The sequence below is a fragment of the Rattus rattus genome, chromosome 2 (genome assembly GCF_011064425.1).
Source record: "Rattus rattus isolate New Zealand chromosome 2, Rrattus_CSIRO_v1, whole genome shotgun sequence".
In the NCBI taxonomy this organism is placed as follows: domain Eukaryota; kingdom Metazoa; phylum Chordata; class Mammalia; order Rodentia; family Muridae; genus Rattus; species Rattus rattus.
Genome location: NC_046155.1, coordinates 49,315,762 through 49,387,850, shown reverse-complemented (window position 1 = coordinate 49,387,850; position 72,089 = coordinate 49,315,762).

Sequence of the window (72,089 nt, the reverse complement as noted above, 5' to 3'; positions counted from 1 at the left end):
CAGGAATCCCAACATATGAGTCTGTTGGACACATTCTCATTCAGACCACAGTAAAGACTGACATCAGCCGTTTACAAAAATCTTACAGTATAATTATATATTTGGATACATATATATATGGTTATGAACTGTATAGTGTCTGTAAACTATAGACTTTAACTTTGCATTAGGTAGTTGGACAGATGCCCAAATGACAGGTTTAATTATTTTTTCTATATACCATCTGGAATTCAATTGTGATTTTATTTTCATCGTGGTTACCTAACCTACCAACTGATGTTGCTAAGAAATTAGGCTTCTAAGGCCTGTGGAAGGCTATGGATTTTATGTTTTGTCCCTTCAGTGTGGACTGGGCTGTCTGAACTAGAGGATAGTATTTTCTCACTTCCCCCAACACAGAATTTATTGCTTGGACCTGCATCACATCTCCACTTCTGCAATATTCAAAGCCCCCTCTGCCTTGACAGATTTCTTAGGCTGATTTACCCTTTCCAGGGATGAGTTGCTCAGAGAGGGCCGTACTGCCAATCAAGGACATGATATGAAATGGAAATGATCTCAGCCAGCACATGCGAACACTAAATCTCTAGATGTTTCTCCGAATCTTTCCTGCAAATAGGTTGCCTCCAGATTTATTTCTCACGGGCTCTGTTGTAAGCCCCCTCTTGGGAGGTCTGCGTGCCTGTTGGGTTCAGCTTCTGGACCAAAGATAATGTTTAAAAAAGAAGTAGAAAAGAAAGAAAACAGTGGGGAGGGAATTGAACCTAAATTTAAATAACATTGCAGGAACGGGTGTAGATTTATTCTGAATGTCCTTTCAAGTTCGGACAAAGACATTCTCAAACTCAAGGATTTTGTCCTTTATGGGTCTTTCTATACTGAGTAAAATATTCTTGGGCACGCTAGCGATAATGAACTGTTTGTGGAGAGACTAATTGAGAAAAGACTCAGGAAGTCTTCTCAGCCTCTTGTCAGTGTTCCCTGTCTCACGGAGGTCAAGATGCTGCCCGGACTTCTCATCCCATAATGATTTTTGGTAGTCCTGTCCTTTAGGAACTAGGAGTCTGTACAGCCCTACTTGTGGCCTTCTGTTTCCCTGAGAGAGATAGGAATTGTCCTGGTGTGATAAAGAGGGGTGTACATGGTGCAAAAGCGCCTTGCAAACAAAGGTTTATCCTTTTCTAACCAAGATGGGATAAAAGCAACATTAAGTTTATTATGGTAGGTGGACCTTAAGCTAAGGAGTCTCTATTTTAATGAAATAGTCTACGACGCATACCCCAGCAAGCAAAATCAACATCTTCTGGGAAATAAATACCTCCAGCAACAATGCTAATAATTTTATTATTAATATGTCCTTAAGTACAAGATTAATGAGGCACAAGTGGGTCTGGGACCCATTTACACCATCCCATGAAGTATGAATGTCTCTTAGATTCTTTTATTATTTCATAGATAAGAAACAGAGAAAAAGGCCTAATTATTTTCCTAATATTACATAATGATAGTTGACCGTGGCATTACTTAATTACTTTTTGATTTCAAACCAATACTTAAAATGGCTACATGATAAATTACAACTTTAAATTTTATTTCCACAATAGAGATAGAAAGTTAAAACAAAGAACAAAAAACATTTCTTTCTGTTTGATGTCAAAGTTAAGAAAAAGGTGATATAAGTCATATTTATTTAAAATGACTAGAACAATTTAGAGTCATTTTACCTTTCTTAAAAGGTAAAGTTTGTTCTTTTTCTTACAAGAATTGAGACTTAACTACACAATATATGACTAAGCAGGTCATAGTTATGAATTTAGGATAACATACAAACATACATATGTACAAAACAATTAAAGAAAAAGAATCCATGAATATGTGGGACAACAAGGTCAGGGACACCATGCGAAATGGATTAGAGGGGAAAAGAGAAGAGAATATAGTGTAATATTTTAATTCTAAAATTTAATTTGAAGTAACATTTTTATATTAATCATAAATGTTGTCAAGTCTGATGTTGTTACCATGTGCTCAGGATGCTAAGTCAGGGGCATGATAAGTTTGAGTCCAGCCTAGGTAACTAAATGACCTTATGTGAAAATAAAAAGTAAAAGGAAGAGAGTATGTGTCTCAGCAGTGATTGATCATTTTCCTAGTGAGTGTGAATCAGTTAAACAATCACCACACAGACACAATTGGCAATTTTGTAGACCATTGTGCTTTCTTTAGAATCTGCACATTTTTCTTCCTTTCTTTTCTCTTCCCTCTCCTTCCCATCTCAGCTTTTCCTTTCCTACCCCGCCCCTCCAGTTCCCCTCCCTTGCCTTCTCTTCCCTTCCTTCGAGTTCCTCCCTCTCCCTTTTCTTCCTTTCTCCCTTCCCTCGCTCCTTCTTTCCTCCCTCGCTCCTTCTTTCCTCCCTCTCTTCCTCCAGACACTCATCCATCCATTACTTCTTCCTTACCAACCTCCTTTCCTTATGTCTTTAATAATCAAGGTTATTATAAACTTATCTTCAACGTGATGATTATTTTGACATTAAAAGACATTTGACCAAGCCATTACTACCCCCTTCAGATGGCAGAGACAGATGGCCTGCGCTTCACAGGATGCTTTTCTGCTCCACTCTTTTTTTTTTTTTTTTTTTTTTTTTTTAGCTGGGGACCGAACCCAGGGCCTTGAGCTTGCTAGGCAAGCGCTCTACCACTGAGCTAAATCCCCAACCCCTCTGCTCCACTCTTAATGCATTAGTGGCAGAGTCTTTACAGTGTCTGGGATAGCACATCCATCATCCTCCTGTTTGTCTCCATTTTTACTATTGAAAACTTTTCCGAGTTTGCTATAGACAAGTTGGCTGTTCAGGCTGTGTACTGAACTGCAGGCCTATGCTGTCCTGGCTGCTCCAGAAGGATTAAAATAAAGCGAGCAGCCAAGCAGGAAGGGCATGCTTCAGTAGAGAAACTGTCCACTGAGAATGTTTCTTCCCCTCCCCATTCCCATCCCCTCTATCCTCCGCCCTCCCGACCCCCCGCCACCCCTTCCTCTCCGTTCCCCACCTCCTCTCCCTCCACCCCTTCCGTTCCCATTCCCCTCCCATCCCCCTCCCACCCCCCTCCACCCTTCCTCTGCTTCCTGATCACAAGGAAGACTGATGTGATATTGAAATATGATGCTGAGAGCTGATTTATTGACAAGGCTTAGCACAAATCTTCACTTGGGTGGGATTACTGATTTGGAGTGCCACAAAGCCGAGTTACCATAAAGTAACTATGTTATCACAAGAGGACACAAAATAAAAGAAAACTTAATTTCCTAAACAAGTCCCTCAAAACCCTTCAGTTGTAAAACATGGTTAGAAGACGTCTTAAAATAATTACATGATCAAGTGTTTAAGGTGGTTACTGGCGGTTAGTGGTTGTTCCCCTAATCATGGGGACACTGACAAGGACATCTCTGTCCTCAGGTGATTTGCACTTCTTTGCTGACTGTCATTCTCAGAAATGAAAATGCTCATCACATCAGAAATAAAAGTGGACTATGAATACTAGGATGTGTGTATAATATTTTCAGCCAGACCTTCTATGAAATAATGGTAGATTAATGCAAGTTCTTAATTGCTGAAGGCAAGACCTGTTGTTGAACATTAAAAAAAAAAACCCCTGATACATACAATTAACATTAGATGGGCTGAGCAGATTGTGTTTATATATTTAGGATACACATATATACACATATATGTTTTTATAATATCTGAGGATACATAATATATGTTTGTAAATATTTAGGGATATATAATTAATATTATGTATGTAATATATGTTATATAATAACACATGTAATATATGTAATATAATAATAATTAAAGAGTAGTGTAGTTGGACTATGAATTTTAAGGAGAGCATGGTGGTAGTCAGGGTACATAGTCAGAGCTGCAAGCAAGAGGAAAAGGAAAATGATATGATTACACTTCTTTAAAATTTTTTAAATACTAGATTCTTTTCTATTCTTCCTCTTTTACAATATATCCCAACCTCATTTTCCCCTTTCTTCATTCTTCCCTCGTTTCCCAGATCCATTTCTCATCTGTTTCCCTTAAAAAAAAAAAAAAAAAAAAAACCAAGCCTTAACAACGTGCAATAAAACTAGCCACAAACCCTCACCTCAAGACTGCATGAGGCAACCCAGTATAGGAAAGGAGTACCAAGAGCATGGTAACAGTCAGAGACACTCCCACTCTCAACTGTAGGAATCCCACAAAAGCATCCAGCTAAAACCATAATGAATTTGCAGACTGAGATTCTGCAGAGACTGCCTATTATTTAAGAACCATTACTGCTAATATGGAGGACCAGGGTTCAATTTTTATGATTCACATGGCCATTCACAATCATCCTTAACTACACTCTCAGAAGACCCAGTGCCCTCCACATCCTCTGTGGGTATCAAGCACACATGCAGAACACCTGAATGAGTACAGGAAAAAGACTCATACACAAAATTAAATTTTTTTAAAAAATTGGATTATTGGCTAATAATTTCAAAGCTGAGCAAATTTCCCGTTCCCTAACTTTGTTCAGGAAATAGCGAAAATTATTTGTGACATAAGATCTTTAATTTTTAATATGTCACAGAGGACAGATAATCACTGTTCTGTTCTCAAAATCATCACATATTAAGTAGATAATTAAAATTCATACAACAATAAAAACATTTTAAAAGTAATAACCATTTAAAATAAAAATTATTACTTTCATATCTTTCTCATTAGTATTAGAAGAAAAATAGAAATTGACTGGGATACTGATTTTTCAAGGCTACAGGCATAAAAAAATGCCCTACGTAACACCTTTCTTTTTTTTCTTTCTTTATATTCTCTAACCTTATCTTACAGTCCAGTCTTTGTCCCCTTCCCAGTCTGCTCTCTGACTGTTCCATATCCCATAACTGCCCCCTCCTCATCTCTAACAGGATGTCACCACTCCCCTACCTCCATCCCACTAGACCTCCCCATTTCCTGGGGCCTCATTTCTCTCTAGGGTTAGGTGCATCTTCTCTCACTGAGGCCAGACCTGGCAGTCCTCTGCTGTAGATGTGTTGGGGGCCTCATATCAGCTGGCGTATGCTGTCTGGTTGGTGGCTCAGTGCCTTAGAGATCCAAGGGATCCTGGTTAGTTGTGAGTATGGGGTTGCCCTCCTCCTCAGCTTCTTCCACTATTCCCTAATTCAACCACAGGGGTCAGTAGCTTCTGTCCATTGGTTGGGTGTAAATATCTGACTACTTCAGCTGATTGGTGGGCCTTTTGGAGGGCAGTCATGCTGGGCTCCTGTCTGCAAGCACACCTGAGTAATAGCGTTAGGCCTTGGAGCCTTCCCTTGCGTTGGACTCCAATTTGGGCCTGTCACTGGACCTCCTTTCCCTCAGGCTTTACTCTATTTTTATCCCTGCAGTTCCTTCAGACAGGAACAATTCTGGGTCAGAGTTTTTGACTGTGAGATGGCAACCTCATCCCTCACTTGAGGCCCTGTCTTTCTACTGGAGGTGGACTCTACAAGGTCCCTCTCCCCACTGTTGGGCATTTTATCTAAGGTCCCTCCCTTTGAGTACCAGAGACCTGGGAGGTAAAACACACTCTTCTTTCAACATCGTATTTTTTCAAAGAATCTTTATTCATTCAAATTAATCATTTTTAAATTTTTGAGATTATAATGTAATTACACTATATTTTCCTTATGTTTCCTCGTTTCTAAAACTTCCGTAAGCCCCCGCTCCCTGCTGTTTCAAGTTTGTGGTCTCTTTTTTCTTTAATTGTTATTGCATGTGTACATGTATGTACACATATATGCCTAAGCATGACCTGCTCAGTCTGTACAATGTCACTTGTTTGTAGGTTTTGAAGGATGACTGTTTGGTACTGGGTAACCCGTTTGTGTGTGTGCTTCTCTCCAGGGACTAGTTCTCTGGCTCCTTGTATTCCCGTGTTGACCAGGTAAAGTTGAGGCTCTTTCCCCTGTCCACTGAGCATGTCTATTGTTTCTCTCCTTTTCAATTCATTTTCGAGCAGCCATGTTGGTGAGAACTATTGGGTGTAGATTCTGACATTACTAGAAGAGACAATCTCATGGCAAACTCCGGTTTTCCACTCTTCCCTATCCTTCTTCCTCATGTTCTCTGAGCCTTAGGTGTAGGAGTGTTTTGTAAATGTATTCACTGAGACTTGGCTGCGTGACTCTGCCTTTCGATTGGTTGTGATTTTCTGTAGTACTTTCAGTCTCCACAAGCCAAAGGACACCTAACAAAAGCCTCCATACCAGACATGAGAGATTCTCTTTGAGATTGTTAGTCAGGGAAATACGAGAGACCCAGAACATTGAAGGCCATTGATAGTGCCATTGTCGTTGGTTGGCCCTTAAAAGTCGAAGGTAAGTCCCTTGTGTTTAACACATCATGCACATCAGCCACAGTACCCATTAGCCCCTGAGCTGGAACTAGTCCAAATGCTTCCTCCATCTGGACACTAATATTATTTTACCAGAAGGAGCCTCCAAAGGAGGAAAAGAATCATCAGTCTAACCCACACTTTAGTCCACCGAAGCACATACAATGAGCAGGGCACACAACCCTAAAGGTGCAGTAGTGGCAGGAATAGCTTGGAGATAACCAGCAAGTCTTACTTGGGCATAGGACCCTCTCAAAGTAACAACACTGGTCACAGAAACCTAATTACCTGCTCAGTTCTAGTGAAATCAAGGATTTCGAAGGAGAACACACAACCAGTAATTTATTAAACCACTGTAATCTCTATCAGCAAATAATTCTAAACATGCTTGCGTATTTATTAATGATAACAATCCCCTCAGAAATTCCCTTCATTCTTTTGCAAATATCATGGCTAAGGGTGCAGTTACAGTTGGAGTCACCTCAGAGAACCTAGGTCCAGATGACTGGTTCTCTGGAAGCTTTAAACTGAGAGGAAGGAAGAAGCACTTCATGTTACTTCTCCTTCAGGCTCGTGTGAGCCGCCTTCCTCATCACCATTATCTACTTTATTTTGGATCTGAATTTTGCTATATTTATATGATATTTTGTTAGTATTTTTAACATCTGATTGGGTAAGCAAATTTAACATGCGATACCCATCTTCCTATAAGGGTTTCCTTATATCAGTGTTTATTTTTAAATATATATATATATATACATCTCTTAAATTAATTTTTCTTTTATAAATTCCATGGTATTCATTTGGCTAGATAAATGTCTGTGTAATATCTATTCAGTTTCCTCTGAGGCCAGCAGAAGACATTAGATCTCTAATGTCTGGAGTTACTGGAGTTAGAGATGGTTGTAAGAAGCCATGTGGGTCCCAGAAACTGGACCTGCGTCCTCTGGGAAAGCAGCTAAGACTTTTTAACCACTGCGTAATCCCTTCAGTTTCTCTCATACCACTTTGCATAGAACAGTTAATGTAACTCGCAGATGCCCCTGAACACACGGAAATATTAAGTTAATGAGAAGACTGAGAGAGCCTTGAAAGCTAGACAACCTGAGTTCTATCAGGGTTTTATTAACTTTCGAAAGCTGTGTTATTAAGGCAGTGCAGAGTTTGCACCAGTAGGCCATTGGCATTCCTCCTGAAAGGCCAACAGTCTTCTTCAAAAGATCAACCACTCAATGAAAATTCACCTGATAGTACTTTTAAGACCAATTTACTCAGATAAAAGCACACACATAGATCAAACAAATACAGGTTCTTTCCTTGTGGCATATGATCAACTGCAATTTGTGACTTGCAAAAGAGATAAAAAAAATGAGTCTTAAGGTTATTGAGACTGAGCACTAGTTATTTAATTATTCATGGTGTTGTAAGTATTAGGCGATCAGTATGTGTACATTTTTAATTATTCTCTAGAAGATTTATTAAATTAGCAAGAAGGGGCTCTCTTAACATGTATCATGTGGTCCGTTTCAGCTTCATTACCTGGACTATTGGATTGTAAGTGAGGAGTACTTAAATATCTATTTATTATCTAATTGCTGAAGAAACCTGATAAATTTAAGTTGCAGGCTCATGGAAAATATAAGATAAATTGAGAAGTAACTGAATGATTGATTCATCTCCTCTAGGGTGAAAAAAAATAGAGAACATAAATGTGTCAAGTCCAGTTACAGAGAATTGATGTTTTATGTAACTCCCTTTGAAGTCAAAATTAAATTTCCTTAAAAGGTTGTATTAAAAAGGAGATGGGATGGAACCATGAACCAACACACCATTACTTTAATAAATCTGGGAGAAAATACATTTTGAAAACTTTTCTAAAAAGTGATATTAAATTGATTTATTCGGTCCTAAGCAGTAATTATGGAATGTGCTTATCTAGGAACCCTCTGCTTCTATTGATCCACATGTTCTCTGATGAAAAGCTCATAATTCATTATGTTCTTGAAGTTTGGGGTTGTTAGAATTATTTATGAGCCATAGCTTCAGGTGCTGGTAACTAAGGTAGTTGAGATGATAATTTTACAATGTAACACAGGGATGGGTTCCCCGAGCCAAGTGTGTAGCAGTTGGATCCCGGAAGTGTGGACACACAGCAGGTAGATTTCTTGTAGGCTTCATAGGCGCTACACTGGACCTTGACTCTACAGAATCTGTAATGGCATTACATCTTTTTTTTTTCTGATCCAGGTTTCCTCTGGAAAATTCATTGATTAAGGAGCAATGGATTTCTTTCTGTCTACACTCTTGACTTTTACAAAGACCTGAACATAGCCTATGGACGTGTGGTTCTATAGATTGTTTCCCCAAGTACTATAAGAATGCATATTTCGAAGCAGTAAAATAAACAGGTCAGAGTAATATCACAGCAATTCCTAGCCAGTTTGCTCTCTTCATTGGTCTTGTGTCCTGACTTAAAGATAAACTGTTTCTTCTTTTTGAGCATTTGACTTTCCATCTTGCATCCTCTTTAAATCCATCCCATTTCCTGTTTACACGGGTGGCACCCACTGCTAGGCAGTCGCCTAGCACTAAGCAATTCAACCTCCTTTGACTTGTTCTGGTTCCTCAACACTTGTATCCAATTAGCCACACTGTCCCATTAACGAGACAACATAACTGCCTCCCATCTGTTTGTTCTCTCAATTCCCAGGGACATAGCTATTTCAGGACTTCATTACATATCTCCGGGACAAAGGCAATCTTCTTCTAAATGGTCTGTCTACCTCTAGCTTCCTCCTCGGCCAATGCTCCCTGCAGCCAAATTAATCTTCCTAAAGCACAGCTCTAATTATGTCATTCTCCGGCCCAAAAACTTGTAATCGCTCCCTTTTGACTCATAAATTAAATTAAAAATCTCCTACTTGGCTATTCTGATGTTGGATAATTTGAGTACAACAACCTGACTTTTCAACTTTGCTAGCCACTAGCCTACGACGTGGTCTTGACAATCGAAACACAGGTTATACATTTAGCTTTCATTAAAAAATATTTTTATTGTTCATTTAATTTAGGATTTGGAACATCTCTTTAAGAAGATTAGTAAAGAAACAATATCCATAAAAATGTCATCTACTCTAAACATGTCATTATCTTATTAAAAGCAGAGATCTTACAAGTTTGGAGATGATAATGATTTCTAAATGAACCGATTTGTCTTTCTAAGACATTAACTCTTCTATACATTTTGCTACCATCGGGATCTTGTAAATGGCTCATCATGGTGTGGAAATCACAGAGTCAAATTACTTAGCAAACACACGCTGTGCTCCTGATCGTGGAAGTCGCCCTTCTACATGTTGGCAGTTTTGAATGGCACCTCAGTTCTTCACTGTGTTGCCGGAGCAGCCATGAATTTGGGGGAACCTCAATGATCTCGTGACCCCTTAGGCATACAATGAAAGGAGAACTGAAATTTCACACGGCCCTTAAGATTACTTTATAGCGACAGAGCCTGCACCATCCAGTGTCATTGATTTAAACGTGCGTTAAAATGCACACACTTCACTAGCCTATGATTCAGAAACAGGAGTTGGAATCACAATAAATTCCCATTCCAGTTGTTTTATCTCAACAGTGTCTCGACTGTTTTCAGCGTCACATAATGTTTCCATCTTTAGATAGGCAAGTGCAGTAGCAGAGAAAACGTGTGTGTGTGTGAGATGAGAGTGTGTGTGTGTGTGTGTGTGTGTGTGTGTGAGTGTGTGTGTGTGTGTGTGTGTGTGTGTGTGTGTGAGGGGGGAGTAGGGATCACAAGTGCAGGATGTTCAGGAGTGTGTGTGTGTGTGTGTGTGAGTGTGTGTGGAGGTGTGTGTGTGTGTGTGTGTGTGAGTGTGTGTGTGTGTGTGTGTGTGTGTGTGAGTGGGTGTATATGTGTGTGTGTGAGTTTGTGTGGGTGTGTGTGTGTGTAACTGTGGGATGCAGTTGTTGTAAGTGACTAACACAGTTGTTTAGAAGACTGTATTTTAGATGTCTGTTGTTGTACGAGGTGAAAATGGCTGTAAGCTTAGAAACCATGGTGTTTTGTTTTGTTTTTTTTTTCTAAAATGAAACAGATGGCAAATACCTTGGGCACAGAACTTGTGTCCCAAACCTTTGGTGTAACTAGAGAGTCTGGACACCTTAGAGTAAAAAAGCCATAGTCAAAATATAAAAAGTGATAAAAGTGACTGCTCCAATAAACTTTTGTTTAAGAACACTAAAATTTAAATTTACCACTTTATTTACAGTTTAAATATTATTTCTATCTGAAAACTCGGCAACTATTCTAAAATGTAAAAGCCATTTTCTAACACAGACACCACATAAAAGTAGTCATAGCATGTTGCTGTCAATTGCAGACATGCCATAAACATAAAATCTATATCGATTCATGTCTTCTGGGAATAAACGGATAACATAAAGTTATGTCAGGTATCTAAGCTGGGGATGTGATCGCTGGTGCAGCATTTCACTAAAATGCGCGAGGCCATGGATTTAATAAGCAGCACCTAAAGTAACAGCAGCAGGTCGTGCTAGACTTAGGAGAGTCAATTTGAAATGAATGTGTTATCATTTACTTAGACGTCAGAGAGGTAGTTGGACCTTTTCTTACCTATAACTCTTTTCTGAGATTGAGATTTCTGAACTCTGTTCAGGAATCTGCAATTTATAAGGCATGGTGGAGGAAATTGATCTTTGTCCTTATTCATCAATATTCAGATATCTGATTTTTTTTTTATGTGAACTTCAGAATCAGATTAAATTGGAGATATGGGGAAACTACCTTGAACAGGAAGGTTAGACTTTGCTTACATGCCTTCGCTTGATTCTGGATTTTATACTCAAAGATATTTACAGTTTGATAGCCCACATCATCTACAATATCTACGACAAATACACTGGATCTAGGTTTTAATTTTTCACACAGGACAAGGAATTTGCCAGGCAACTCTGTGCCATTTTTCAGGAAAAGGAAACTAATGATTTCCTTTAGATCTGAAGCTTGCAGTAGGAGATCATTTTGAGTTATCAGCTTGTCTTCTACATGCCCTTCTCATGACAGTGTTTTCCTTGGGCTCTTTTGTTACATTTTAGGTGAATGAGTCTAATTTAGCCTTGAAATATTAATTGTAGTCTTTGGTGAAATGATGAATTATTGTGCCTGAAGGATATCTGTAAAAACGTGTGCACAAAATACGTGAACTGCATTACTTGCCCGTGTGGTTTAACTATCAACTCATTCAAAACCTTAGTGCCTAAAGAAATTCTGCTCTTTGATTTAGTATTATGTCTTATGTTAACAATATTTTATCATTAAATATTACGTCATTATCTTAGCATTTTATATTATAGAGTGAACAATTAATGAATGTTGTAGATAACACAAGGAACAGAAAATAAGTTCTAGTTTTTGCTTTTTCACGATAGTTTTCATTTTACCACAAATTTTCTCTAAGTATTTTTTGTCTTTCTGTCATCCTCTCTTTTCCCTCAGGGATTGCTGATAATCCTGCTTCATTGTATATCCTTGCGTTGATTGAGAAGGAAAATTTTCAATCTATATCCAAACTGAGGGGCACACCTTGCTGTAAACATTTTGCTAATATTATAAACACCTTACAATTGATTAGCATACCCTCTTGAAAGTGAACATGTGACTATATATTAGGGGATATGTGGTATGAAAAGCAATTTCATGAGAGTTGATTAGAGCTATAGTTTTCTCACTCTTCTTTTTGGAAATACAACTTCAAAATAACTAAACATATATTATAAGCTAATATTTTGGATACTTATATGCAAAACAATATGAAGAGGGATTCATTCTTCAAGAATATATTCTGTGGTTCTAAGAGGATTTACAGAACTGATACTGAACTTAAATTATTTGAATTATAATTTCAGCCTCTTACTGATTTTATAACTCTGGGCTATTACTTAAATTCCTGAAACTTAGATTTCCTGACTATGAATTGATTAAGATATCTCCTTCATACAATGATCTAAAGAATAAGTAAGTTGGTAGATAAAATATATTTATCATAGGTTCCATTATAAGCACAGAGCATGAGTTTCTCCTACTTATAATTATTATCTTTGCTCTTAAAGTCAAGAAAGGGCAGTGACATGTTGGAGCTTCTGACCATCTTCAGCCTGGAACAAGGAGGTGTTTGGAGAAGGCTTTTAAGTAGGTGATGTGCTCGCTCTGTCTAATTTATGGGAACCCAGACGAGTTTGCAAACAAGCTCCTTTCCTGTGAAGATGGGGCTTAGCAGTCTCATTCTGCAGGTCAATGCTCACTTACTATTCTCTTTGCCTGAATTCTCCCAACAGTTGAAAACATATGACTATAATTGTAGAGATATGGTTTTTCCACCAATACTCACAATATTGTGTTCTTTGATTCTCTTGTATAGGCATTTGGCATGAAGGAAAGAAAAAAAAACCACATATTGAAATAAATCTAAAAGAACCATCTTTAAAAACAAACAAACAAACAAACAAACAAAAAACCTCCATAGTCCATTTTCAAGTTTTAGTACTACTCAGAAACGTTAAGGTTACATGAAAATAAATTTCCCGGGGAAGCAAATGCACGTCTCTGACAGCAGGCTTGTATCAGGTCAGATGACCCAAAAGAACAGTCTAGAAATCAAACATGCACAGTGGAACTTTTGATTAAGACACAACTTTGGACATGCTGCAAGGTCCTTGGGCTTCCATGAATAAAAGAGTTTGGCTGCCTAATTAGAATCTTGATTCCCCATTCATATTGGCAAATGTTATTTTGTCTGTGCAACGATGGAAAGATGCTTCCTACTGGGAAAGGTGTGATGAGTCTAAATGAAACCTATAATTCCTGTGATTATAGCCCCTGCAAATGAAAGGATCTGATTTGCCAGGAGTCCTAATAATAGGCAAGACCACAGGGGCAAAATAGCAATCAGAGGTTAGTGAATGTCTTTTACATTTATAGAGAAATCCGTGTTTCTTCTAATTCTGCTCGGAGCCATGCAGTGAAGCTCACGTTTCCAATCACCTGTGATGCCCCCCTGCCCATATTTGCATGGAGAAGGTTTTTATTTATTTATTTTCTTTTATGAAAGATGGTGTGTAGATGAACTTGACAGTTCAAGTCTCAGCTCTGTCTTTGATGAACTTCTGGATCTCATTAACAGCTCTTTACTACCTTCTTTTGTTCTTCTGAGCACCCATGAAAGGGTGCAGTTTATACTCATCGGCTTCCGGGACTTCCTCTTTAATACACAGGCGCCCAAGACAACTAAAGACTAGAACCCAGACTTTATTTCTGCAGTCCATCTGATTTAGTTAAAGGCTAAATTATTCTGAATAACAATTTTCATATATTTTAAAACAGAGCAGTTATCAGAAGACTATACAGGAGGACTCAAAATAATTTAGCTTCTTAAATACGAGGCACTAGAACCTATTTTTTTTTTTTTGAGAATCTGTTTTAAGGGATAGATTTTGAGATTAGAAACACTAAAACATTAGTTAGCTTTACTAATGATTTCAGGTTCATGCTGTCTTAGCAAACGCTGCGCTGGTGTCTTGTGTCTCACGAGTTTTCTTGACAATTAGTAGAAGCATTTTCGGCTTTAAAAAACTATAATACAATGTAAGTGCCAGGTAACATGTTGAATGTAACATGTTCCCCACAGGTTCCTGCTTCTGGACATTTCGACCCTGATAGTGATGTGGTTTGGATAGCTTATGAAACTCTTAAGATGTGGAGCCTCGCGGGTGGGCGTGGTCACAGGGTGGACGTGGTCACAGGGTAGGCATGGAGGCCTCAGAGCCTGATTCAGCTCCCTTTCCTCTTCCCTTTCCTGACTGCAGATACCCAGTGATGAGCTTCCGCTTCCTATCGTGGTGCCTGTTTTCACACATCCCCAGCACCGTGCATTGTATCCCCATTAAACCATGAACCAACATGAACCCTTTCTTACCTAAGTTGCTCCTTGTCAAAACTTGGTCACAGCAGTGAGAAACATAAATTAAAATATTAGCAAATATAGCATCAAACTTTAAGATGTGCCAAGCTCTCTTCTAGTTGGATAGTATTACCTTGTTATTACATGTATGGTTATGTTTTTGAAGCTATCTTTCATATCTTTATTTTATAGTACAATAATAGATTTCAAATACTATTTCCAGAGGGTCATTATTTAGCTGGCAAAAGGTAGGACAGAAGAGAAAACCAGGTACTGAGAATCTCACAACGGATCCCAATCCATACCCCATTGACATGATGCTAATGTAATGTAATGTTAATTAACGATATACTCGTTGTCAGCAGAGACACATCTCTTACATCCAAAGTAAAACAATTAACAAGAGTTAAAAAAAATCATGGCTTGATGCTTTAAAATTGTCACAGTTCTTCACATACAAGAGAATTTGTTTTGAATTTTGGTTTGACTCTCAATCAGTTAGCTGAAGCATCACAACAGGCATAGGTGATGATCTGGTTGGGGTTTTGATGGTGACCTGGGGCTGTATGGTCATAACACAAACATCTGTGGTTCTTAGACAGGCACGCTCATTACTGGATCACTAAACTTCCAACAAGCATTTTAGTTCCTTCCGTACCTTGTAATAGGATTATTATACTAATCCATTTATAAATGCTAAAACTCTGCAGCCCTCCACACTGTGATATAACACCAGTTATATCTACTAAGAATCCTTTAAATTATACTTTCTTATACCTACTGACATTTCAAAATCTGGTTTTCTCTAAGTTGGAAAATGAACAATACTAATTCTTGGGTAACATAAATTATAAAATTTTAGTGATCTATTATTTACTTTTAAAATTAGGTTTTTAGTTCCTATAGAAGTAGAGAAAATAGTTCCTACATTTGAGTCCATAAAAATCAATATTTATTGGAAGATACATGGCTTAGGTTTTCAATTGCTGTGAAGAGACACCATGACCAACTCTTATAAAGGACAACATTTAATTGGGGCCGGCTTACAGGTTCTGAGGTTCAGTCCATTATCATCTTTGCAGGATGCGTGGCAGCATCCAGTCAGGCATGGAACTGGAGAAGCTGAGAGTTCGACATCTTGTTGTGCAGGGCGACAGGAGAAGACTAGCTTCTAGGCAGCGAGGAGAACGGTCTCTTAAAGCCCACGCCCACAGTGACTCACTTCCTCCAACAAGGCCACAATTACTCCAACAAGGTCATACCTCCAAATAGTGTCACTCCCTGGGCCAACCATATTCAAACTACCACAATCCATGCTAGGTTTGATTTGGGTTTATTGTTGTTGTTGTTGTTGTTGTTGTTGCTTTTGATAGCTCAGATGATAGTAAAACAGCTTCAGAGAAGGCAGTGTGAAGTTAAACACTAAAGGTTGTGGGCAGGAGAGCCAGTGTGAAAGGACTGTGGCTTCTGAGCTGAGAGTCTCCTAAATGCTGTACACAGAAGTATGCTAGTACGTTATGTCTGCCTGTGGAAAACATAGATCTGAAGCCTCATGTTTTAAGAAAACCAGGCCAGTGCTTGTTTAACTCAGCATCTCAAAGAAGTGGGTGGAGCTCCTTCACAAAACCACAGTTGTGGCTGTTTCTATGGAACACAGTTGTTGCTAACATCTCTCCAAAGGAAGTCCATAGTTAGGGAATTCAGAAGTGAATTGAAACCCATTGTAATGGTTTTAAATATATCATTTTCTTACTTCTCCCACCCCCTGATTCACCACTAATCCCCCACCTTCCAATACACCACTGGACATCTTTATTTCTCCACTTGGATTTGCCTCTAGACTTTTTCCACATCCTGAATACAAAATTTCACAAAGTAGACACCAGCTGTAAAGGATTAAAGATGGAGAGAAGCTCACTGCTAGTAAAGACTATTGACTAATCTAAACTATGTAACCACTGCGTGTCCTCCCAATTTCCCTGGGGGATGGGATAAAATGTAATTTTTTAAACTAGAAGATATATTTTCTTAGGAACCAAAGGGACTGGGGACACCAGGAGAACATGGCCCACAGAATCCACTAAGTAGGGCTCATAGGGACTCTTAGAGAAGGAAAAAGCAATCACAGAGTTTACATGGGTCTGTGCTTGCTCCTCTGCATGTATGTATGTTACGGTTGTTAGCTTGGTGTTTGTGTGGGGCCCCTAACAGTGGGAGTAGGGTGTCTCTGACTCTTTCTCCTGCTCTTGGAATCCTTTTCCTTCTACTGGATTGCCTTCCTCAGTCTTGATATAAAGGTCTAGTTTTATTGCATCTTGTTATGCTTTGTTCAGTTGATATTTCCGGGAATCCTGCTCTTTTCTAAAGGGATAAGTGAATCTGTGGGAGAGGGAAGATAGAAGAACAGGGATTAGGATGAGTCAGGAGAGAGGACAACGTGGAAGCCCTACCCTGACACGGCTTGAGTTAACAAGAACCAGAGACTAGACATAAAAAATATAACATTAAATTGACTCTTAATGATATTCTTTTATACTCATAGATTGATGACTTACTCAGCTATCACCAGTGAGATTTCTTCCTGTAGCATATGGGAACACATATAGAGACCCGCAGCCAGACATTATAGAAGGAGAATGGGGGATGTCAGAAACATATATATATATATATATATATATATATATACACAGATAGATAGATAGATAGATAGATAGATAGATAGATAGATAGATAGATAGATAGATAGATAGAGATAGAGAGAGACTCTGGAACACACACTAGTAAATGGAAAATATCCCTCAAATCCCTCCCCTCAGAGCTCAGGGAACCATGTGGAAGAAGAAGCAGAAAGCATGTAAGAGACAGAGAATATTGTGGACACCAGGAAAACAACGCCCTTTAAATCAACATACTCAACGCTGATTCGAACTCAGAGACTGAAGCAGCAATCACAGACCCACAGGGCTTTGTACTGTGAGTTTCAGTTGAGTATTTTTTTGGAACTCTTAAATGTGTGAACAACTGGGCCTCTTATTCTTGTGCTTTCTCTTGGGGATCTTTTATTTTTCTGTTTGTTTGCCTCGTCTAACTTCAATGTGATGGATTTTGTCTTCTCACATTATATTGTATTTTGTTATATTTTGTTATCTCTTAGAAGCCTGTTCTTTTGTTTTTTATTGGTTATTTTATTTATTCACATTTCAAATTTAATCCCCCTTCTGGTTCCCCCCCCACAAATTCCCTATCTCCTCCCCCTGCCTCTGTGAGGGTGTTCCCCAACCAACACCCCACTCCTGCTTCAGTGCCCTAACCTTCCCCTACACTGGGGCATCAAGTCTTCACAGGACCAAGGGGCTTCCCTTGCATTGATGCCAGATAAGGCCATCCTCTGCTACATGTGCACCTGGAGCCATGGGTTGCTCTTTGGTTGGTGGTTTAGTTCCTGGGAGTTCTGGGGAGTCTGGTTGGTTAGTATTGTTGTTCTTCCTATGCGGAAAGAGTGGAGCAGAGACTGAAGGAAAGGCCATCCAGAGACTGCCCTACCTAGGGATCCATTGTACCTGCAGACACCAAACCCAGACACTATTGCTGATGTCAAGAGGCCTATTCTTTTCTAATGAGAAAACAGGAAGGAAGAAGATCCTGATTAGAAGGGACATAGTAAGGAACTAAGAACTATTTAGATTATCATGTATGAGGATAAAAATCTATGTTTAATAATTGTTTTACAAGAAATTCCAAGTCAGGCTGGCATGGAATTTTCCATGTAGACAAGGGTAGTCTTGGGTGGTAGGTTTAGGAGGGAAAATAAAACTATGACATGAAAATGAATAATATAATTAAGAAAATAAAAATTTAGATTGCTATTTTAAAATTAAATCTTTTTTTTCACTCAGGCCTATAAAACTCCAAAGCCATTATATGATATTTCTATAATACTATAGCTTTCAAGCCCAAAAGATTAATGTATTGTCTGCAGACAATCCCATGTGGCTAAGATATGGCTTAAATTAACACAATAGAAACTTTTGTCTATGAAAAATTTCAAGAAGAAGCAATTCTCATCTCTAGCGACACACTAGGGGGATCCTAAAAGTTCGTGGCCTTGATTGAAAAGAAAACTCCAAAATGACAAAATTGTGTTTGAGATCCTCCAAGCCATATATGTAACTTCAGATCCTAAAGTGCTTTATTCAAATGCTGAATTTCTGCTGTTGCAAACGTCTTGAGACATGTTTGCTTTCCCTTGATTCTAAATGCCTTTGATTACCATCCTTGCATTTTTCAGATTATTTAATTCTATGACATTAAAATTAATATCGATAATGGTCTTTCCTTCTGCTCTCTATGGTGGAAAGAAATACATGAGCTGGTCTGGAATAATTTGAAATCATTTAGTGTAAGGCGCAGGAACCATCTCTGGTACACCCCAGGAACAGATGGCAACAATAAAATCCGTTTTCTGAATTGATTGCTTGTAATTTCAGATCAGAAATCATTGCTGGTTTGAGGGCAGTATGAAAGATATTGTGTAAGTTTCGGGTACTGAACTTAGAAGTTAGTGCTGCCGACGTTTCCTCGTGGTTCCACCTCACCAGCGTTTATGGATAACCTGGGTAAAACTGACTTGTCCTCCTCTCTTCATAGACACAGTCTGGTTTCAGTCAAGATGCACAAACAAAGGACAACGGAATAACTCTCAAAACTTCGCAAGGCATTAGTAGATCTTCAGTGAAGATTTTTCGTAGGGCCATCTAAAGACAATATACCACCCAAAAGAGGAAAACGTCCTAAAGGTCTTACATACCTGTGGCTGTAAACTTCCCAATATTATGTCTATTATGAAATCGCTGTTTTCAAGACAAAAATTCATAACAGGTTTCCTGGTCTTCAAACTAGCTTTGACTTCCCACACTCCATAGAGATTCCAGCTCTCATAATGCTTTCAACGTTGGGTAAAAATAGCATCAGTTAACTATGGATGATACATGAAAGACTTCCTTCTTCATTATCCTTCTTTTTAAGTTTTGCAATTGTGTACTTCCTCTAAAACTGCTAACTGACTAAGTGATCTTGTGTGTGCTACTATACTCCTCCACACCTTGCTCTGTTCAAATCCAGGCAATTTACCTGCTCCTTTGAGATGTGTTTATGACCATGGACTCTCAACACCACAACACCGGCAATCTGGCTCTGTTAAAGCTATTGTTAAAGAATAAACGTCTTTAATGACCTGTGTGGGAACCATACTTTCAATCATATGGACATTCTAAGCCATAAAATTTGAAGTTCTGCTAAGTGTCCAAAAAATGCTAAATAGAGTTTTAGTTTTCTTTGCGTAACTGAAGGTGTGTGACCTTTTGTTTTGGGATACAAGGACGTTTGCACAAAAAAAAAAGTCATTAGTCCTATTCCCGCAAATAATTAGCCATTTTTCTAGCCAGGTGCCAGATAGTAAGATTTTAAAGATCAATAGTGACTAGAGTTTCAGAGCAGATATTAATATAAAATAGTATTGACGTCATAGTATATATTTCTAGACTCTCATAATGAGCAGAAGTAATGCAACACTTCACATTCATCTTCCTTTTTCCTTCTTAAACAATCTTCTTTGTTAATTCATTTCTTTAAGGCAAATGTGGGCCCATTCTTCTGTTCTTGAGTCAATAGAAAACAATTTTTTAACTTTGTATATGTGTATTTAAAGGGGGGTATCTGGTAGCATTTCCCTACCTTCAAATAACAGAGAACTAACATTGAGATAAGGGTTGGGCAACATTAAAGGCCGGGTCAAAGCTTTGTCTTCTCTCCTTACTGACACAGAACTGATACCTAGAACCTGGTATGTCCTTGGCCAGCCCTCAGCACAGGAGAACTTAGTGTAGTACCTGAGGCCTTTCTTGATATCCTAGATGATAATATTATGCAAAATCTTCAGTTCCCTGTGTTTTCCATTTGTTCCAGTGCACTGTCACAAAGTCTTTTGGCTTCTGGCCCTCTTTTAATTGTCCCTGTCAGTGAGGGGAATGACCGTGCATATGAGATGAAGGATAGCAGATGGCTGAACAGTTTAACATACTGTAAAGAATGATGAGTTTAAGGCACAAGGAAAGTAAAACTGTATTTAAGATGAACGACCAGAAACTATTCAAGATTCATGGAGTCGCTAGACTATAAACTGGGGCAAAGATTTTAAAGACTGGAAAACTCGTGAAAGAGCAACAAGAAATGGCAGACATTTCTATCTCAGTAATACCCCAAATCAAAGCCTGATTTTAGCCGTATGCTCAGCATCTATGTGTATCTCATTTAGGTCTTTGTCTAAAAAAACTGATGTTTGAAATCAGAGCACACATGGAAGGCAATCTATTAGACTACCAAACACCGTTTAGGACATGGGTACATGCATTCGTTATCTTATTTTGTGACTGCTTACATTACACATGCAAAATATATTCCGTTTTATAATTTAGTTCACATGAAATTTGTGGACATGTTGAAAAAACATTAGGAATGCGATAATACAGAATAAATTGCCAGTCCTCTTATCATTTCACATATATACATTCAGGGCTTTCTATGCTAATGTACACAGTACTATCGTGGAAAGTGGAAATGACTATTAAATATTGTGTATCCTCTCTTCTGCATAATACATTTCTGCTTTTCTCTAATTTTATTGATATGTGAACTTGTGTCAATAGCAGTCAATGATTATGAGACTGAAAATATAGTTATTCTAGTCAGGAAAGTGCACTAAATCTACGAAGTGAATCATATGCTCATGAACAATAACAATCAACCAGACCCCCAAAGCTCCCAGGGGCTAAACCATGAGCCAAAGAGTACACATGGAGGGACCCATGGCTCCTGCCGCCTGTGTAGCAGAGAATGGCATTGTCTGGCATCAGTAGAAGCCCTTGGTCCTGTGTGCTTGATTCCCCAGTGTAGGGGAATATCAGGGCAGTGAGGAAGGAGTAGGTGGGTGGTGGGGGTAGCACCCTCATAGAAGCAGGGGAGGGGGCATGGGATATCGGATTTCTGGAGAAGAAACTGGAAAAAGAGATAATTTGAAATGTGAATACATAAGATATCCAATTAAAAAGAAGTGGTCTGTGTTGTTCCATGTGGTGTTTACAACCAGACATTTTGAATTAGATAGATATTGTGGTGGTTTTGTAAGTTCAACAGATAAAGAAAGAAAAACTCATGGTCAGTTTGTCTATTGGACAGAGAGTTTTCTACTGAATAGCACAAAGCATGCATGCTCTATAGCAGAGCTGGGGAAGCTATACAATCCCTCGTAGTCAATTACCTGAAAGAGAAGCAAAAAGTCCTGCATCCTTATCTGCCGAGGAAGCGAGAACGAAAGACACACATGAAGTGGACGTCAATGGAAGTTTAAATATGCAAAAATAGACAATAAAGCAAAAGATGTGTGTAGCTGACCCTTCCAATTTCACATACAAGGATAAGAGAGGCAACGACTACTTTAGAAAGAATCTGGGTATAACCCTAAAAGCCTACCAGTCGATAAGCATTCAGTCTACTCATTTATTACTCAGTGTATAGTGTGGTGATACATATATACATATGTACACAATACATACATGCATATATACATACATACACATAATCATAAAATAAAAGATTTATCCCCTGTGCTTCTAGTACTAGCTCTATCAACATTCACCCGCTTCTGAAGCCTTACATGAATCCAGTCTATCTCAGCAGACATGGCACACAACTGTAGCTTCACACATGCTTTTCCATATGCTTCCTACTGTAGCCAGTCGCTTGGAGTTTAGTCTGCTCCTAATTGTCCATTTAATTTATAGATGTGAGTTAAAGTCCAGTTCCTGAGAGCTCCATGGGTAAAAGCTCTTGCTTTGCAAGCCAGAGAAGCTGGGTTTGACCCATGGAAGCCATGCAAGGGTTGGAGGAGAGAACTTCTTCACAGATCTGTTCTTTGATACCCATGTGATCAAGTGGCAGTTTTACAATATTCAGATTGACACTGTTGAGACTAAAGAGAGAAATAAGAATTTTCTCTTTCTCTCTCTCTTTTTTTCTCTTCACATTTCCTTCATTTCCCTTCAGAAAAGAGCAGGTTTGTAAGGGATATTCACTGAACACCCCATAACAAATTATAATAAAACTTAGGCACAAACCCTCATAACAAGGATTATGTAGAGAAACTTTTGTAGAAATGCAGGGGCTAAGAACATAGCAAGGCTAACCTGACAACTTTATGAGTATCATAATTTATATGTAATTGGAACTAAATTGGCGATGTCTTTGAAATGAATGTATACATTTATGTAAGAACATATGTAATCATGGATTTAGGAATTGAAAGCATAGTGGTTCTCAGAAGGATGCTGCAATATGGAAAGGGGTGAAATGTAAAGAAAAGAATTGAGAGAGCAGGGAAGAATCAGCTTGATAATCAAGGTCTGGAATTAGGAATTAAAGTCATATGTATATGTTTATATATAATAAGATTATATATAAAAATATATAATATATAAATGATAGCAAATATATTTATATGTATAGAATATCACATATACAGTATATATGCATATACCTATGTACACACACGTGCACACACACACACACACACACACAGAGGGGTATCTGCAGATACCCCTTTCTTCCATCATCTGCCCTGATCCCCTTGTCTTGTCTCTCATAAACATAAGCTATAAACACAAGAAACAAGTGTTTTCTCCTTGAGTATTTTCAGTGAAACAGTAGAGGGATAAAAACGCTTACATACTAAAATTATCAGTTTCTCTGAAAGTAAAGTTACTGAATCTTTTGTGTCAGACTAGTGGTGGAAATCATACCTTTAAATTTTTTCATACTATAGTAGTGAAAGTATTGCAGGTTTCCAGTTTAGGAGATAAAAGTAATTAGACTTCGAAGCTCTGAGTTAAGACAAGTAAAATAGAGACTAAAAATATATCCATAAGCCCTTTCCATTTTCCAATAATGTTTTTTTGGTCCCATCTTTTCCTGTTTGGATGGTAATGTTGATATTGTGGTCCTGACTCTGAAATATTTTTTGTTTTTCTTTTAAAGATTACATAAGAAATTTGCCTTGAGTCCTAATTTTGAATTTTTAGAACTAAGAAATTAGACTTTTTTCATTATGGTTACCCTTTGGGACATAGGGGTCAATTCTTTCATATAGGCTTTTGATGTTTGCTCCTCAATTTGGGGACAATAACAGAGTGTAGGCTAACAACAGAAGGTCAGAACATCTAATGGTTGTAAAGCTCCTAACCTTTTCCTCTAACAAACAACAAATCAACAAAGAAACAGCAAACAAACTTTCAAACGAATGACATTAAACCTCAAACACGTTTTAAACATCACCTTTGAACCCATGGAATCTTTGATTTATAAGAAGTTAATTTACATCAGCAACTGAATGTTATTTAGAGGATATTTTTAACAAATATTTATTGAGGAACTGTTAATTCCTCTCTGAGAACTGTAGGACCTGTCTGAGGTCCTGAATAGATACTTAAATAATATAGAAGTAGGTGCTGTCTTTTTTAAAAATAGACTTACTTACTCATTGCATTTCGTGTTAATGTGTGTACCTAAGCATTTCTTTTCTTTTTTATCTTCACTGGATAATTTTGTGTTTACATATGCTCCCTCTCCCACCTCATTGGCATTCCTCTACACTGGGGATATTCCAGGACCATCCCTCCTAAATAATATGTAATACAATTTTGAATATAAACTTTTTGAAATTTATGATTGACAAGATGTGTCCCTGATCTCTCTCTAGGGGGGTCATAACATATTGATTTTTTTCAATTGCCATCTATGCATGGTTGCCCCTAGGTATGTCTATGTTTACTATTTAGATATCAACTCTTCAGACTAGTTTGATTGACTAAATGCAGCAACTAAACTAAATAGATTTTTTTCACAATCTGTAATTCTATTATGTGACTTATGAAATAAAATTAACATTTTATTATTATTATTTTCTAATTTTATTACTCTAATTTTATTGAGATAAGATGCCACCAAATATAATGAACCAATAATGATCTTATATCATAAATATTTTCTTTAAATCTATAGCAATTTTCTAAAAGCCATTCTGTTATATTAATCAATTCTTTCTTATTTTATATCAATACAATAAGACAAAGAGCCCAACAAACAACAAACAACAAAGAAACAGCAAAACTTACTGACATTACCTCATTAAACCTCACCTCTAAACCTGGCTTTGTGGCATTGAAAATATTTTAACACATAAGAGAATTTTCATTAGTTAAAATTATACACGAGCACATAATTTGCAGGATATTCGTCCTTAAAATAATATGGAATACAATTTTGAATATAAACTTTTGAAATTTATATTGACTGTGTCATCAGGGCATATATGATTTTTTTCATAGTTTACTATTTATGAATTTCTGCTAATATAGACACAAGCACTCCCATGTGACTATGAAATATTATTATTATTATTATTACTATTATTACTATTATTGAGATAAGAGCCCTGAACATGAGATCTGGCAGTGTTCTAAAGCTCACGATTCTGTGCTGTCAGCTCTAAGCAGTGGTATAAATGACCTCTAGGACTGGACCATCTTTCAGAGTTACAGATTCCACTTTAGTTTCTCATTTACTTCACAGTTCACAAATGCGCTAAGAGAAATGATAGGAACGACAGAAGAAACCTAACGAGTAGCTTATTTTGTTTTCAGAATATAATAACTGAACATAATCATGTGCCCCTTAATAATGGTGAAATATTCTAAGAAATTAATCTTTAACTGGTTTCATCAGTATGCGAGCGTACTAAGAATGTGCCTACAGAGGTCTCTGTTGCATGTAGCTTTTGCTAACCTGCCTAAGCTCTGAGAACGGGCCGTGCTACTAGCCCCCACCCAGCTTCCCTTGAATCCATGGATTGAAAAAAAAAACAAAAACGGAAATACAGTTATTCAATTCAATTTGTTTTTTCACAAAATTGCTGGGCGCTGCCTGGAGTAGCGTGCTCTTACCATTATTCTTTTCACCTCTTGACCTGCCCTAAACTTTAGCTGCTCAGTTACATCCTGGTCGCAGCTAAACACCCCTGACTACCCACCTATAGGAGTGGCCTGTGTGGCCACTAAGTTTGCGATCTCACGATCTCACGTGGCTGGTCACCTGTGCTCCCTCCAAAGCATGACGAACTTTGCCCTACTTTCCTTGCATCTGTCTGCCTGCCTCCAGGGACCCGGAAGTTCAACCTATCCCTTCTGCCCAACCATTAGCCCAAGGCTTCTTTACTGACAGATCAAGAACAAATTGGGGAATAGGACCTTAGCATCAGACCTACCCCTAAAGGTCTAGAGTCTATAGCCTATTGAATACCATGGTCCCAAGATAAAGCGAATTGCACCACAGATATTAACCGAGTATGTCACTGTATTGAATACTATAAGCGGTTGTAAGATGTGGCATGTGTGTACCTAAACATAACGATAAAGGAAAAATATACAGACATTTTCAGTTCCAACACTACCTTACAGAAACACCCTTATGTACGCAGCACATCAATGCCTAAAAAAATCTTGTATTTGAGGATCACCACTAGAGAAATAAAATTGGGCCACTGGCCCCAAGCATAACACAGTTCATCATTTGCTATAATTAAATGGCATATGCCACCTAGACCCCACGGTAAGATTCAATTATCCCTTACAATGGCAAAGAAACCTGCTGTGAATTTGCTTTCCTAAGATCTGGAGGATGCAAATGGACCTGGGATGAATTGATCGCATGTAAAACCTTCCTTTCGAGGAAACCAACGACCTTAATTGAAGCGTCTCACAATATTTGATTTGCTTTCTCCCTATAACCAAATGTTCCAATTAAACTCATTTGTGTTAACACGTCAGAGACCATTTCCAACACTTTGTTTAAATGACCACAGGCTTCAGCCAGGAATATCAGACTCAGACATCAGAGGACACAGTCTAGACTCTGGGCAGCCTGTGCACCGAGTATAACAGGGCTCTTTATCTTTCCCTTGTGGGAGTTCTCATTAGTGACTATCAGCTTTTTATTTTATTATTATACTTGAAACAAAAATTCTTCCAGGGAGAGCTAATCAGTATCCACAGTGGAAAAACAAGATTCCAAGGAAATAGTCCATTTGAGGATGGACCTAACTTCACACATATTAATGGAACAATGACAATAGTGGCCCTACTTACCTTCAACACCACTAAAATGTTGTATAAACAGATCTGAAATTCAAGGTCATCTCTTTCTTGGGATTCCTTGTCCATGCCTCTATGAAAAATACAAAGAGGAATAATAATTTCTGATGTAGTTATGCTGTTACTTTAAGATCTGACATATTAATATCAATCAAAATTTAAGCAACTAGAATTGTTGTGGGACACAATGAAGTCCTAACACATATTTGAACTTTGAAGAAACCTGCTTATCTCCTAGATCAGTTCTAATTTTGGGAAGTTGTTGATTTATGGCAATAAAGCTTCTTAGTGGGAAGTACTGACTGGGAATCGCAGAAACTGAATCACTGATATTTGAAATTGAAAGAAAGAATGCCACCGAACATGGAAATTTCATCCAAGATCATACAGCTATTTTTAGACATAGATAATAAAGTAAGACTTTACTATTTCCAATCTTCTTTGTTTTAGAGACCCAATATTTGGAGACATAGTAATTTCTCTCTCTTATACCTCAATTTAGGAGGAACTACTTAAGTATAAAACGATTTCACGGTGATTGTACAGTGGTAAGCAGTCAGCATAGTGACAGAAGTTAATTGTTGCTTTTAATGAAGGTTCAAAACAATATCGGTAGTTGTATGTAAATACATTCTCCAAATGAGCACTGAATCTTTAGTCATAGGGCTACTTCAGGTCCTGCCAAGTGTAACCTCACTCTGGATATTCCAACATGGCTACTTACTGAGAAGGCAAATCTGTACTTAGAGACCTAGGTATCTGCACACCTCATTTATGACTCAAGACCATGTAATGGAAAATAAATCATCATTCTTGCCACAGACTATTTACTTCACCATGAGTTTGCTCGTGTGTGTGTGTGTGTGTGTGTGTGTGTGTGGGTGTGTGTGTGTGTGTGTGTGTGTGTGTGTACACAGGGCAGAGAGAAGTAGACATGCATGTTCCTGTGGTCACTGACAGAGGAAGCCTTCAGGAATCACACTCTCCTTCTGTCTTATTCAGTTGAGGCAGACTTTTTGTTGAATGGGCAGCTAGCCTGGTAGTAAAGAAGCCCCCGCCATCCTTCTGCCCCTGCTACCTCCACAATGCTATGATGGCAGGCCTGTGCAACCACTCCTTGCCTTTATCATGGGATTTTCATTTAGGGACCCAGAGTTGCACAGCAAAAAATCTCTTGCCACCAAGCAGTCCCCATAGCCCCATGACTCTACTTTTTTAAGCTGGGTCTTTGAAACTATTCTTTCTTCTTTTCTTCTCCCTAGTAGAAAAGATGTTGAAAATGCACACAGCTTTAGTTCTTTTCGAGGAGGAAAGGCTTAAGGACCTAATCTTTTACTCCAGGACCAAAAGAAAATCACCCAGTAAGGAATAGTCTCTCCTTTGTGATTTAGAAGGTTTCTTTGAACTAGAATGTTTCGTATTTAATAGCAGAATAACTTCTTAGAGGAGTAGAGCTAGTCTCTCACTTGGTGTGAGTCTCGGGACCATTCTCTTGGTTGATAGGACAGTTTCCACTCTGGCTTTTGTCCTAGTAAATAATAACCATGAACTATCCCATTTTCAATAATTTCTGGAACTTTTTAACTATTATCACCCGCAAACGCATGATCACTGCATAGAGAAGAAATAAGCAGAAAATGATGAAGACATAATTTTTAAAAATATCTGTAAGAAAGGAAGAAGGTTAGTTCCTACATGTGTGGAACTAAGTAAACAAGACAACTTGTTATGAAATTGAAGAATAGACCGTAATGATACAAGACCTGGTTTGTTAGAATAAAGGCTTTCCTCACACAGCTTCTGGGTAATTACCACTTGACAGGTTGTAAAACACATAAATACATTTAAATGGCATATATAAACAAACGATCTGCTTCAAAATTTAATTTATACCTCTTTAGACTGGGCTATCCCAAGCACCTTGAGTTACTATTTAGGTGAGCATTTGCAAGGCCTAATGAAACCCACAAGGCAAGGTTGTTTCACCCAGAAGAAACTGCACCTCACCTCTAACAAGGAGCTATCACTTTTTTTAGCATGTTTTCCTTGCGTTGCTTCAGGAAGTAAAAGGCATGGCTCTGTAATCCATGTATCTGATCTGTGTCTTAGGTTTTCTCTCTGTCAGGTGGAGTCAGTAGGAATGGAGTCCTTATAGGACTGCTTTGCATGTGTGAGTTGATTCATACTGAGTGACTGGGAATATGCTTTGGGTAGGTATGCTCAGCCAATGGGAGCTGTTAGTAATGAAACCCATTTAATGCCCTTAATGTTATGATTATCTCCAAGTTCAATTATTCCTCAATACCCAATAATTTGTTACATGTGACTCCTTTGTAAAATATCAATCTGTAAAGATTTCAACTGGCATTTTCACTTATCTAAGTAAATAGGAATCATTCTATTTTTAAAACTTGTACTCCTTTGCTATTCCCCTTCTTCGAGATTCATAGAATAGCTTTCAGTCTGGTGCTGCTTAATTGATAAAGTCACCAATAGAATGATTTTTTAATGTGACAAAGGTTACCTTCTAACAACTGGAAAATGGAATATTGTTAAACATACTAGGAAGACTTACCAGATATAACAACCTCAGTTCACTCTGAACTATTGAATAAGGATATTTTTAAACAGATTTATAATTGTTATATTGGTATTGTTGCACTAACTGAACATATACTTTGATCTTTATCCTTCTAACAGATAGTTTCAAATATAAAGCCAATCTCATCAAACCTATCGCATTCAGGATGTACCAAGGTCTTACATTGTAATTATCCAGCCTAACGCCAAGGGTACCTAATGGTTCTTCAAATGGGAAAAGATCGAGTTTGCACAGAAATGGACCGTGCTTCTGAAAGTCTGTAAACATAGCAGGGAGCTGCGTATTCAGTGGTCCTTTTAGGTTGAATGTTTTATCTGTGATGCAAAACACTTTGCACAGGTCTGGAATGGCCCAGCAGGAATTAGTTTGTAGCTTGGCTTGATGTCTGCAGACAGAAAACTAAGAGCTGATGTATTTTGTAAATGGTATTTTTCAAAAGTTCCAGAAAAGCTGGAGTATTTTGGCCATGTTAACCAGGTACAAAATTTATAGGAAAATGAGGGATCAAAGCTGAAGGAAAAAGAAAATTCTCTGAGGATTTTCTGATCTTCAGACACCAACCTGTTATTTGGACCAACGGCTGTGAAGTAGAAGAGAAAGAAGAGAGTCAGAAAACAAGAAGGATGGGGAATATAGCACAACATAATATCTCACAGCTTTCATTTTTTTTCCACCTAACGTCCAAGTTGCTCTTGTGTATTATAGGGAAAGTCAGCAATTCTCACATCACTTCCAATAGAGGAAACAGGTCAAAGAGAAGGAAGACTGCTTAGCGATGGGCAGAGCCAAGGGCAATGATGCAAATACCCTACCATGAAATTTATGTTTCAGAGGGATTGAGCTCACTATCACCCTGCCTAGCTGGACTAACTAGTCATCTGCAATATCAGTGACCTCTGATCATGGGACACTTATCAAGAGCCACCCAAAAGCTAGAACACTCTTAGTGACTGGAGAGAAAATAACCACAGCAGAATGTCCGTCACACTGAGGGGTGGGAGAAAGATGTGTGAAGGCAGCAAGGAGCACCACTGGCGATCTGAGAGAAGCTATATTAAAGATTCCTCTTTATCCCAGTGTGCCTGGGCAGGGCTGGTGTCATTCTGCTTTTTAAGGTGGTTCTTGTATTACTCCTAGGAAGAGCCTTGTTTGAGGTAAATTAAAGAACACACATGGTATGTACTCACTGATAAGTGGATTTTAGGGAAAAAAGCATAGAATACTATGACACAACTCATGGACCATATGAAACTCAAGAAGAAGGAAGACCAAAATGTGGATGTTTCAGTCCTACGTAGAAGCGGGGACAAAATACTCACAGGAGGTAGAGGGTGGGAGGGACTTGGAAGGAAGGGAAGAGGGGGTGGGGGAAAAGTAGGGCAGGATCAGGTGTGGGAAGAGAAGGGAGAGATGTACAGAGGGTCAGGAAATTGATCCGAAGTATGTGTCAGTGGAGGATGGGAAACTGGGGTTAGCCACCATAAAGTCCCAGATACCAGGAAAACAAGAGGTTCCCAGGACCCAACAGGGATGATATTAGTTGAAATACCCAACAAAGGAAAGAACCTGGAGAGATCATATCCAGAGGTTAGGTACGGTTCCTGGTTGAGGGATGGGCCCACCCATCCATCTCAGAAATTTTACTCCCATCTAAAGGAAATACAGGGACAAAGAGTGGAGCAGGCTGAAGGAAAAGCCATGGAGAAACTGCCTCACCTGGGGATCCATTCTGTATGCAGCAAGCAAACTGAGACACTATTGCTGATGCCTAGAAATGCTGGCTGACAGGATCCTGATATAGCTGTCTCCTGAGAGGTTCTGCCAGGGCCTGACCAATACAGATGTGGATGCACACAGCCAGTCATCAGTCTGATGACTGAGCACTGGTACCCCAGTGGAGGAGTCAGGGGAATAACTGAGGAGTTGAAGGGATTGCAACTGCATAGGAAGAACAATGTTATCAGTCAACCAGACACCCCCAGACTAAACTACCAACCAAAGTGTACACATAGAAGGACCCATGGCTCCAGAAACATATATAGCAGAGGATGGCCTTATCTCGCATCAATGGGAGGAGAGGACCTTGGTCCTTTGAAGGCTTGATGCACCAGCGTAGGGAAATTCTAGGGCGGTGAGACAAGAGTGGGTGGGTGGATGGGGGAACACCCTTATAGAAGCAGGGGGGAGGGGGATGTAATAGTGGGTTTTCAGAGGGCAAACTGGGAATGGGGATAACATTTGAACTGTAAATAAATATAATAACCAATAGAAATAAAAAAAGATTTATATTGCTTAGCTTTATACAATCTACATTAGAAAAGAAAACACTTTCTGACAAAATTGTTTTACAAGAATCAAATACCATATACTGTTTAATGAATTTTTCAAACACTTATAAGACTTAACATATAGTTAGTATTGTCTGTATAGTCATTAAATAATATTTTTAAATTCCAAATTTATTAATGCAATAGGCCACCCTTAAAATTTTCAGTCTTCTCTCTTCTATTAGATTGATTTGAACATCTTAGCACAGTAACTTAGGAATTGCATACAGGTCATCTATCTCTCCATATTCACTAAGAATAAAGACATGAAGCATACCTCATATGTTCTCAGCCATATGAAACTGCTTAGAATCCTTGACAGAGCATGCTATGCCAAGTCGCTGTGCCGGGGCACAGTCCATTCCTAATGGTTCCACTGCCTTGCTTCTAATTTTGATATCTATGTACTGTTCACTGAACAAACAAGCAACCATCAAGAAATTAAAAATTTTCGTCATCAAGAACAAAAACAAAAACTAAACAAAACCCTTCCCTAAGCTTAAAGTTGCATTTAAGCCTCATTCCACTATCGTACAATCCCTAGATAACTGTTCATCGTACCCCATTACAGGCTCGATATATATGATCTGTTATTGTCATTTAGACGTGGTTATGAAGAGTGCAAACAATTCTCTTCTATGCCTTACCTAACTCCCTATGCATATTTAATAAGTATTAGTGGAAATGAATTCATGAATATTTCAATGAGCAGCAGAGAAGTTTCCCAAATGAACAGGGGTAGAAGTCACAAAGGCTTAGGTGGTCAGGAACACAAGAGAAATACAGGGAAATGCCAGATCATGAGGTGACTATAGCTGAAGATGTTAGAGGATGAAGACTTCTCTATAATTGTACTGTAATACATGTCACATATATTATCTTGTGTGAGTTTTAATACTTTCAGACTTATCTCCTCAGGACAAGGATTTGCTCCAGTTTACCTTCAGACGAAGTTTATCTACAAAAACTCTCATGATTGTGTTTAAGTTTCAGCCCCTTGCCCCATTGTTTTTCATTCACTTTGCATATGCAAGCATAGATCCCTATTGCTGTGTTCTGTAGGCATGTCCACATAGTGTCAAAGCAGTGCTATTCATTTGACCTCAACCTAAATGTAAATGCACTGAATTAGCGCTATTGAGGAAGCCAATCAAACCCATGCTTAAAGCAATTATTTACATAAATCTTTCCTTTTGATTTTCACTTTACCACTTCTGTTCCTTTGGTTTGGAAAATGAGACATAGAGAAAAAGGCTTAATGACATGACTGTAGGCAAGACTCCTCTCTTCAGCAGATCTTTTGCTTTTCTAATTCTAATAATTGATATTTCATGGTCCAAAGTAAAAAATTCAAGCCAAGATTACAAGAATTTTACCTCTTCTCTGGGTTTTCTTGGAAGGTCATTTTAAATATGATCATCTTATTTTCTCTCTTTAAAGCTTGCCTAGCAAAAAAAATTTTTTTTTGCGGTATGGGAGATCACATCTTTACTAGGTTATTGCCATTTTTTATTTTCACATTTAAAAGTGATGTTAAGAAAATGTAATATCCAGGAAGATTCTCATGAGTTTTCTCATCAGCAGTGTAACCTATTTTCCGCAGACTGACAGCTTTGTAACAAAGGCATTTGAAATAGGCATCCTTGATACAAAGTATAGATTACTTCCTCACTACTCTGGGCTGTGTCCTCCCAAATCAATAGAAATTCATGGGATCTGAAAATTAAATCTTGCAGTACTTTTTTTTTTTCATTCTGACTTTATTGATAAGTTTATAATCCTTCTGCACCAGTTTAGTAAGTTCAGGTGGAAAAGTATTAACATTGACATTTGGAAATGAATGTGTTAGGCAGGAGAGGAGAGGACTATGTAAAGATTCCACTTTAAATTTCATAGACTGTTCTAAGTACATTAGAGACATTTTTGAAATGTCCCACTCTTGTCCAGGATGTTCTCTTTAAAATTTCCAAATGCAAGGGACCCAGCATTTTCTTAGTTGGAAGGTCAGCAAGAGATGTTTCAGGAAGTCTAAGGTTGTCATTTACATACAGTGGCCAGAGTCCCACATCTAAGAGCCAAATTTTCTGGCTTGATTAAATTAACAGATTGGCCAGGAGTTTAAACAGACTTAGAACTCTCTATTTTCCCCTTGACTGTGACACAGTGTATAGAAGGGATATAAATGTTCCTCCTTATCCTTCCCGTTGAAGTGGGAGTCCAGTTCTTCCTCCTATTCTCATACTCCCAGAAATAAGACTCAGACTAAAAATATATTTACAGATACCTTGGCCATATAACTAGGCTCTTCTCTGACTAGCTCATACATAAGATTACCCATTTTAATCTACGTTGTGCGATGTGGCTGGTTACTGCTCTCAGGTACCGTGTGATCATCTCCTCACATCTTCCCGGGGGAATGGGTGGAGTGGTATTTGCCTGGTTCTATCCCAGAATTCTTTCTGCCTGAGATGTCCATTTTTCTATTTCCTGCCTAAGGAATAGGCCATCAGATTTATTATTAACATGTGCCGCATCCATACAGACACAAGATGTTCTCTCTCTACCTTCCTGTTTGGTAACCCCAAGCTACACCATAGGCAGGTACTGTAATTTGAAACCTCAAGCAGTTTCAAGGGAGTGAGGTAATATATCATTACCATTCTCCCAAATATAACATGAGGAAAACGACATCCAACATTCTTTATAGATTTGATTGAGTAAGTCAACATTAGCCGTCTAAAAATCACATTTTTACACTAAAATTCAATTTCCTATATGATCATTGTGTTCTCTGATTTGGTTCACTTCTATGTGTGCTTTATTTTTACCAATTATCCCACACCATTTTTTATTTACATTACAAATGATATTCCCTTACCTAATTTCCCATCCATAAGCCCCCTATCCCATCCCCTCCTCCGTCTTTTATAAGGGGGTTCCACCTTCCCAACCATGTCCCCATCCCACCTCCCTACCCTGACATTCCCCTACAATGGGGGAGGGGTTCAACTTTGGCAGGACCAAGGGTTTCTCCTCCCATTGGTGCCCAACATAGCCATCCTTTTCTGCAAATCCAACAGAAGCCATGGGTCTGTCCATGTGTACTCTTTGGGTAGTGGTTTATTCCCTGGAAGCTCTGGTTGGTTGTTATTGTTGTTCATATGAGGTTGCAAGCCCCTTCAGCTACTTCAATCCTTTCTCTAACTCCTCAAGTGGGACCCTGTTCTTGCCTCAATGGTTGGCTGCTAGAATTTCCTCTATATTTGACATGCTCTGCCTGAGTCTCTCAGGAGACAGCTATATCCTGTCAGTATACACTTCTTGGCATCAGCAATATGGTCTGGGTTTCATGGATATATATATGTATATGTATATATATGTATGTATATGTATATATATGTATATGTATATATATAACAATATATATGTACATATATATGTATATGTATATATATAACAATAGATAGAGATATAGAGATAGATAGGTGGAGACAGAGAGAGAGAGAGAGAGAGAGAGAGAGAGAGAGAGAGATGGTGGATGTCTATATGGATCCCCAGGTGGGGCAGGCTCTGAATGGTCATTCCTTAAGTTTCTGCTTCAAACTTTGTCTCCATATCTCCTCCTATGACTATTTTGTTCCCCCTTTTAAGAAGGACTGAACGATCCACACCTTGGTCATCCTTCTTCTTGAGCTTCATGTGGTCTGTGGATTTTTACCTTGGGTAATTAAAGTTTTTTGGCTAATATCCACTTATCAGTGAGTATATACAATGTGTGTGTGTGTGTGTGTGTGTGTGTGTGTGTGTGTGTGTGTGTGTGTGTGTGTGTGTGAGACTGGGTTACCTCACTCAGGATGATATTTTCTGCTTCCATCCATTTGCTTATGAATTTCATGAAGTCATTGTTTTTGATAACTGAGTAATACTCCCTTGTGTAGATATACCACATTTTCTGTGTCCATTTCTCTGTTGAAGGGCATCTAGGTTCTTTCCAGTTTCTGGTTTTTATAAATAAGGCTGCTATGAACATAGTGGAGCATGTGTCTTTGTTGTATGTTGGAGCATCATTTGGGTATATGCCCAAGAGTGGTATAGCTGGGTCCTCAGGTAGTACAATGTCCATTTTTCTAAGGAACCTCCAGACTGATTTCCAGAATGGTTGTACCAGTTTGCAACCCCACCAACATTGAAGGAGTGTTCTCTTTCTCCACATCCTCGCCAACATCTGTTGTCACAGGAGTTTTTGATCTTAGACATTCTGACTGGTGTGAGGTGGAATCTCAGGGTTATTTAGATTTGCATTTCCCTGATGACTAAGGATGTTGAACATATTTTAGGTGCTTCTCAGCCATTCGATACTCCTCAGCTGAGAATTCTTTGTTTAGTTCTGTACCCATTTTCAATAGGGATATTTGGCTCTCTGGAGTCTAATTTCTTGAGTTCTTTGTATATATTGGATATTTGCCCTATATTGGATGTAGGATTGGTAAAGATCTTTCCAAATCTGTTGGTTGCTATTTTGTCCTAATGACAGTTTTCTTTGCCTTACAGAAACTATTCAATTTTATGAGGTTCCATTTGTCAATTCTTGATTTTAGAGCATAAGACATTGGTGTTTTGTTCAATGCTCATGTCTTCAAGGCTCTTTCCCGCTTTTTTCTTCTATTAGTTTGAGTGTATCTTGTTTTACATACAGGTCCTTGATCCAATTGAACTTAAGCTCTGTACAGGGAGATAAGAATGGATCAATTTGCATTTTCTACATGCTGACCTCCAGTTGAACCAGCACCATTTGTTGAAAATGCTATCTTTTTCCACTGGATGGTTTTAGCTCCTTTGTCAAAGATCACATAACCATAGGTATGTGGGTTCATTTCTGGGTCTTCAGTTCTATTTCATTGTTCTACCTGCTTATCACTATACCAATAGCATACAATTTTCATCACTATTGCTCTGTAATACAGCTTGAGGTCAACATCTTTCTTTATCTGTATTTTCTGATTTTTTTTTCCCATTAGTTACTGCTCTTCCTTGTCATGGATGGGCTATGTCTACACTGTGGGAGTTCAATAACATTATTGTTTTCTGTTTTGTTTTTCTTTAACCCTCTTCCATAAAATTTTACTAGGAAAACCATGTCCTGACTTTCCTTGTTTCTAGTCTTTCTTCTCTTAAAGGCCTTGATGACATATTCATTATGTGCTAGGTTTTCTCTTGATCCTCTCTACTAAGACCCAAAATTTACTGCTGTTCTCTTTTAAATACTAATTCAAAATTTTTATTGCTGGCATTGATAGTTGTGAGAATTATTTACTGTATGTCAGTGTTTTTGTGATTTTACTAGTGGACCTCAATCACTCATACACACACACACACACACACACACACACACACACACGACACTACTACTAGCAATAACAGACATGCTTGTTTCTAGTATCACAAATTCAAATCATCATATCAGTCATAATCTTTTATATTTTATATTAATGTTCCCAGTCCCAACTTTAACAATAGCATTATTCCATTCATACTTCCAGTCCACTTGTCCTAACATTCTCCCATCATATCCTGGCCTATTCATATATTCTCTCATTTAGTGAGTTTAGATACTATGGTTCACTATATTAATAGGTTGTTTTCACATTCTTTCAATCTCCTTGTATGTCCTTTCATCCATATAATCCCACAGAATTTGAACACTACTTAAACAAGCTTCTTTCTTACACTGTTGCTGGTTCCGCTGAATATTTTAGAGACTGTTTGAAAGGCCTGTAGAAGCTTCATAGTGCTGTTATTCACTGAGAATTTTAACTTAAAACTGAAAAATTTTAGGTGAGCATTCAGATATTCTTGGGAATGCCTATGTACTATTCCACAATTCCTGTAGTAAACTCAGTTCTCATTCTAGGATACATCATTTGGCACAGGTTAACAAAGATTGATTAATAGGCTGAGGCTTTGTGGATAAGCACATAAGATGACTTAATAAAAACAAGGGGAGTGCACAGCATGCGTCTTCACATGGATTGGTATTTAGCCTCAATATAAAGACAAAAAAATCAAGCATATATATTCATACACATTGAACAGTTTAATACTTTGGCAAGAAGGGGCTTGAAATAAAATTTAGTTACTCAACAATTAAAGATTATTATCTTTATTCACAAGTTTATGGTCTAAGATTCATCCTACTTTTCAGTTAAATTTTTATTGTTATTTAATAAAATTTACCATATGTACAAGATTGCACAATGTAGTTTTGAATGGAGAATGGAGACTGGTTTTATCAAAATAAAAAGCAAAAGAATTAATTTTTATTTAACCTTCTCCTGATTTGAGGGTATGATTTATTTTAAAAAAATACCATAAAGAGTGTTCACATAACTTCTGAGCTCTTGTCATGAGCTAATTCATATTGACAAAGCAATTATTATTGAATAAGTAAACTATCAACACTTTGTCTGAGGCTGAATCTTACTGTCTTTTGTCTTTGACAAATAGGTTGGAATTATATCTTCTCTAGTTTGGTTTATTTTCTGTTTTCAAACATTTATTTTTAATTTTATAATATTTTCTTTTCGTACATTGAAAACAGACTCTTTTCTCATACAACATATCCAATGTATTCCTACCTATATACCATGTATTCCTACCTATATACCATGTATTCCTACCTATATACCATGTATTCCTATCTCTCCACTCCTAGGCACTCCGGTCAATCTCCCATCTCCCTCAGATCTGTTCTCCCTCTGTTTGCAAGATATATTGGCCAAACCGGGCAAAACAAGATACAATAAGCCAAGGCAAAATCCTTCATATTATGTCCAAACGCTGGATGAGGCAACCCAATGGGAGGAAACGTGTCTTAAGAGCAGGCAAATGGTCAGAGATACTCCTGTTTCCAGGTGGAACTGTTAGAAGTTTCACAAAATCAATAAACTAACAGCATTGTCATATACACCGATGAGCTGGTGCAGAACCATGTAGGCCCTGGGCTTGCTGCTTCAGTCTCTAGGAGACCCTATGAGCCCTGTTTAATTGATTCTCCTGGTGTCCTTCATCCCATTTGACTCCTACAATCTTCCCTCTTTAGCTTCCACTGGGTTCTCTGACCTGCAAAGCAAACAAGGTACCTAATGGAGACGTCCAGTTTAGACTTGGCCTCTCAGCAGAATGTCTGGCCTTGGATCTCTGCACCAATGCCCATGTCATGCCAGAGCAAGTGTCTCTGGCAAGACTGGCCATGACACAAATCTATAAGTATAGAAGAATATAATTAGGAATCATTTTACTGGGCTTTGAGAGGGCAGTCATGTGTGCTTCTACCTAAGGACTCTGGGATTAAAATTATCAGCAACAACAGAAATCTTACAAACTAGTGGAATCTGAACTCCCTACTAAATGAAAACTGAGTCAAGACATAAATAAAGAAATTAAAGACCTTCTAAAATTCAATGAAATGAATACACAACATACACAATCTTATGAAACACATACAAACAGTGCTAAGAGAAAAGTTCACACCACTAACTTCCTACATTGAAACCAACTTAACACTAGAACCGAAAGTTATAGATTCTAGATTCTCTGTTCTAGAATCTAGAAGAAAAAGATGTAAGCAAGCCTTAGGCGATTAGATGGAAAGAAATTGATAAATTATGAGTGAAATTAATAAAATAGAAATAAAGATAACAATACAGAGAATCAATGGGCCTAAGCTTCTTTCTTTGAGAAAATGAACAAGATAGACAAGCCCCTATCCCTTTTAAAACACAAGGAGGGAATATCTAAATTAAAAAATTAAAAACTAAATGGGAGGCGTAGCATCAAACACAAAGGAAATCCAGAGAGTCTTAAAGACATACTTTAAAATTTGGAAAATTTAAAATCATTTAAAAATTTTAAAATTTCCTTGATAGGTAGCTAACCAAAGGGATATGATGAAATTGTTTACTGCAAGTTGTTTTATTCAGTAATAACCCCTGACATAGGCAAATAATCCCAAACATTAGCCTCCCTCATATTCAACTGGGTTTCAGGATCTCTTTGAGGCTGGGTAGGGTAAGGGATGGGTACTATGGGCTCCATCCTGAAACTACCATAAGAGGGAACTGATTTCAGCATGTATGATTCCAGTGGATGTGTTTATTTAAAGGCTCATTTAAACATATTCATATTAAAGACATGTGACTGGCAGGTAAATAGCAAATTGTTTAATATATATTTTTTTAAATTGGATACATTTTTATTTACATATCAAATGTTATTCCCTTTCCCGGTGTCCCAGACATAAGCCTCCTGTCCTCTCTCTCTCCCCTTCTTCTATAAGGGTATTCCCCTCCTCATCAACTCCCCCCACTTCTTCATCAATCTTAACTAGTTTTGGTCGCTTTATGTATGTGGGGCACACATGGGACAGGCTCTGAATGGCCGTTCCTTCAGTCTCTGTTCCAAACGTTGACTCCATATCACCTCCTATGAATATTTTTGTCCCCCCTTTTAAGAAACAGTGAAGCATTCACATTTTGATCATCCTTTTTCTTGAGCTTCATGTGGTCTGTGGATTGTAACTTCAGTAAATCAAGCTTATGTGCTAATATCCACTTATCAATGAGTGCATACCATGTGTGTTTTACTGTGATTGGGTTACCTAACTCAGGATGATATTTTCTACTTTCATCCATTTGCATATGAATTTCATGAAGTCGTTGTTTTTGTTAGCTGAATAGATATTCAGCTACCATTGTGTAGCTATACCATATTTTCTGTATCCATTCCTCTGTTGAAGGGCATCTGGGTTCTTTCCAGCTTCTGCTATTATAAATAAGGCTGCTATGAATATAGTGGAGCATGTGTCCTTGTTGTATGTTTGGGCATCTTTTGGGTATATGTCCAGGAGACGTACAGCTGCGTCCTCGGGTAGTGGAATGTCCAATTTTCTGAGGAACCACCAGACTGATTTCCAGAGTGGTTGTACCAGTCTGCAATCCCACCAAAAATTGAGGAGTATTCCTCTTTTTCCACATCCTCAGCAGCATCTGCTGTCACCTGAGTTTTTGATCTTAGCCATTCTGACTGGTATGAGGTGGAATCTCAGGGTTGTTTTGATTTGTGTTTCCCTGATGACTAAGGATGTGGAGCATTTCTTTAGGTGCTTTTCAGCCATTCAATATTCCTCAGCTGAGAATTCTTTGTTTAGTTCTGTACCCCATTTTTAATATGGTTATTTGGCTCTCTGGAGTCTATCTTTTTGAGTTCTTTGTATAATTTATATATTAACCCTCTATCAGATGTAGGATTGGTAAAGATCTTTTCCCAATCTGTTGGTTGCTGTTTTTTCCTAATGACAGTGTCCTTTGTCTTATAGAAGCTTTGCAGTTTTATGAGGTCCCATTTGTTGATTCCTGATCATAGAGCATAAGCCAATGGGATTTTGTTCAGGAAATTTTACCAGTGCCAATGTGAGACTCTTAGTCACTTTTTCTTCTATTAGTTCGGGTGTATCTAATATGATGTGGATGCCCTTGATCCACTTGTACTTAAGCTTTGTACAGGGTGATAAGCATGAGTAGATTTGCATTCTTCTGCATGCTAAACTCCAGTGAACCAGCATCATTTGTTGAAAATGCTATCTCTTTTCCATTGAATGGTTTTAACTCCTTTGTGAAAGATCAAGTGACCATAGGTGTGTGGGTTCATTTCTGCGTCTTCAATTCTATTCCATTGATCTACCTGCCTGTCTCTGTACCAATACCATATAGTTTGTATCACTATTGCTCTGTAATATTGCTTGAGGTCAGGAATGATGAATCCCCCAGAATTTCTTTTATTGTTGAGAATTGCTTTTGCTATCCTGGTTTTTTGTTGTTGTTGTTGTTGTTTGTTTGTTTTGTTTTGTTTTGTTTTTTGTTATTCCAAATGAATTTGCAAAGTGCTCTTTCTATCTCTATGAAGAATTGGGTTGGAATTTTAATGAGGATTGCATTGAATCTGTAGATTGCTTTTGGCAAAATGGAGATTTTTACTATATTAATCCTGCCAATCCATGAGCATGGGAGGTCTTTCCATCTTCTAAAATCTTCTTCAATTTCTTTCTTCAGAGACTTGAAGTTCTTCTATACGGATCTTTCATTTGATTGGTTAAAGTCCCACCAAGGTATTTTATGTTATTTGGGACTATTGTGTTGGATGTCATTTCCCTAAATTCTTTCTCAGCCTGTTTATTCTTTGAGTAGAAGAAGGCTACTGATTTGTTTAAGTTAATTTTATACACACCTACTTTGCTGAAGTTGTTTATCAGGTTTAGTAGTTCTCTGGTGGAACTTTTGGGATCACTTAAATATACTATCATATCAATGGCAAATAGTGATATTTTGACTTCTTCCTTTCCAATTTGTATCCCTTTGATCTCCTTTTGTTGTCTGATTGCTGTGGCTAGGACTTTGAGAACTATGTTGAATAAGTGGGGAGAGAGTGGGCAGCCTTGTCTAGTCCCTGATTTTAGTGGGATTGCTTCAAGTTTCTCTCCATTTAGTTTGATGTTTGCTACTGATTTACTGTATATTGCTTTTATTATGTTTAGGTATGGGCCTAGAATTCCTGATGTCTCCAAGACATTGAAGGGGTGTTGAATTTTGTCAAATGCTTTCTCAGCATCTAATGAAAAATCATGTGATTTTTTCCTTTGAGGATGTTTATATAGATGATTACATTAATGGATTTCTGTATATTGATCCATCCCCTGCATCCTTGGGATGAAGCCTACTTGATCATGATGGATAGTCGTTTTGATATGTTCCTGGATTTGGTTTGTGAGAGTTTGAGTATTTTTGCATCTATATTCATAAGGGAAATTGGTCTAAAGTTCTCTTTCTTTGTTGGGCCTTTATGTATTATAGGTATAAGTATAATTGTGGCTTCATAGAAGGAATTTGGTAGTGCTCCATCTGTTTCTATTTTGTTTCCATAGTATGGATGGTATTAGTATAAGGTCTTCTATGAAGGTCTGATAGAATTCTGCACTAAACCTATCTGGTCCTGAGCTCTTTTTGGTTGGGAGACTTTAATAACTGCTTCTATTTCTTTAGGAGTTATAGGGTTGTTTAGATGGTTTATCTTCTCCTGATTTAACTGTGGTACCTGGTATTTGTCTAGAAAAGTGTCCATTTCATCCAGATTTTCCAGTTTTGTTGAATATAGGCTTTTGTAGTAGGATCTGATAATTTCTTGAATTTCTACAGATTGTATTGTTTGTCTCCCTTTTCATTTCTGATTTTTTTTTAATTTGGATACGCTCTTTGTACCCTCTGGTTAATCTGGCTAAGGGTTGATCTATCTTGTTGATTTTCTCAAAGAACCAGCTCCTGTTTTTGCTGATTCTTTGTGTAGTCCTTTTTGTTTCTACTTAGCTGATTTCAGTCCTGAGTTTGATTATTCCCTGCCTTCTACTCCTCTTAGGTGTATTTGCTTCTTTTTGTTCTATAGCTTTTAGGTGTGCTGTCAAGCTGCTAGTGTATGCTCTCCTGTTTCTTTGTGCAGACACCCTGAGCTATGAGTTTTGCTTAACACTGCTTTCATTGTGTCCCATAAGTTTAGGTATGTTGTGCCTTCATTTTCATTAAATTCTAAGAGCTCTTTAATTTCTTTCTTTATGTATTCCTGGACCAAGTTATCATTGAGTAGAGCAGTATTCAACTCCCATGTATATGTGGACTTTCTGACGTTTTTGTCGTTATCAAAGACTAGTCTTATTCCGTGGTGATCTGATCAGATGCATGGGATTATTTCTATCTTCCTGTTTCTGTTGAGGCCTGTTTTTGTGACCAACTATATCGTCAATTTTGGTTAAGGTACCATGGGGTGCTGAGAAGAAAATATATCCTTTTGTTTTAGGATGAAATGTTCTGTAAATATCTGTTAAGTCCATTTGTTTCATAACTTCTGTTATTTTCTCTATATCTCTGCTTAATTTCTGTTTCCATGATCTACCCATTGATGAGAGTGGGGTTTTGAAATCTCCTACTACTTTTGTGTGAGGTTCAATATGTTATTTGAGCTTTAGTAAGGTTTCTTTTATGAATGTAGGTTCCCTTGCATTTGGAGCATAAATATTTAGGATTGAGAGTTCATTTTGGTGAATTTTTCCCTTGATGAATATGAAATATCCTTCCTTATCTTTTTTGAAGACTTTTGGTTCAAAGTCAATCTTACTAGATAATAGAATGGCTACTCCAGTTTGTTTCTTCAGACCATTTGCTTGGAAAGTTGTTTTCCAGCCATTTACTCTGAGGTAGTTTCTGTCTTTGTCTTTGTTGTTGAGGTGTGTTTCTGTATGCAGCTAAATGCTGGGTCCTTTTTGCATATCCAGTCTATTAGTCTGTGTCTTTTTATTGGGGAATTTAGGCCATTGATGTTGACAGATATTAAAGAATAGTGGTTGTTGCTTCCTTTTATTTTCATTGTTAGAGATGGGATTGTGTTTGTGTGTGTCTCTTATTTTGGTTTTGTTGCAAGGAAATTACTTTCTTGCTTTTTCTATGGTATAGTTTCCCTCTTTGTGTTGGAGTTTTCCATCTATTATCCTTTGTAGGGCTGGATTTGTAGAAAGATATTGTGTAAATTTGGTTTTGTCATGGAATATTTTGGTTCCTTTATCTGACTTAATTGAGAGTTTTGCTGGATATAGTAACCTGGGCTGGCATTTGTGTTTTCTTAGGGTCTATATGACATCTGCCCAGGAGCTTCTGGCTTTCATACTCTCTGGTGAGAAGTCTGGTATAATTCTAATCGGTCTGCCTTTATATGTTACTTGACCTTTTCCCCTTACTGCTTTTAATATTCTTTCTTTGTTTTGTGCATTTGGTGTTCTGACTATTATGTGACAGGAGGAATTCCTTTTCTGATCCAATCTATTTGGAGTTCTGTAGGCTTCTTATATGTTTATGTGCAACTCTTTCTTTAGGTTTGGGAAGTTTTCTTCTAAAATTTTGTTGAAGATATTTACTGGTCCTTTAAGTTGGGAGTCTTTATTCTCTTCTATACTTTTCATCCTTAGGTTTGATCTTCTCATTGTGTCCTGGATTTCCTGGATATTTTGGGCTAGGAGCTTTTTGTGTTTTTTACATTATCCTTGACAGTTGTGTTGATGTGTTCTATGCTGTCTCCTGCCTCTGAGATTCTCTCTTCTATCTCTTGTATTCTGTTGGTGATGCTTCCGTCTGTGACTCCTGATCTCTTTCCTAGGTTTTCTATCTCCAGGGTTGTCTCCCTTTGTGCTTTCTTTATTGTTTCTATTTCCAGTTTTTAAATCCTGGACAGTTTTGTTCAATTCCTTCACCTGTTTGGTTGAGTTTTCCTGTAATTCTTTAAGGGATTTTTGTGTTTCGTCTTTAAGGACTTCTACTTATTTACTAGTGTTGTCCTGTATTTCTTTAAGAGAGTTATTTGTGTCCTTCTTAAAGTCCTCCATCGTCATCATAAAATGTGATTTTAAATCTAAATCTTGCTTTCCCAGCATGTTTGGATATCCAGTATTTGCTTTGGTGGGAGAGCTGGGCTCTGATGATACCAAGTATTCTTGGTTTCTGTTGCTAGGTTCCTGCACTTGCCTCTTGCCACAGGTTGTCTCTGATGTTAGCTTGCCTTTCTGTCTCTGACTGTGACTTGATCCTCCTGTAGGCCTGTGTGTCTGCACTCCTGTAGACCTGTTTTCTTTCAACTGGATCTGGGAACAGAGGGCTTTGCTCTCAGGTGAGTAGGCACTTCTGCGGACTGGCTTTCAGCTCTTCACGAAGGCAGAAACCCGAAGGATCTTACCCCTGACTGCTCCTAGGTCCCTGTGTCCAGGAGACTCAGAAGGCACTAGGCGATTTCCTCTTGGGTAGGAATGTGGGCAGGAAGTAGTCTCCTCTGAGTTCTCAGGAGTGTCCACACTTCTGAGGGTCCAGCTCTCACCCTCACGGGATTGGGTGCAGGTAGCTGTGTGACCAGTTCAGTTCAGTTCCAGGCACAGGCTGAACCCAACAGATTCCTGCAGGTGACTGCTCCTATATTCCTGTATCCACTGGCACTATGCAGTTTCCTCTTGGGCCATGAATGTGGGTGAGGTGGGCAGAAGTGGCAGTCTGTCCTGCAGTCTCAAGATGGTCTGAACTTCTGAGTGTTCGGCTCTCTCCTCTACAGGATTTATGCTCAGAGAGCTGTTGGGTCAGGTCAGTATCGTTCCAGGCATAGCCAGAAACTGGAAGTGTCCTGTCCCAGAGGATTTCTGCCTTGAGTCCACCAGGTAGGTCGCTTGGAACAGAAAAGTTGGTCTTACCTTTGCTCTCGGATGTGTAGGTCACTGATCAGCCACTGAAAAGGAAGTTTGTGCTGATGGTAATGTAACCCCTGGTGACACCTTTTACATTTCATGGTAGCTTAGCAATTCCTCATGGTGGTCTTGTTTATAAAATTCTAGCATCATCCTCTTCCAGTCATTCATAGATCTGTACCTGAACGCCTGCAGTGTGTCTATAGCAACTCTTGATTTTCAAAATCTTATCATGCCTCAGGCAGCTGCTGTGCCTTGAGTCTGGAAGCTAAGTTTTTATGCATGAGTCTGCTTTCTTCTAGCCTGTTCTTATCCTCTCTTCTTTGTCCCTTCAACAAGTATGCCTCTTTAAACTCACTCTGTAGCTGAGCAGATAAAACTGGATTTCTATGAGCTGAAAATAGTCTCCCTTCTATGGAGACAAGCTTTGTATTGCAGTGAACAGATGCGATGCATGAACAACTGATCTGCTTTATCCTGCAGTAGCAGTAGCCCCAGAGCTTCACTACAAGGAGCTACCTCTTGTTGCACACATGGGGAAAGCTTCTCTTTGCTCAGTTTGTTCTAGGATTAATAAGTAAGCTTTGCTTCCTGTAGTATCCTTGGTGGTAAATGCCTCCCCAATGCCAGGTTGCATTTGTCAACTGACTCCTAGTCCCCATGCCACAGATTTTAGTTAGCACATGCCTTTTACCATTTTCTCCAATGCTCCCAAAGCCTTGTGTGACAGAATTAGAGAAGGACATTGCTCCTTATTCCTAATGTTCTTGGGAAGACAAATATATACATGTAATCTTAGACACTTGATCTTTTCTGTCGGCGCATTGATGTGGTATTGAGAGCCGGGCATAAGCCTGTAGTGTTTAAGAAAAAACACACAGATTTGGGTCATTCATGTTAAGAGAGAATGCCAAATCTTTTGCTTTATTCACCGAATGTATAACCCAAGTCCACCAGGTGGAAAATTCCAGGAAGCACAGTGGAAAAACCAGCTTAAGTCCTCAGGAACAAAGAAAAGAGGAACAAAAGACAGGAACCGATTATTGCCCAGGTGTACCACCAAGGTGTGTCACTTCAGGGACAAGGCGTTCCTTTGTTAGGAACAAAAGGCTTCTACATGCATCAGCAGGGCTTCAGCAGAGGTCAAACACTGTAGGGGACCCAAGAGGGTGGACACTTTTCCATTGCTGTGATTCTTCTCTGGACTAAAAAGAAACAAACTAGAAAATAGCTACTTCTTTTAAGTGTCTTTGATTTCAAGAATGTGAAAATCCATCAGTTCATTAATTGCTCGGCAGCAGTGGAAGACAGAACAGGAAGTAGAATTGATTCGAGCTCTTTCTGGTCATCATGAAGTACAGGGTGCATAGATAAAAGTTCTACCTCTGCCAGAAGACATGATGGGAAGATTCTCATCCAAGGACAGTTATAGGTTGATGTCATTATGTAGGTGAAGGTAGGAACAGGATAGAATGAGGTCCATCATTGCATGAGAAGGAAGGATAAGTGGGATAAAAGTTTTAGAGAGGAGAGGAAACCAGAGCGAAGAAGGAGCAGCTGAGAGAACATAGCAGCGGATGTTAAGATTTCTCTCTGCACATTTACAGGTTGTTATGACTAGTCTAAAAGGATGGATGTGTATAAGACTTTGAATGTCTAGATAAATGAATTATATCTTATCTAGGTGGATGGTTTATATCCCTATCAATTGGTTTTAATTTAATTGTGAGGATGTATTGTACATTGAGTATTTAATATATAAATCAGGTTGGTGGGTTACAATTTTTTGAGTCATGTTTTCACTAGATTGTTGGGAGTGTGAGCAGAGTCTGTGACAGGAAGTTGTGCTAGGCTATAAAATGCTTGGGGCTACTGTGGCTTGTGGCCATGCTAGCATGGACCTGTGGAACACACCGTGTGTGTCAGGCATAACAACCCACCAAGGGGATAGTGTGTGAAAGCTGTAACAGAGAAACAGCTAGAGCACACGAATCTGCCTAGAGTGGGAACTTGCAAGAACAGTTCATGCGCACTTTTTAGTTATACCGGAAAGGAAGTCTGCAGTGCAAATTTCTTCATGAAGGTGGAAACATACAGTCATCTGTATTTGAGTAGATAGAAGCACGTTAAGCATGGTTAAAGCTGAGCTTTAACCATGGTCAAACGTTAACCATGGGGTTAATGCAACACACACCGTGAAGTCCTTGTCTGCCTTCAGATCTTTGACTTTTCTCACTGGCAATGCACTTCCCTGCTTACCCATGCCCATATAGTAACTTACTGGACAGTTCCAGGAGAAACAGAACCAGTGGTACTTTCTTTTGAACTAATCTTATTGATCTCTAGGGAAACAGGAATAAAAGCCAGAAACAACTAAAACACCATAGAACAGATACTGAAGAAAACGAAGAGGAAGAGAAAAAAGAGGAGGAGAAAGAAGAAGAGGAAGACATAGATGATGACTAGGAAGGGCAGCACTGGAGACCAAGGGGGGGAGGATATTGAGTTAAGAAAGTTGAGAGGGGAGGGAGAGGAAGAAGGAGAGGGAGAAGGAGAAAGAGAGTTCTATTTGTGAGTTCCAAGACAGTGTCTGTGGGGGTTGCAGGGAGTTAGAGTGGTGTTTATGACCAAAACAAAACAAAACAAAAAAACCCACTGCATATATGTTTGAATATTATGTTTTTCTAATTCAGTGCAAATATCCGTGCTAGGGTCTGCTTTTCTCAGTACATCAGCCATCTCCATGAGGAGATCCATGTTCTGTTCTAACAGTTTTCCAATATCAGGACCCAGCTGATGTTCTTAAGGAGAACAGAGACAAGAGTCAGGTCATCCAGGCCCTTTGACTTTATCATCCAATATGGGTTCCATGTGGATGCAGGCAAGGGATCTTTCGTCACGTGAAGGCCTCTCCTGCTGTGTGATTATGTACCTAGTCTCCAAAAGCAGGTAGATTTTTCACACAGTACTTTACTGTGGGTAGGCTGACAGCCAGTAGTAGTATCAGGTAAGAAATCTCAGTTTTAATGTGGGGTATACGTTTGGTGAAAATCAGAAAACATCATTGGAAAGAAAAGGATTTCTTCATGAAGTAGCTGCCCTTTTACTTTCATTTTGAATTTTTGTTTTGAGATTTTGATATAATTACAATGTTTCTCCTTTTTCTTTCCTCCCCCAAACCCTCTAATATAACCCTCCTTGCCTTCTTCAGATTCATGGCCTCTTTCTTTTTCAATAATTGTTATAATATATTCCAAATACACACACACACACACACACACACGTGCGTGTGTGTGTGTGTGTGTGTGTGTGTGTGTGTGTGTGTGTGTGTGTTCTAAATTTAACCCATAGGGTTTATACTGAACATACAATGTTACTTGACTAATTAGTCTTTCTTAAAATGATGGTTCATGTAATCCAATATCAAATTCATTTTCCAAGTCACCTGAAAATGATAAGTAATCAAAAATAAATTTCATTTTGTAGAATATTTATTAAATTATTATAAATAAGCAACCCCAAACATTCTAACAGAGAACTTCTACAGCTGATAAACATAATCAGCAAAGTGGCTAGACACAAAGTTAACTAAAATAAATCAATAGCCTTCCTTTATACAAATGATAAATGGACAGAGAAAGAAAATAGGGAAACAACACCCTTCATAATATTCACAAATAATAAAGAAGATTGTAGGGAGCCATTCTGAGCTATACAGTCACAGGGCGCTCAGCCCTAAGATGGCTGCTGTAAGATTATGAGATTGTTGGACAAAAGCCTCTCCCAGGAAGATTCCAGGAACAATCACAGGATGTTTCAGCCTGAGCAAACACCGGATGTCCCTGAGCAGATTCCTGAGAAGGGCTTGACCTTTTCAAAGAAAGGATATGTCTCCGGAAGACTGTTGCCTCAGTGTCTAAGGAGAATATCTTGCAGTTTAATGATTTACCTTATGTCCTTGGGCCCTTCCCAGTACTCCCCCACCCTAAGCTTCAATTCCTGCCTCAGAGCTTTAAATGCTGTACATTCCTCTCAATAAACGAGACCTTGACAACAGAACCTTGCTTGGTCTCCTTCTTCTCTCCCCCACCCTTGACCCTCAGGTAGGGCCTCTTCAGGACCCTGAATAACTGGACCTGCTAGACGGGTCAGAAGATCTTGAGAAAACTCTAACATAACAAGTGAAAGATCTGTAGGACAAGAATTTTAATTCCCTGAAGAAAGCATTTGAAGACCTCAGGAGATGGAAAGATTTCCCATGCTCAGGCATCAGTAGGATCAACATAGTAAAAATGGCCATCCTACCAAAAGCAGACTCCAGATTCCAGGCAATCCTCATCAAAACGCCAGCACAATTCTTCACAGAAATGGAAAGAACACTTCTCAACTTCATACAGATTATTTCTTAAGCTTTTATTTTTCATGGGAGAAGAATGCAAAGCTAAGGTGACATGGACAAGAAGTTAGATATGATGACCTGCTAGATTGAAGGAAAGAAAGCCCTTCCTCTCTCTGGTTTTTCTTCCTTCTTCCTTCCTTCCTTCCTTCCTTCCTTCCTTCTTTCTTTCTTTTTTTACACTCCAGATTTTATTTCCCTCCTGGACCACCATCCAAGGGTTCCATAGCCTAGCTTAGTTGTCTCCATGGGCTGTGTTGTTCTGCTATTCTGGTTCTCCTTTGGCTCCTGTGTGAACCCGATGGGAATATCCGATTTGGTCTCTCTCTCTCTCTTTCTCTCCCCCCCCCCAAATTTGGCTTTTGTTTGGCTCCTGTTTGATCACCCACTCTTGTGAAGAACCTGCCATTACGTACTTTCAGACCTGTACTGACTTTGGTCTGAAGTTTACAATATTTAATTATTTAATTTTATTGAGAAAAGAGAATAAGAAAATATATAAATACAAAGGAGTATTATGCATCTAAAACATCATTTTATAGTTCCATCTTAAGTGACCTTGATTTTTTAAAAATCTTAATAGCAACAAAATAATATAAAGACTAAATTGGGACTATAGAGCTATCAAGAACAATTTATGCTGAATTGGAAAGAACAAACAAGAATGAATTTATGCTTTAAAGTCATGCTTTCTTAAAAATGTTTATCTGTATTTTATGGGTATGAGAGTTTTTCTACATGCATGTTTGTGTCCCACATGACTACTATATTTTCAGAGACAAGAGAGGGCATCAGATCTCCTGAACCTACTATTATAGATGTTTGTATGCCGCCATGTGAGTGATGGGTCCTCTGCAAGAGCAGCAAGAACTCTTAACTATTGAGTCATACCTCTAGCCTCTAAAGCTATGCTTTCTACATTCCACTTTGTAACAGTTTTGACAATGATTTATAGTCTCTTATTCCTATCACAGACTTACAATGAATAATTGTGCTTTTAACACTTCTTAACAAGTCGACAAATTATTCTATATTTGTATTTGTGAGAAAGATGGACACAAGCATTCTTACAGGTGTGAAGATAGCAAATTATATTGTACAAATTAATAGTCATTAAAGAATTAATGACTATTTTCAGAGTCCTGTGTAAAATTTAGATTAAGTGTGATAGCAGAACCAGTGTTACCATTTTGGTTAAGTGCTTCCTTAATTACCAACAGGACACAATTTTAATGATACAGCTTTCCTTAGGATTGCTGTATGCAATCCTAAGGTTATGAACAAGTTATGAACTGGTTATGAACAAGTCCAGACCGACCTACTGACATGAATGTTGTATCGAAATGAAACACTTCCTCTTGTTTGTCTCAGGGATCGTTCTCCAGGCAAGTCTGGCTTTCACGCACTCTCTGCATTGACATCAAGGCTCTTCACCTTGACATCTGTTAGCTATTGTACGGCTCTACATTAACAATACTTACGACAATTTCTATAGGTAGGAGAGATGGAGAAAAAAGGCAAAGACAGCATAGTTTATACTATAAATATAGCTGTTCATTTGGAATGCCTGTTGAAGACAGGGAGCTAGAAGGAGGCCGTTGAGGGAGGAGACACAGTGATATGAAATGGAAAGAGGAATAGGGACAAGTAAGAGAAGGGAGGGAGAAGGAGGAATGGGTGGGTAGTTAAGACATACATATATACATACATACATACATACACGTACACATACACACATATATACATACATACATATATAGATACATACATATGTACATGTATACATACACACATATATACATACATACATACACATACACATACACACATACATACATACATACATACATATGTACAAGTATACATACACACATATATACATACATATATGGATACATGCATATGTACATGTATACATACACACATATATACATACATGTATATATATATATATGTATACATATACATTCATATTAACATGTTAAAGTTTAAGATGGACTTACCTTTCATGGACGTTAATGTTTTTCTTGGAAGCCACCAGGCATAAAATACATTCTTGTGAATTGTGTGTTGGGAAGATCCACAGACCAATAAATATTTCAGGCCCGGCATTGCTCTTGGTTACCAAAGAGAACTTGATAATAAGATCCGGTTGCTGAAAATATGAGCATTTTTGGTTTAGGAGGTAAAGAAATTCAGCTGGTACTGTTCCAGAAGCTTCCTCTCTGCTAACTATCTCACTGTCCTCAGAAGTATTGTGCAGACTTATATTGGAGAAATGTTTTAACAATCTTTCCCAGTTGTGCATGCTGTGAACTACAATAACGATCCACCTGGCAAGATATGTTCATGGATGAGGTGTCGGCATGATAGCCTCGGGAGTTCCCAACTGCTTTATGATTAGATTTAAGGCCTGCTTCAGAGGAGGGAACATATGCCTGGTACCGTAGATCTGGCCAAGAAAACTTAGCTGGGGACCTCATAGATCCTAGAGCAAACCTACTATCATTATTTTGCTGAATTGCTCAGTGTCAAACTTTCTTCCAAATATATACCTTTACCTCTCATTCCTCATCAGAAAAGCTTCTGTGTACAGTGGCCAGTGGTTAATCCACAGTCTCACACTGTCAAAGTACAGAGAATAAATGTCCTTGGCGTTCTAAATCATAGATGAGGCATATATAGCATATCCCGTTTCCCCCAGGCTCAGGAACCATTGTAAAAGAAGGGACAGAAAGACTGTAAGAAGCAGAAACCAGGGTTTACTACTATGTAATGTCTGTCTTTGGAACAAGACAGGACTGTTATACTCATTGAGTGGAGCTGTGGTTATCTGCATAAGAGCTGTGCAAGATCAGGCTAGTCAACATTCCGCATGAATCATGAAGTGGTAGATTATCCCCACCCCTAGATGTTGATAGTTGATTGATGTCAGGCAAGGGAGAGTCAGTGGCCTTTGGGAATGTGGTCCCTGGTTGGCTGTCCATGCTCCAGTGGATAACCTCCCACTTGTGTGTATATAAGTAGCAATAATTGCACTGATGTTTCCCCCCCAAGAGAACATGGGGTTGGGATGGAACGTGAGGGTTAAAAACGAAAAGTTGGAAAGGGAAGTACGGCATGAATATGATCAAATTACAATTTATGCATTACAAAATTCTCAAAAAAATAAACAAAATATTATATTTAATGAGAAGAATGGCTCAGCAGTTAAGAACACTTGTGGCTATTGATTTTGACTCACAGAATTCACAGGACAGATAAAACCCATCTATAACTCCATCTCCAAGTAAAATGGAGCCCTCATCTGACCAAAATGGACATGCATGTATCTGATGCACAGATATACACCAACCCAAGTACCCACACAGACAGAATAAAACAAACAATTATTTTTAAAAAGAAAATGGTAGTTGAAACTATCTCAAAAATTAAATGCAGTGTTGGAAAATTCATAGCAAAGCATAAAGAAAGGAGAGACCCGATAGAGGTCCAGGAGACATTTGCCCCACACACTGTGTAGGAGACAAACAAGGAAATGTATTTGGTTAGAGATGGCCTTGGATACTAGGCAGAACAATATTATTACTAAGCAATGGACGATCAGTGCTGGTATTTTGAATAGAAAAATAACAGGAGCAGAGTATATATCAAGGAGCTCACCATGGCAACAGTGTGATACATGCATCAAAGAGATAGATAATATATTTAAAAGCAGTTTAGAGGCCTATTGAGAGCTCAGGAGAGAAGTCACAGAAAACTGTGTAGGTAGAGTGGGGAGATTTTGGAAAATATGTGGGAGGGTAGTTGTAAAGGATAAAATACAGCTAAATCAGAGTAGGGACTCATGTGAAGGCGAAGATACATTATAATAGCTGCCTATCTTACTTAAACCGTGTCCTCTAGGCACAATAAGAAATGGTTGCACTATGGGGTAGACACACATACAGCTTCCTTACACTTGCTGGTGATTACAATAAACTCCATGCAACTAACTGGTGATCGCTAGATCACCCAGTGGGTGTGCAAGTTGAAAAAGATAAAAATATTATAAGGCATCGAAAAAGTAGACATATGCCTCTAGGTATGCTAAAGGTTTGAACTGTGTGACCAGGTGATACCATATAGATTATGCTTTGTAAGGAAGGAGTTTGGAAGTGAGAACTATTGCCTTACCCAAGAGGCAAATTGTTCAATTGAAAACAAGTGTTTAATGAGCTATTTATCCCTCTTCTTAATGGCACAGAAGTGTCATTGTCATTCTAAAGTAGGAGGAGGAAATAAATAAACGTTAATGCTATGATGGTCAGTGATGGTTAAATTTTATCATAGTCTAATCACTCCATTCCCAGTTGAAAAGGCCACAGTGATCAGAATACTAACCAAAGGTCTAAGCAGCCCTGACTTCTGCTTTGGATTTCGCCACTCACCAGATAAATGACAGTAATCAGCCAGTTCAATTGCAAAACTTGAAATTAGCACAGAAATGTCGAAACAAAATGAGAAAAGACATCCTCCTCCCAGTAAAGATTATTTCACCAGAACAGGCATCCATATTTAGAGGAATATTGCCAGTCAGTAAACATCAGCTGTTGGGACTCTATATTGTCCCAGAGAAGGGACTACAGATGCTGAACCCTGCCTGGTTCTCTTGGTTTGAATCTTAGCTCTGTCACTACCTGAAAGAATTGGACAGTAGAATTTTCGTTCAGATTTTCTATCTGCAAAATAGAGTTATATGAGCAAGAACCACTTTTAAAATGATTTTTAATGATTGTTAGAGTTACTACAAAATGTGCACGATTTTGAAGTTCACAGAATATAACTATGCGGTAACTGTGGTTGCCGAAGTTACTATTATGGGTAAGTCCTGAGGTAGAAGATTCATGTAGCTCTCAGTTTTCATTTTCCTCTGTGAACTGATGCTAAGTTGTCAGTGGTCAACTCTGAAGCCAGGTACAAGTCCTTGGGGGATGGGAATCAATAGTGACAGCAGCTAATTGTGATGGTTGAGCATGGGCAAATCTTAATTGAAATAAATCAATGGAGTAGAGGAATGAGATATACACCCACCAGAAAGTCTCAAAATGGAAAATAACAAGGGGCAAAATTGCTCTTTAAAACGTTATCCAGTCATAGGGCAACAGAGAACGGGCTGTTTTATTACAGGAAAGTAACCAAGCAACTCTTAGACACAGAGGCAACTATGTATCAGGAGTCACAGACTTGTCAAAAGCACTTAGCTGACATTAAACCCAATTAGCAACTCTGCAGCCACTTTGGCCAAAAGGAAAGAAAAAGAGGCCACTGAAGTCTGAGGGCGTGGGAGTAAAGAGAGAAAACCAGCTTCTAGGACAACGCAGATAATGAAACAAATTCAGTTTTGCTTTGCAACCCTTTCCTTTGGTATCGATTGTCTGGCCTGTCTCTGCGTCCTTAGTTCACAGAGTAACTTCGAGCTCTTCCAGCCACAAAGGCTCAGCAGACTGCAGCAAAAGAGAAATTGCTCATGATTCTAAGAGCACGGAAAGAAAAAGAAAAAAGAAAAGAAAAAAAATGAAAGCTAACTTTGCTTATGGATTCCTATCCCACAAAGAAAGCATCAGCACACAAAAGCCTTGCCCAGGATATCACAAAAACGAACGACGGAATTAATTTTCAATTTCGAAGATCAGCATTTGCTTGTTCAGCCCTCTACCTCTTGTCGTTTGGGCTTCTATGAAGGTGGTGGCATTGAAATGAGCAGTCAGTAAATCCATTAGGAATTACAAGCATCTTTGATTAATAGTCCTTGTCTAATTCCCTGAGAAATGCGCTATACCTTGGAGCTTAATGAAGACAAGCCTGAGTTATTTAGGTGTTTGCTTATTTGCATAGAATTAACTAGATTCTCCGTTTATAGCGAGCAGTTAAAACTTTGCACCTAATTCCGTGCATTACAAAAATTCTTTGGCTCCGCTCCGGATTCTTAGACGAGAAGGATTAATGCTTCTGCCTGTTGATTATGAAACAGACACTCTCATACGAAGCTAGTTGAAAGGTTTACTCATAGAGTTTTCCATGCTATCCTACTCTTTCTAATGAATGAACGTTATTTGTAGAGAACTTCCAGGTTGACAGCAAAGCCCCAGTGACAAGACGGAGCACCTATGGATCTGCTGTCCTACGGAAGCACAACTTCCGCCACCGTCAGTACCGCGCATCAGAGCCTATTTGCTGCAGCAGACAAACTTAGCTGGGCACATCTTTATCATTCAGTCTGTAGTTCACCTTAGAACTCATGGTTGATACTATATAGCTATTGGAATTTAACAAAAATAAAATGAAAGTATGTTTCCCTTAACAATCCATACAATAGGTTCACTCTCTTAAAATTCCTCTTTTCTCCACTTCTCTCCCCATTGGGTCCCCAGGACATTAAAGTCCTTACATCTCTATAGTTTGACTTTCAGAACTTTTATGGTTGGACTTAAAAAGCGAGTAAATACTGAGGATGAGTTCTTTCACATAGAAATATGAACGGGAGTGTCAGAGTGATGTTTTGTGACTTGAAACCTTTTTTTTTTTTTTTTTTTTTTTTTTTTTTTTTTTGCCCTGAACACAGTTCTTTTTAGGAAAGTGCTGAAGTTTGTTATGAGCTGGGGCTTACTGAAGGAACACTCAATTGTTTCCAAGCTCTGGCAATTACTCAATCTATTGTGATTAGCCGTGTGCAAGAACATTTTTCTGGACCAAAGTTTTCAATCCATTATGTAAATACAAAAGAACGGGTTTTCTGAATTACACAATAGGAGCATGTTTCTTTCCTTTAAGCACTGTTAAGGTACCTGCCAAAATGATCCTACCGTTTTGCATACCCACCAGCGATAAATGACATTTCTACTTGCTTCACAATTGGAGAAGCATTTGGTGGTGTAACTAGTTTGAACTGTCGCCAACAGGATAACTTTGTGGGAAGCCTCGTTATTTTCTCCATTGAATCCTAATGGTACAGCAGTGCGTCTTTTCATCTTCTCCTTATCCCCACAGAGAAGATACACATGTGTCTAAGTGACATCCAGGTTGTTTGCTCACACATTTTGTTTCTCTCTAAAACTAATGCTCTTGTATTATTTTATGTTCCAAAGGAAGATGCTGTCCCACGTTTTCTATTGTGTTTTATGTTGTATTACTGCTGGGAGTGAAGAGGTCTTTGAGTAGTTTAAATAATAGTCCTCTATCAAGTGTGTCTTTTACAAACACTCACTTCCAATCTGCGACTATTATCCTTTCTACATTGCTTGCAACAAAAGCTTTTAATTCTCATAAAGTTCAGCATCTCATTTGATTTTTCCATGGTTTCTGTCTTTGACAGGTATGGTAAAAGTCTTTACCATGCCCAAGATTATCTCAGTTTTCTTCCATTGGCTTACTGAAGGTTTACATTTTTTTAAACTTTATGCTTATGTTTCTAGTCCAATTTTGAGTTATGTTTTACTTGGACTGCTTGTAGACAGCATGTCATGATTCATGGGATGGCCTCTCACTTGCTGTCTAGTAGCAGATGATATTGAACTTCTGACTATCTTGCTTCCATTGTAAGTCCTGGAAATACACACGTTGTTCCTGTGCCTAGTTTATGTGGCATTGGGATCAACCCGGGTTTTCTGCATGGTAAGAAAGTACCCTTGCAACCAAACTACATTTTCAGCTTGAATTATGTGATGGTTTCTATATGCTCAGCCCAGGGAGTGGCACCATTAGAAGGTGTGGCCCAGTTGGAGAAGGTGTGACCTTCTTGGAGCAGGTGTGTCATTGTGGGTGTGGACTTTAAGACCCTTCAGCTTCCCCAGCATGACGCCAACCTGGATGTCCCATATTTCTGCCATGATGATAATGGATTGAACCTCTGAACCTGTAGGCCAGCCCCAGTTAAATGTTGTCCTTTATAAGATTTGCCTTGGTCACAGTGTCTGTTCACAGCAATAAAACCTTAAGGCAAATTATGTTTTGAAAAATGCAAGGTCTGTATGTCAATCATTTCTTTCTATGCATGAACTTAGTCCAATACCAATTGTTGAACATATTTGTTGCATTTTTCTTCCCTTTTGGGGAAAAATTCATTTTCGTAAGATTCCGGGTTTTTGTCAATTCATATTTGTCTGATTCTGGGTTCTCTAGTTTTTTCATTGGCTTATTAGACTGGACTTTTGGCTAATTGCGTAATCTCATGATTGCTGTAGTTCCATGGTAGATCTTAAAGTCAAGTTGGGTCAGCCGTCTTTGTTTGTTATTTTCTTTGAATATTTATTTGGCAATTCTAGGTTAATTGTCTAACCATGAGAGATACTTTATTGATATTTGAGTTGAGACTGTGCTCAACCTATCAATAGACTTACAAAGGATTGTCATCCAAATAATATTCGATCATCCAATTAATGGCTGTAAATCTCAATTTATTTTGTTCTTCCACCTCTTTCCTCAGAGATTTCCAAACTCACACATATAGATCATGTGTGATCTTGTTTCTGCTTCATGCATACATACTTATAATGTGGAGTTCTAATGTAATAATAGTGAGAATCATAAATTCTCATCTTCAGAAAAGACTTGTTCCTGGATGCTCTGTGAGCAAAACTGTTTTATATTTGGTTGGAGTATGTAAGTGGATTACACTTGGGCCTTCCTTTAAGGTGTTCCTGCTCTTCTACTCTCTTAAGGTTATATCTTAGACTAAAGTCTTAAGTCTTTCCTAGCACTTTTCGTGATGTAAATCCACACCCTTAAACACTGCTTTCACTTACTTCTACAGAGTTTGTTGGTTTGTGGTTTTTATTTTTGTTTTGTTTTGTTTTAAATTTCTTATTTATTTATTGTTTTGGAGCTAAGGACCAAACCCAGAGCCTTGCACTTGGTATTTTAATTATTATTAGTTCAAAATAGTTTTATATTTCCCTTGAGATTTCTTTACTGCTCCTTGGACAGTTCAGCAGGTAATGCTTATTTTAATTTCCAAGTGTTTGGAGGATGTTCTAGTTATCTGTTATTAATGTCCTGTTTGATTAATGTCCTCCCCTTCGTTGTTTTGATTCATTTTAGCATGAGTTTTTTCCCCCTTTATCTCATCTTGATACCACACATTGTTAGGTATTCTTTTCATACACCCTGTAATACATTGTCCTTTTTTTTGTATAGTTAATATATTGTCATATAAAGTATTTATTGGCCAAGGATTATTAGTCATATTTCTTTCTGTCTGTCAATTGTAGTTCTTCTCTTTACTTTGACATAAGAGCAGATAGTGTCTGATTTCCATTATTTTACTTTTGGTAGGATGAGATTTATGGCATAGAATCTGGTTTACCTTGGCGAATATTTACCATGAGCCTGAGTAACTTACTTCTGGTTAGATGTAATTAATAGATGCTGATTGGGACAATTTTTATGATCTATCTATGTTATTATATTGATTTTGGTGCCCAATCTATTCATCTCTGAAATAAAAATACTATTCTAAAAGTTTAATAATTACATAATCTCTTTTCATAATTCTGGCTGTGGGTTATGCTTTTTGTTGCTCTATTGTTAGAGCTCCTTTATGTGATTGGTATCTTCTTGAGGAATTGGCCCCTTTTTCATTTTATAATATTCTGCTTTGTCCCTGGTAACTTCTCTTGCTCTGAAGAAGTCTTTTGCTCTAAAATTAATATAACTCCCCCTCATTGTTTTGATTCATTTTAGCATGAGTTTTTTCCCCTTTATCTCATCTTGATACTACACATTGTTAGGTATTCTTTTCATACACCCTGTAATACATTGTCCTTTTTTTTGTATAGTTAATATATTGTCATATAAAGTATTTATTGGCCAAGGACTATTAGTCATATTTCTTTCTGTCTGTCAATTGTAGTTATTCTCTTATTTTGTGATTTTACATTTCCTTTGCCTTAAATAATTTTAATCGAGTATTTTCATAAATGTCATTTTCTCAGTATATCAATTCTACTTATTTTTAACTTTGGAAGTTGTCTGGATTTTAAACATATTTTTTATAATTAACATAACTCAACTTTAACTTCCTGCTTAGTGTATTTCGATAGACTTTGGTGAAACAGTTTCTCTTGGGAGCTGACCTTGATAAGAACAGAAAACTACAACATATTTCAACATGGTTGCTTTGCCCTTTTCTTTCAGAAACTGTGAGAAGTTTTTGCTCTGATATTGTAAATGTCTAGTTTTTGAGCCTGGATGGGGCTTTCTCATAATGGGGTCCACGTGTGTGTGTGTGTGTGTGTGTGTGTGTGTGTGTGTGTGTGTGTATGTATATATATATATATATATATATATATATATATATATATATATATATATATATATTTTGTTCATGGATATAATTTGTGAGTCTCTGTGTTTACCTGTCTCTCCAGTTTAGGGGATGTATTTATGTGTGGATTGAAGCAGGACTGTTGATTCTTCAGTCTACACACCTTTTCATTTCTTATGAGGAAAGACTCTTAGGAATCTATTTCTTTTGTTTAAGTTTGTCGTAAAACCCCCCGCTCCCCGAAGTGGTCTTAGCTCAGGTGCACAACCCACAGAACACATCTTGGCGAAAAGAGCGATGCAATAGCAAGAGGTTTAATGAGCCACGTACATGGGGTTGCTCATCCACACAGGGAGAGGCAACTCCGAACTCAAAAGTACACATCTTTTATTCTTTACAGAGGCAGATGTCAGCAACAAGGCTAGTTGGCTTATTCTCATTGGCTTATTCTATTTTCAGGTATTGGCTGGCCCGCTCAATGGGCTGTTCTTGGCTTGGTCACTTTGCTCATCCAGCCCTATACCTGGCCTTGGAAAATCACTGGGAAAAGGCTGAGCTGGTGGGGGGGAGGAACTGGGTGGTCGGACTCAGGATGATATCTTGTGGTCTTTCTTAGAATTCACCACAGGGAGGGCTAGGGAGAACAGTTATTTTTTTTTTTTTTTTATTAACTTGAGTATTTCTTATGTACATTTCGAGTGTTATTCCCTTTCCCGGTTTCCGGGCAAACATCCCCATCCTCCCCCTTCCTTATGGGTGTTCCTCCCCCCTCCCCATTGCCGCCCCCCCGACAGTCTAGTTCACTGGGGGGTTCAGTCTTAGCAGGACCCAGGGCTTCCCCTTCCACTGGTGCTCTTACTAGGATATTCATTGCTACCTATGAGGTCAGAGTCCAGGGTCAGTCCATGTATAGTCTTTTAGGTAGTGGCTTAGTCCCTGGAAGCTCTGGTTGCTTGGCATTGTTGTACATATAGGGTCTTGTTCTTCAATCTCTTCAGTTCATTCTCTGATTCCTTCAACGGGGTCCCGTTCTCAGTTCAGTGGTTTGCTGCTGGCATTAGCCTCTGTATTTGCTGTATTCTGGCTGTGTCTCTCAGGTTGATCTACATCCTGCTCCTGTCGGTCTGCACTTCTTTGCTTCATCCATCTTGTCTAATTGGGTGGCTCTATATGTATGGGCCACATGTGGGCAGGCTCTGAATGGGTGTTCCTTCAGTCTCTGTTTTAATCTTTGCCTCTCTCTTCCCTGCCAGGGGTATTCTTGTTCCCCTTTTAAAGAAGGAGTGAAGCCTTCACATTTTGATCATCCTTCTTGAGTTTCATTTGTTCTAGGCAACTAGGGTAATTCAAGCATTTGGGCTAATAGCCACTTATCAATGAGTGCATACCATGTGTGTTTTCTGTGATTGGGTTATCTCACTCACGATGATATTTTCCAGTTCCAACCATTTGCCTACGAATTTCATAAAGTCATTGTTTTTGATAGCTGAGTAATATTCCATTGTGTAGATGTACCACATTTTCTGTATCCATTCCTCTATTGAAGGGCATCTGGGTTCTTTCCAGCTTCTGGCTATTATAAATAAGGCTGCGATGAACATACTGGAGCACGTGTCTTTTTTATATGTTGGGGCATCTTTTGGGTATATGCCCAAGAGAGGTATAGCTGGATCCTCAGGCAGTTCAATGTCCAATTTTCTGAGAAACCTCCAGACTGATTTCCAGAATGGTTGTACCAGTCTGCAACCCCACCAACAATGGAGGAGTGTTCCTCTTTCTCCGCATCCTCGCCAGCATTTGCTGTCACCTGAGTTTTTGATCTTAGCCATTCTCACTGGTGTGAGGTGAAATCTCAGGGTTGTTTTGATTTGCATTTCCCTGATGACTAAAGATGTTGAACATTTCTTTAGGTGTTTCTCAGCCATTCGGCATTCCTCAGCTGTGAATTCTTTGTTTAGCTCTGAACCCCATTTTTTAATAGGGTTATTTGTCTCCCTGCGGTCTAACTTTTTGAGTTCTTTGTATATTTTTGGATATAAGGCCTCTATCTGTTGTAGGATTGGTAAAGATCTTTTCCCGACCTGTTCCTTTCCATTTTGTCCTAACAACAGTGTTTTTTGCCTTACAGAAGCTTTGTAGTTTTATGAGATCCCCTTTGTCAATTCTTGATCTTAGAGCATAAACCATTGGTGTTTTGTTCAGGAATTTTTTTCCAGTGCCCATGTGTTCCAGATGCTTCCCTAGTTTTTCTTCTATTAGTTTGAGTGTGTCTGGTTTGATGTGGAGGTCCTTGATCCACTTGGACTTAAGCTTTGTACAAGGTGATAAGCATGGATCGATCTGCATTCTTCTACATGTTGACCTCCAGTTGAACCAGCACCATTTGCTGAAAATGCTATCTTTTTCCATTGGATGGTTTTTGGCTCCTTTGTCAAAAATCAAGTGACCATAGGTGGGGTTCATTTCTGGGTCTTCAATTCTATTCCATTGGTCTATCTGTCTGTCTCTGTACCAATACCATGCAGTTTTTATCACTATTGCTCTGTAATACTGCTTGAGTTCAGGGATAGCGATTCCCCCTGAAGTCCTTTTATTGTTGAGGATAGTTTTAGCTATCCTGGGTTTTTTGTTATTCCAGATGAATTTGCAAATTGTTCTGTCTAACTCATTGAAGAATTGGATTGGTATTTTGATGGGGATTGCATTGAATCTGTAGATCGCTTTTGGTAAAATGGCCATTTTTACTATATTAATCCTGCCAATCCATGAGCATGGGAGATCTTTCCATCCTCTGAGTTCTTCTTCAATTGCTTTCTTCAGAGTCTTGAAGTTCTTATTGTACAGATCTTTTACCTTGCTTGGTTAAAGTCACACCGAGGTACTTTATATTATTTGGATCTATTATGAAGGGTGTCGTTTCCCTAATTTCTTTCTCGGCTTGTTTCTCTTTTGTGTAGAGGAAGGCTACTGATTTATTTGAGTTAATTTTATACCCAGCCACTTTGCTGAAGTTGATTATCAGCTTTAGTAGTTCCCTGGTGGAACTTTTGGGATCACTTAAATATACTATCATATCATCTGCAAATAGTGATATTTTGACTTCTTCTTTTCCGATCTGTATCCCCTTGACCTCCTTTTGTTGTCTGATTGCTCTGGCTAGAACTTCAAGAACTATATTGAATAAGTAGGGAGAGAGTGGGCAGCCTTGTCTAGTCCCTGATTTTAGTGGGATTGCTTCAAGTTTCTCTCCATTTAGTTTAATGTTAGTACTGGTTTGCTGTATATGGCTTTTACTATGTTTAGGTATGGGCCTTGGATTCCTATTCTTTCCAGGACTTTTATCATGAAGGGGTGTTGAATTTTGTCAAATGCTTTTCAGCATCTAATGAAATGATCATGTGGTTTTTGTTCTTTCAGTTTGTTTATATAATGGATCACGTTGATGGTTTCCAGATATTAAACCATCCCTGCATGCCTGGGATGAAGCCTACTTGATCATGGTGGATGATTGTTTTGATGTGCTCTTGATTCGGTTTGCCAGAATTTTGTTGAGTATTTTTAAGGTCGATGTTCATAAGGGAAATTGGTCTGAAGTTCTCTTTCTTTGTTGGGTCTTTGTGTGGTTTAGGTATAAGAGTAATGTGGCTTCATAGAAGGAATTTGGTAGTGCTCCATCTGTTTCAATTTTGTGGAATAGTTTGGATAATATTGGTATGAAGGTCTTCTATGAAGGTCTGATAGAATTCTGCACTAAACCCGTCTGGACCTGGGCTCTTTTTGGTTGGGAGACCTTTAATGACTGCTTCTATTTCCTTAGGAGTTATGGGGTTGTTTAACTGGTTTATCTGTTCCTGCTTTAACTTCGGTACCTGGTATCTGTCTAGGAAATTGTCCATTTCCTGCAGATTTTCAAGTTTTGTTGAATATAGGCTTTTATAGTAAGATCTGATGATTTTTGAATTTCCTCTGAATCTGTAGTTATGTCTCCCTTTTCATTTCTGATTTTGTTAATTTGGACACACTCTCTGTGTCCTCTCGTTAGTCTGGCTAAGGGTTTATCTATCTTGTTGATTTTCTCAAAGAACCAACTTTTGGTTCTGTTGATTCTTTCTATGGTCCTTTTTGTTTCTACTTGGTTGATTTCAGCTCTGAGTTTGATTATTTCCTGCCTTCTACTCCTCCTGGGTGTATTTGCTTCTTTTTGTTCTAGAGCTTTTAGGTGTGCTGTCAAGCTGCTGACATATGCTCTTTCCTGTTTCTTTCTGCAGGCACTCAGCGCTATGAGTTTTCCTCTTAGCACAGCTTTCATTGTGTCCCATAAGTTTGGGTATGTTGTACCTTCATTTTCATTAAATTCTAAAAAGTTTTAATTTCTTTCTTTATTTCTTCCTTGACCAGGTTATCATTGAGTAGAGCATTGTTCAATTTCCACGATATGTGGGCATTCTTCCTTATTGTCATTGAAGACCAGCTTTAGGCCGTGGTGGTCCGATAGCACGCATGGGATTATTTCTATCTTTCTGTACCTGTTGAGGCCCGTTTTTTGACCAATTATATGGTCAATTTTGGAGAAAGTACCATGAGGAGCTGAGAAGAAGGTATATCCTTTTGCATTAGGGTAGAACGTTCTATAAATATCCGTTAAGTCCATTTGGCTCATGACTTCTCTAGTCTGTCTACGTCTCTGTTTAATTTCTGTTTCCATGATCTGTCCATTGATGAGAGTGGGGTGTTGAAATCTCCCACTATTATTGTGTGAGGTGCAATGTGTGTTTTGAGCTTTAGTAAGGTTTCTTTTACGTATGTAGGTGCCCTTGTATTTGGGGCATAGATATTTAGGATTGAGAGTTCATCTTGGTGGATTTTTCCTTTGATAAATATAAAGTGTCCTTCCTTATCTTTTTTGATGACTTTTAGTTGAAAATTGACTTTATTTGATATTAGAATGGCTACTCCAGCTTGCTTCTTCCGACCATTTGCCTGGAAAGTTGTTTTCCAGCCTTTCACTCTGAGGTAGTGTCTGTCTGTGTCTCTGAGGTGTGTTTCCTGTAGGCAGCAGAATGCAGGGTCCTCGTTGCGTATCCAGTTTGTTAATCTATGTCTTTTTATTGGGGAGTTGAGGCCATTGATGTTGAGAGATATTAAGGAATAGTGATTATTGCTTCCTGTTATATTCATACTTGGATGTGTTATGTTTGTGTGCTTTTCTTCTCTTTGTTTTGTTGCCAAGACGATTAGTTTCTTGCCTCTTCTTGGGTATAGCTTGCCTCCTTATGTTGGGCTTTTACCATTTATTATCCTTTGTAGTGCTGGATTTGTAGAAAGATATTGTGTAAATTTGGTTTTGTCATGGAATATCTTGGTTTCTCCATCTATGTTAATTGAGAGTTTTGCAGGATACAGTAGCCTGGGCTGGCATTTGTGTTCTCTTAGGGTTGTATGACATCAGTCCAGGATCTTCTGGCCTTCATAGTTTCTGGCCCGAAAAGTCTGGTGTGATTCTGATAGGTCTGCCTTTTATATGTTACTTGACCTTTTTCCCTTACTGCTTTTAATATTCTTTCTTTATTTTGTGCGTTTGGTGTTTTGACTATTATGTGACGGGAGGTGTTTCTTTTCTGGTCCAATCTATTTGGAGTTCTGTAGGCTTCTTGTATGCCTATGGGTATCTCTTTTTTTAGGTTAGGGAAGTTTTCTTCTATGATTTTGTTGAAGATATGTACTGGTCCTTTGAGCTGGGAGTCTTCACTCTCTTCTATACCTATTATCCTTAGGTTTGATCTTCTCATTGAGTCCTGGATTTCCTGTATGTTTTGGACCAGTAGCTTTTTCCGCTTTACATTATCTTTGACAGTTGATTCAATGATTTCTATGGAATCTTCTGCTCCTGAGATTCTCTCTTCCATCTCTTGTATTCTGTTGGTAAAGCTTGTATCTACAGCTCCTTGTCTCTTCTTTTGGTTTTCTATATCCAGGGTTGTTTCCATGTGTTCTTTCTTGATTGCTTCTATTTCCATTTTTAATTCCTTCCACTGTTTGATTGTGTTTTCCTGTAATTCTTTCAGGGATTTTTGTGTCTCCTCTCTATGGGCTTCTACTTGTTTATTTATGTTTTCCTGGAATTCTTTCATGCATTTTTTCGATTCCTCTCTGTAGGCTTCTACTTGTTCTCTAAGGGAGTTCATCATGTCTTTCTTGAAGTTCTCCAGCATCATGGTCAAATATGATTTTGAATCTAGATCTTGCTTTTCTGGTGTGTTTGGATATTCCATGTTTGTTTTGATGGGAGAATTGGGCTCCGATGGTGCCATGTAGTCTTGGTTTCTGTTGCTTGGGTTCCTGTGCTTGCCTCTTGCCATCAAATTATCTCTAGTGTTACTTTGTTCTGCTATTTCTGACAGTGGCTAAACTGTCCTATAGGCCTGTGTGTCAGGAGTGCTGTAGACCTGTTTTCCTCTCTTTCAGTCAGTTATGGGGACAGAGTGTTCTGCTTTGGGGTGTGTAGTTTTTCCTTTCTACAGGTCTTCAGCTGTTCCTGTGGACCTGTGCCTTGAGTTCATCAGGCAGGTCACTTGCAGCAGAAAAGTTGGTCTTACCTGTGGCCCCGAGGCTCAAGTTCGCTCGAGGGGTTCTGCCCACGGGCTCTCCGAGGTGGCAGCGACCAGGAAGATCTGTGCCGCCTCTTCCGGGAGCCTCCGTGCACCAGGGTTCCAGATGGATTCTGGTGCTTTCCTCTGGAATCAGTATATGTGTGCAGAGAGCAGTCTCTTCTGGTTTCTGCAGGCGTGTCTGCCTCTCTGAAGGTTTAGCTCTCCCTCCCACGGGATTTGGGTGCAGAGAACTGTTTATCGGTCCTTCAGGTTCGGCGGTGTCTCAGGCAGGGCTCCTGCGCTCCTGGGCCCTCCCCACAGGAACCCAGAGGCCTTGTACAATTTCCTCTTGGGTCAGGGATGTGGGCAGGGGTGGGCAGTGTTGGTGGTCTCTTCCGCTCTGCAGCCTCAGGAGTGCCCACCTGACCAGGCAGTAAGGTATCTCTCCCACGGGTTCTGGGAGCAGACGGGAGAACAGTTATTTTTGTTTTGTCTTAATTAGCTTGGCCTTGGTCAGTGAGGCCTGGTCATTCTGACTACAAAAACTTTGTTTTTACTTTTTCCGAACCTTAAAAACTTTGTTTCCACAAGTTCACATGCTCTGCTTTACAAGAAAACAAACAACCATGTGACAGAAAATTAAAAAAGTATAGAATCTAATATATTCCAGGAATATCTACATTAGGATCCAAATGAGTTCAATAAAGCTAGTATGTATGTATGTATGTATGTATGTATTTATTTATTTTTGAGATAAGATCTCACTTTGTAACTCTGACTGACCTAAACCCTGACCTTGAACACACAGAGATCTACCTACTACTGCCCTCAAATGTTGACATTAAAGGCATGTATGGTCCTAGATATATCTCTTGATAGTTTTTAAATATAACCCTTGTTTTTCTAGACCAACATTAACACAGAGGTTATAATTTCAATGATCTGGGGATGGGGTGGGGTGGGGAGATTGACATCTGCGCAGTTTTTGCTGGACACCTAACCTTATAGAGGAATCAAGCAACATGGCAGCTATGTCAAAGGATCAAATCCAAATATCTTCTAGATCTATTTGATCTGACTAGAATGCAGAAACACCCTGGATTACAGTATGATCTAGCTAGAATACAGACACATCCTTAGTATGTATCTTTAATCCCTAATAGTGAAGGTAAGGTTAGTTGCTAGAGGGAAGCAACCATGTTTGAAACTGATGTCTAAATGGAGAGACAGACAAAGTGATGAACCAGAAAAAAGATTTGAGAGAATGAGTCAGAGTTTGGATACATACGACAGCACAGGGAAGAGAATCTACTTAAGAGCAGCAAGAGACAGCGGTGATGTATGGTGTGTGTTTATGACAGTTTTACCAGGACAGTCTTACAGAAACAGTTTGCAGAGAGAACAAGCTAGACACATCTGAAGGCAGAATGAACCAGAGAAGGAGGAGGAGCCAGAAGATTAGAACCAATTGCTATAGTTAGTCTGAGGCTAAGCAGAACAATTCAGTCAGAACCTGAGAAAAGCTAGATTGAATCAGTCAGTTTGGAGGATTAGCTTGTACAGAGGCTAGAAGTTTCCAAGACTAGGACTAGGAACAGTTAGAACAAAAAAAAAAAAAAAAAAAAAAAGTTCTGGGCTCAACTCAAGCCATAAATGTGTACAGCCTGAATATAGGTCTCATCTCATTCTATCATCTGAGGAAATAAAAGCATCATTTATACAATTTAGCTAAAACAATAATTTCTAAGTACATCCAGATATCTGAAAACATACTGTAAGGAACAATTAAGCAAACACTTGACATTGATCTCTGACCTCCACAGGCGCACGAGAGCACAAACACACACACACACACACACACACACACACACACACACACAGAGTGACATTCATTCATACATATACACATACATTAGCAGTTATCTATACCGTACATATATACATTACACCAGAAGAATATAAAAGTAATTTATAAAGGACTGATAAAAATAAAGAGATATTTCCATCTATCTTCATTGAAATTATGAAGACTACATGGAGAAAATGAAAATCTTTGGGCTTTGGGTATATAACCAATCATCAGATGCCTTTGTAAAAGTATCTTCATTTGCCCGATGCCATTGTCATCTAGGAGGCTTATTGTCTTAATCTGCTAACCTAGTCCTGGGAGCTTCTAGCCTCTGTACAGTCTTATCTAGGCCTAGAACATTTTCAGCTTCTGTGATTGACTTTGGAATAAGCTCAGCCTCTGTGGTTCTTTCTGAGCGCTCACTGGCTGCTTTCAACTCGTTTGTTCTGGCTCAAACTCCTCTCCAAGCTGACTGATTCAGTCTGTCTTCTCTCTCTGCTTCTGACTAAATTGCTATGCTTGGCCTCAAACTAAATTTAGCAGTATGTTCTAATCTTATGATTCCTTTTCAATATCTAGCTTGTTCTATCTTCATCTCTAGCTAGATTGTCCTTTCTACCATCTGTCTCTATAAAACTGTCCTAGTAAAACTACTGCTTTCTCTTATTCTGAGCTGCTCTATTCTTCTCAACCCTTCTCTACTGCTCTCCACAAACTCTCCTGTATTCCTGTACTCTACTGTCTTCTTCATGAACTGTCTGTCTCTCCCTTAAGTGGCTTCTGTTTTCTCTCTGTTCTTGTGAAAGTTGGGCATATCCTATTCTGTCAACTATTTCACTGATTCATCCATTTTTTTTTTCTGCTACTCAATTAGACATTGCTTTCAAACATAGATCCTTCGCAAACTAACTGTATCTTCATTGCTTGGGATTAAAGGTGAGTACTAAGGGTGTGTCTGTAGTTCAGTCGAAGGAGTAAAGGTGTGTACTAAGGGCTGAACCACACCCTAAGCAGAAACAGGTTCAAATATCCTGTTACACATCTTTTTGTAGCATAAAACATTTTTATCTGAAAAGTTATACAACGAGGCGAAGAGGTAGTCCAGCAGTTAGCCTCTGTTACAAAGGACCTGAATTCAGTTCCAAGCATCTACACTGGGACTCCAGCTTCAGGGGATCTAACACCTTCTAACTGTGTTCTATTTGTTTTGTGACTTGCTAGCCAGGTGGAAAGCAGGTCTATGTTTTCTCATTGGAAGCCACAGAAATAAAGTATCACTGTTATAAATTCACTTCCCATGACCATGAGATCAGATAACAGACCCAAGTGATTACCCAAAAGTATGAATATTTATCACTCCGGCAAGCAAACATGCCACATGGCTATTTTATTATATGATATCCTATGCAATTTAAGGAATTGACAAAATTTTATAACAGCATTCTATAAAGTCTGTCTAAGCAGAATCTTTCAACTGCTCTTAGGTCTTCAATATGTTTAGAAAAGTATGGGAATTATAAATGTTCTTCTGAGAAAAATAGTTATAAGTACATATACTCAAATATTTTCACTCAGTTTCTTTTTTATTTTTATTGGCTATTTTATGTATTTACATTTTGAATGTTATCCCCTTTACCCTTCTCCCATTCCCCTTCCCCTGTTTCTATGAAGATGTTCCCACTCCCACCCAGCCCCACTCAGTTTCTTGAATCCTCTCTAGACCTAGACCTTAGACTGAGACCTTTTACTATGTAGATAAAAGAACAGTGGTAAACACCTCATGCATTATGCATTCAGAAGGAAAGTGCGAAGTGTAATATACTTCCTTCCATCTCTGTCTCTTTATCTGGATATTGTGTCTAAAAGGACATGCTTGTTTTTAATATATGCACGTTGTTAGATTTTTCAGTAAACCAAAACCGATATACAATACAATTTTTTTCTATCCTAGGAATTCTAAGTTTTAATTTTTTTTCTGTCTGCCATGGCATATACTATGCTATTTACATAATGCATTGTCTACACATGTGCATCCTCTCTCTCTCTCTCTCTCTCTCTCTCTCTCTCTCTCTCTCTCTCTCTCACACACACACACACTCTCTCTCTCTCTCTCTCTCATTCACACACAAACACAAATATACATACACACATTAAAGAAAGAACAGTGTAAAGTTGCATTTGAAGAGTTGAAGAACGTTTTCTATTTTTCTTTTTTCCTCAATGATAGCCTGTTACTTTAAAAAAACACTCATCTATTCTTAATATCATAGAATACTATATTTATGTACCATTGTTTAGTTTCCCTGTGTCCTAATAATACACATTTAAGTTGCTGTTGTTCTTTGCTACCAAAACAGGACAGCTGTGAACACCTAGACCTGTTCCTATGTGTACAGGGACGTCACTATTGTAGAGAGAGTGAAAGAACTATGGCAGCCGCAGACTGATTGGCACTCGGTCTCAGGCTCTCTACATTGAACACAGCATGCTCAGTCACAAGAAGGCTGTCAGGAAATTAATACATTATATTCATGCCACCTCAGGGTACCAATCATCCTTCCCATTCTTTCTCTATTGCTCATTGCAGCCCAATTCAGTGAGGGAACAGAAATGAGGCTGAACCTTAATTATGCTCCACCATCTAGTTTGCCTGAATTATAGGACAGGCAAGCTTTTGAGCTGCCCGTCCACCCTGCCAGCTCATCCTCCTGCAGCAGATGTCCAGTATTCTCTTGTATACTATTGTCTCTGCTAGCAGTTGGCAATATTTCTCACCCATCACCTCTGTGGGTTGGTAGCAGAGAATTGCAGCAGCCTCTTTGTATTTCTGATAAATCAATTTTTTTCCTGGTAGAAAGAAAAAGATACATTAAGCGAATATAAAGGAAAATGGTTGTGTTTTTCTAATTGCTTGTGTGGAAGGGCCTGTGTAGAAACCTCGGTAATGACAGATTGGGTCACAGCAGGGTGAAGTTGGTGTTCTGGAGTAAGTAAATATTTAAATCACTCTGAACATAAGTCA